Source organism: Chelonia mydas, chromosome 19, assembly GCF_015237465.2.
Source record: "Chelonia mydas isolate rCheMyd1 chromosome 19, rCheMyd1.pri.v2, whole genome shotgun sequence".
In the NCBI taxonomy this organism is placed as follows: domain Eukaryota; kingdom Metazoa; phylum Chordata; order Testudines; family Cheloniidae; genus Chelonia; species Chelonia mydas.
This window is the reverse complement of record NC_051259.2, coordinates 9,761,329-9,831,629: the sequence shown is the minus strand read 5'-3', so window position 1 is coordinate 9,831,629 and position 70,301 is coordinate 9,761,329. Positions and strand designations below refer to the sequence as shown.

Sequence of the window (70,301 nt, the reverse complement as noted above, 5' to 3'; positions counted from 1 at the left end):
ACACAGCAAGCCTCTGAGGGCAACCCCCCTCCTCCCTGATAAATTTAAATACTTCCTGCTTGAGGTGAAGTGGGGTTTGGGGTGGAGGCTGACAGCTCGTGACCCCCCATGCAATAACCTCACAACCCCAGTTTGAGAACCCCTTGCTTAAATGATGGACAATATGGGGATACAGCTATTAGCTAGGCTGACAAAGAGCTAAGATTAAAAGACTTACAACTAAAGTCTTTCAAAGGTTAGTACATATGAAGAATGATTTGCTCCTTACAATTCGCCAAGATGAAATCAAAACTGTAATCTTGAAATTTAAACATTCATAAATCTTCTTACCTCATCCTTAACTTTGGCCTTATCGCCCTTAGAATCTCCTTCAGCCTACAATGAAAAGTACTAATTACACCAAGAAATTAACAGCACCGAACTAAAGGGGCTGAATGAAAGATAAAACTATCAGTCCCAAGACACTGTGCTAGGATGCAATTTTTGTATGTTTGTTTGATTCAGGTAGTTAGATCAAGCAAATACATTAATTTGAACTCTCACTCGGGGTGGGGGTGGGGGAAGGAAGGTGGCCTGAACTATACCTTCAATCTCACCGGAGAGAGTCAACTCCCAGGGGTGCCCACCATCCTCTCTCAAGCTCGTAGGTTTCACAATAGCATTCCACCCAGCTATTGGATGGTTAGCCCTCTACACTGTGTGGTGTGGCTACATGCTATTTAAAATCAGTGTTGACACCTTAGCATCCCTAGACTTGCTAAACAAAGCTGGAATAGCAGGAATTGCCATGCCATAAGAGATCTGGGCAGAGATGAGGGAGCCACACAATGCGCCTGGACTCCGTGGCAGCGCATCTCCTGGATCCTGCAGAAAGGTGGTACCAAACTTGCCCCTGGGTGTAATGGGGGCCTCACTATGACAAAGCTGAGCTTAGAAGCACTCACTGACTCTCTCCCCCCACTCTACCCGCCGGAGTTGAAGGAAAAGGATATATACGGTTAGGAGGCTAGCCCTCCCCCCGGGAGCTGGCGAAGGGTCTCCCCCGAGCTCAGCGGCTGGGCTACCCTAAGGAGACCCTGCTCCCGTTGAAGGGGCCAGCCAGAGCCCTGGTTTTGGCGGCAACTCGGCCCCAGACCCAGAGCGCGGCCGCTTCCCGCCCTTTCCCGCGCGCTCTCGCCTACTTGAGGGAGGGGGCGAGCCCGCACATCCTCCTCCCCCCGCGCGCTCCCTAGCTCCCCGCGGGCACGTGCATCTAGCCGCCCTCCCGCCAAAACCAACTGGATCGAGCCGGCTCCACTCGGCCGCCCATTAATCCGACCAGGCCCAGCCGCCACCCTGTTCATTCGAGCCCGCCCCCGTTCCCCGACTCAGGCTGCTTCGCCCAAGGCCGCTAACCGCGCGCGACGGGTAACGGTCACGAAGTGACTCGCGCTGCCCCGCCCCTCCCCCGCGACCGTTGGGGCCTCTCCCGCGCGCCGCCTCACAACCGTTACCGCCCCAAAGGGGGGGAGGGGAGAAAGAGGAATTGGTCCCGCCCCCCTCAGCAACGGGGGGGAAAACACTTTGGGCCTAGGGCCTTAGCCCCGCAAATGGGTAGAGGGTGAAGTGGCTGCCCTTCGGCCGCGCCACGTACCTTTCTCTTGGGCATGTCTCCGGGCGGTGCGTGAGGAGCTCGGCTGGGCGGAGTGAGAGGGTCTCGCTAGGTTCGGGCCGGGCGGTGTGGGCAGGGGAGTCTCGCCTAGGTCGGACGGTATGGCAGGCGTTGGCGCTAGGTTCCCTGGTCTCTCTCCCGACCCCACTAATTTGAATCGGGTGTTTATAAAGTTTTATATAGAGCCGGACGCGGCCCAACCGGTTCCAGCCGGATCCCCACCGCCCCGCCCGCCCATTGGCCAGCACGGGTCACGTGGGGGAAGGGCCAAACTGGGCGGGGGGAGGAGAGGGAGAAAAAGAGGAGGTGGCGCGCGCAGCGCTGCCCTCTTCTCCCGTCCCCGCCATGCCGACGCTCGCGCTGCGCCCGCCTCGCGCCTCCGTGCGAGCCTGCCGCTGCAGCCCCCCCTCCCCCCACCTTCTCCCCGCCGAGCAAGCCCGGGCCGGGCTGTTCACCGCCCCCACGGCAGCGGCGGGCTGCAAAGCCTACTTTCTGCCCCAATGGCGGACAGCGCGTAGCTAATACCTGTCAGATATCCGGGGGGGAGGAGGAGGAGAAGGGGAAGCTTCACTATTCCGGCCCTCCAAATAGATGGGGGGGGGGGGCTGTACGCAATCACACTGAGGGGCGGCGCTGTGCATCGCCCTACGCCGGGGCAAGGGGGCTGCGCGAAGCCCTCCCGCGGGCCACTCGGGCCCAGGGGGAGCTCCGCCTCCGGCGGTCGCCCACGAGGGGAAAGGCGAGGCCCATGCGAACCGACCAGGGCCCAGCCCGGGGGCTGCGGGCGCCCTCCCCCGGCTGAGGGCGCAGACCGGGCACGGCCACAGCTGCTCGGCTGAAAGAGGGGGGCGGAGCGCGGCCGCGGACCCCGCGGCCTCCCTCCGCCTGGGCTGGGCGCTGCGCGGACCGGGAGGCAGGTGGGAAGCAGGTCCGCGGGCGGCCGGCCGGGCACTCTGCCCTGCACCGCACACGCGAGGGTCAGGCGCTGTTGCTACCTGGAGCCAGCCCCCCGCCTCGCTGTCTGCTGGGGGCGAGTGGGCAGGTTAAGGAGCTGTCCCTTCAGCACCCGCCGGCCCTCCTAGCCTATCCCCCCCACGCCAGGCACAAGCGTGCAGGCCGGTGGGGACTCCCCCCAGCCCCCCCGCGGGGATTCAGTGACCCCCGTGGCCGCTACCCCTTCACCCCACACCCAGCCCCTGCGAAAGCCAAGCCACGTGCGCCGGGAGGTGGCTGGCGCCTGGCACGGGGAACAAAGCTCCGCTCGCGGCAGCAGCGCCCAGCCGGCCGAAGCCCGGGCGCACAAAGGCGGAGCGCGCGGGGCAGGTTCCCACCGCACCCGCAGGCATCGCTCCTGACTTTTAAACGCCCCCACGGTCCAGGCTACAACGGGAAAATGAATCGAAGAAGTTTTTTTTTTTTCTAAATTACAAAACGAAATCACTCACCCTGGCAACAAAAACGATGAGAGGGAAACAGCCAAGTCAATGACCAGAGGAAGGAGCAGGACTCGATCAATGAAGGACAGCGTAGTTAAAGCAACAGGGTGGAACTGGGCGCTTTAGGACATGCATTTGGCCACGCGGAAACAGATCAACACTAGGCTGATAACAGAAACGGATTAGAAGCTTCGCTACAGGGAGGATAAAACAAATCTCCCACCCCCTAAACCTGTAAAAATTCCAGGTTTTCCAACAGAAATAGGGAAACTAATCATTTAGTGTTTGAAAAGCCCAGAAAAATTAGATTAGGGACTATTAAACAACTCAAAGGGTGAAAGTCTGAGTGCTGGTAACCATTATTGATTGTAAATGACTTGTAAAGTCTGCTCCTATCCATAGGAAGACACAGAGAAAGAGACCCCAGAGTCTATTCTTCCATGTATATTTGCTACACTTTGTCTCTGATTATTAGGTACACAGTTTCACCTGTGTCAAGCTTGTCCATTTAGCTGTACCTTCTCTAGAAGAATAGCACCCCACAGCTTTTTGGGTTGTAACAGGGCTCTCCAACTACACAGCAAGCCTTCCCAGAAAACTTTCTAGTGATGATAATCCATATTATATCCACCTTTGCTCAAGGCTTTTACACCATTCTAAATTACAGAAATTGGACTCTCCCTTGAAAAGGCTTGCAACTTTATTCCTGGGGCTTTAGCTCAAAAACTTCAGTGGAAAGACCCATTCCTAAAAAGGTATATATGTACAAGCTCTGGGTGCTGGTTTTTCCACCCCTTCCTTATTTTAAAAAAGCATACCACTGCAGTTCAGGCTGTCCTTGTTTTCATTTTACACCTGAAAATATAATTTTATTTGACCAAAAAACAGGTTATTGCACAGAACATATTCTCTAGTTCCTGAAGGGTACAAGGGAACAGGGCTCCCAAGTACTGTGCTAGGACTCTACCTGCCCCGTAAAATTTAGACTACAGAGAAATCCAGCTCCTTAAGGATAAGAGAGATCAGATTTTAAGAACTATTTCCGCAGAAAGACCTTATGAAATGTAAAGAAAGGATTAAATGAAATGCAGCTGGATAAACACTATCAAATTGACAGCCTCCATCACCCATAGATCTCACAATGCATTATTTGGGGAGTTGCATTAGCTATTTACACAAGAGGATGCACTGGAAAGTGGTTTATTCAGCCAATGTCTCAGGTTTCCAGCACATCACCCAAACAGAATAAATCAGAAAATCTGCTAATTCACTCCATTTTAACAGGCATAAAGTGGGGAGTCACACATTGGTTAAGGAACAACAACATTACATTATACCCGGGCATCATCTTCATTAAATCTTAGAAAAGCAGCTTCCTCTAGTTTTAAATTTTCAGCTTACTTTTTAATATAAAGCATTTTTAATGCTTTATTCATGTTTGACATTTTAATCATCTTCACAATAATTTTCAGGGTGCTGTTTACAGCACTTAATCTTTTAAATCTGCATTTTTTTATCAAGAGGTAAAAGGAACACTTTAAAAACAGCAAAAGCTGATGTTGCATTTGAACGTGCCTCAGGAACAAGTTGTGGAGACATGTTCAATTGGTTCTGACCATACAGAAGCACATAAATCAGAGACGAAAAAACCAGAAGGTCAGCTAGCCCATCTCCCTGCCAGTAGGGAATTCAAAACAGGTAGTACAGTGCCAATTTGAGTCTTTCCCCATCATCAAATTACTCCACAGCCACACAAACCATCCCTGTTAAGAGCCTCTACAGGTCATCTTTAAACTGTATTGAATAGGAAACATGGATTGATCTCAGTCCCCATGTACTTGAGCTAAGGCCATCTCAATACTCTGAAGGAGAAGGGGAAAGCTGTACATGTGGGTTGAGTTTTACACTCATTTAGTAGATCATAACATAGCTGACTTTAGCTAAGTTCTCTCCCTGCCTCAGACAAGTTCTTTTTAATAAGGTATTTGATTCAGGTAAGGTTCTTTCTCCACACCTCCTCTAAAATAAAATAAATAAATAAATAGAAGTATTGTGCCTGATATTGGAAGACACCTGTGCCCTTCCTTGCTTCAATACTGTAGAAAGGATGATGGAACAACAATGCAAGTACAAGATGATATTAAGGGCCAGTAACAACTTCTTCCTCTACACAGCATGGCTGACAGTCTATATTTTGCTACAGCTCTTTGAAAACCAGCAGCAGTTGTATCAAAACCTGGAACAAAAAGGCAAGGAGGGCAAAGAAGAAAATGATTTATGGAGAATATTTTTTGCCACAGCTCATAGCATGTCCCCACCACAAACAATTCTTTCCACACAGAAGGGGAATAGCATGCTTCTTTGGAAGAGCTGACCACCCATGTTATTATAAAAAACAAATCTTACCGAAAGTGGCAGTAGGAATTGAAGCACAGAGACCAAGGCAGATTTAAGGGAGAATTGGGTAGCTTTGCCTCAGCTGACTCACAAGGGGACTTAAGTCAATTCTAGTCAATTGCTTGTCGCAAAAATACCCAGAGATGCAAAGTGTCAGGCAGCAGAGATAAGAAAGGGGGCACTGCATTCCTTTCTCGATTTTTAGTGGCAGGAGGCAAGACCATCCTGACACATCACCTTCCTCAGTGGCATTTACAGAACTAGAAAGACGCATAGTATTCAGCCCAGATCTGCCCTCTGGATAGTGGCACTTTGGATATAAAATCTTGTACCAGTCCTGCATCACCAGTGTGGAACCCCCTGCCACATAGTGAATTCCTCTGGCCTAGCAACAGTGTTATTTCTAACACTGCTCATATTCACCGTCACAAGGCCTATCCAGGTCATGCAGACACTGTACACAATCTTTCAAGGAAGTCCACTCTTTTGTGCTCCAGAGCCTGCAGAAAGCTCTGGATTCTCTCTTCCCGCAGGGCAGCGTATTTCTGCAATAGTGTCCGTCGGCGCTGAGAGTCTCCATGGGATGCAGACCCTTCCTGTTGCAGCTTGTTTGTTACATAAGCCTGGTCACTTTCCAGCTGCTGCCGCTTCCCTTCCTCCATGTGCAAATCTCTGGCCTTCTGAAGTGAAAAGCAAGAGAGTATTAGCATTTTACTGGCTCTTTCAGCTCATTCCTCTTTTTGTGGTGCAGATACATGGCAGAATGGGCTGCAGCAAAAATAAGTCTCTGCTTACTTAGCCATCAATCTGTAGATTAAACCAAAAATAGGCCCTGTGTGAATCTCCTGTACTGTTAGGCAGCTGTTAGATTGGCTGGAAAAGATACAGGGAAATCCTTGAGGAACCCTTCACAGAGACCTAGGTCTGGTCACAGACTCACTTTTAATATGGGAACAAAGGCTGTGACTGCCAGTAGAAAAACCTCGAGTATCTGAATCAGAGCTAAAGAAGCTAGTTTACAACACAGCTCTCAAACCATGAACCCATGTAACCGAAACAGTCCCTGTCAAAGACATCCCAGAATCCTTGGAACTGGTTCTCAAAGCAGTTCAAAGGTGGTGTTATAGGAGTCAGCACAATGGTTTATGGGGCAAGTCTACCATCTGATGACCAGCTGTCCAAAGTAATCTGCTTCAGCAGAAAGCGAGAGCAGGCTCACCACCACCCAGATGACACTTTGGACTTAACAATGCACTGATTTAAAGACGCAGTATGGGGGCTATAGAAAGGTAACAGATTTAAGTATCGAACTTTTCCTGTACAAAAATAGTTTGATTTCTCTCCACATCACATTTTGAAGTCTGCAGTCATGTAGCTTTGTATACTAGAAAGCTACATGGAGACTTTAAAAAAACAAAAAAAAAATCCCAAAGGATTTAGGAGTCTCCACAACGCTTCCCACAAAAAATAAGCTTTGTTCTAAAAATGTTTCTAACTTCAGGGTTGTAACAACAAAATGGCAAACATATCAAGGTAGTGCTGTCCTTTCAAGTAAGCAACAAGAAAAACAGGAGCTGTAAAAAGTTTGCATGATCCCCAGCTCATTCCAGTGAGGAAGTTTATAGATGAGATTTTTAGATGCCAGTTTAACTCTCTTGCTGCTAGTAGCCTGAGTGGAAGCACTACTCATGTGCTTGGATAAGCCATTCAACTGAGGCATGTTCCACAGGCATAGTGTTGCCTGTTTGAAATACAAGATAACTGAACTCTTCTATATAGGATTTCTGCCTCTGGACAGAGTGACATGGTGTCTGTTTACCAGGCGGGACTTGATGTCTTCCTTTCAATGGAAGTGGCTTGCTGACCAATCTCTCCTTAATCATTTCCACTACCCTCCTCCCCACTTATCACAGAGCAACTCAGATTACAGCTGCCTCCCTATTACACACCAGTGCCATGTACGAAACTCCTAGTCTCTCTACTTAATTGTGAGCCCACTGTAGAGCAATTAGTGGGGTGCTCTAAAGCCTGAAGTTGTATGATCTGGATTAGAAGGCCCCAGCATCTACATTGCACAACCTACGCTGCAGAATGGCAGATGGCACAGTGAGGCAGTTTCGTCCCAACAGAGGCCAACGGGGAGAAAGGTAACTCTCCAATACTCCCACACATCGATAAATGCCTTTGACATGCCCCTTCTGCTAGCTGTGAAACCCTCAACCGTACCAGCCCTTCTGTGCTCCCCCAGCCTCCAAAAACTGTCCTGACAGTGCAGAAATCCCATCCCAAAATAAAGCTCCTCAGCTGATAAAATTCACTGTCATCTAGCAGCAGAAGTCAAGCCACCAAAACCCTACCACATCTTCATTGACATACTTCCTTCTCAACACAATTCATCCCACATCTATGTGGGCCCTCCTTGGCCTTAGATGAGACCTTCCTTCATGTGCCATCATCCCAGCTCCTTCCGAAGCTTCAGCGATTATTTTAAAGCAGTGATACTCTGACCTCACTGGCTCAAGAGCTAAATTAGAGATCACCATTACCCAAAAGAGCCACAGTAGTTTGAATTCACTGCTTCGTTTATTATTTTGATATATTATTCTCACAGCAAAATGACTGACCACGTATTCTACAATTGGTTAATAACATAGTAAAAGCATCCTGATCAGTAAATAATTAAATCAGTGTTTTAATATCATATGCTGCAAAGAGCCACAGAAAACACATTAAAGAGCCACTTGTGGCTCCTAAGCCCCAGTCTGAGTATCACTGCTTTAGAGTGACAAGCAGCTCTCCTCCCACAAAGCCTAAATGCACACCCAGTAGCATGTACAACCCCTGATGCCCTGTAAAGAGAACAGGCCTGGAAATCTAACTCAATTTTTAGGTAGGAATGTGGAGCACTATCCAAAGATTAAGGCTGCCCCAAGTAATCTTGGTTATTCATTTAATTAAGGCACTACCAACTCTCCTTAAACGAAAATACAAGTGACAGTGCTGGTAACTAGAAAATGCTGAGTTCCTATAAAATTTGGTCTAGCAACTGTAACTCATTTTAAATAGAGTAACTTTTTTTTTTTTTTTTTTTTTTTTTAAAACAAGTCCTTGTATTTGACCATAATTCATAATACATGGGAACACAAGTAACAAATAAAGCCAAAAACAAAATTAGAAATTCAAACAAGTTTTGGCTAGGATCTCTAACCAACTGCTGCAGAAACACCCTCAATTGATTTCCGGTTGCCATGACATAGTTGGCCTAATCTCAGTATGTATGGGGCTAACAGTTTTGAAGCTATTATGACAGCTAGCCGCAGTCAGTTTCACTTTTGGCTGTTTTAGTAACCCACACTTAAGCTGTAGCACTGATGCGGAAATTCCTCCTTACCTAGTTAAATCGATCTAGGTCAGAAAGAAAACTAAATGGAAAGCAGAGAATATCAAATGAATAGATTTGCAGTAAAAACATTAATTTGATTATTTTTCAGCAATCTGCATGTTTGAAAGGGATAGGATCAGAATGCTCCCAGAGAGTTGGGAACTTACATGTTAATACCTTGAAGTTGGGGTTAACTACATTTAGGTGACATTTTAACCCGTCTCATTGTAATCGAACTTTATTATACTCTCAAAATAAATGAGGCATTAAAGCAATCTAGTGAGATTAGGGGAATTTGTTTAAATTTTGTGTGTTTTTATCACTGAGGTGTAACCCAAATTACATGATCGATGACAAGCCTATAAGAAGTTTGAGGCAGTATTAGGGCTTTTCACCTTCTCATTGCTTATGGAAGAAGTTGTGGTATTTCAGCGCTGCCCAGAATCCCAAAGCGTCTGGATACTTCTATTAATGATCATCAGTCAATCAGTTAATTGTATTGCAATGTGTCATTATGCTTCAGAATGAACACCCTAATGAGATGAACAGGGGAGAATCCCAGCTGTCAGAGCTGTTTCTTTTATCTGCAAACTCAGGCAAATGGTATTAGATCAGGTCAGATCAGCATTGGCTCAGATTTTCTATGCCATCATTATTATAAAGGCTAGAAATTGTTTTGTGAAACATTCTGCAGAAACCACCCCAGCCACCAGACAAGTGGTGATATGGTGCATCATTATACTCACCCCACTACTGAACATCTGCTGTAAGCCACTATTGAAATAGCGTCTGACTAGACATATCATTAGTTTATCCAAACATGGTTAATTGCAATGTCTCTAACACTTACTAGGCTACTTTACACACATGCTCTCCTGACTTCCAGCCTATTACTGTTTTGTGTAGACAATTTATCTTGGGCTCATCCTATCTCGTGCTCTTACCTGTAAAGCGCTGTGGTTCATCTGGAACCGAAGGATAGCCTCACACAAGTTCCAGAAGGAATATTCTGGCCACAGCACAGACTGAAACACCAGGCATGAGTGGGATGTCTGCAGAAAGCAAGATCACCAAGAATTTAATATCCTAGGGATGAAAAATCATCAAGAAGTGGCTCTGTCAGTCACAAGCTATGCCAGAGCTTCCCAGCCAGCGGCTCTCATAGGATTTATCAGGTCCTGCCTGCATGTGTACATGAGGCTGTCCAATACAGTATTCCAAGAATTACAACACAGCCTGCTTTATCGGATTGGTTGTGTGAAATTTTAATAGGAAAAGGCTAGGAAGCATTAAGCAACAATCATCCCTCTGAGGGATGATAACATACCATTTGGATGAAGGGGGTTTAAATTAAAACCACAACAGCCAGGAAATTCAGAGTCAGCTTAACACTGTTCTATTTGCACCCGTTTGTTTCTACTGTTGGCAGTGCAAGGATCTTCCATCCTTAGTACAATCTGCAGGCAGGGTTAGACTGCTACATCAGTCCTAAAATAATCTATTGCTAGTAAATTAAGCATCAAGCCACACAGCAAAACTAAAACAGCATCCCATGACTGTTGGAGCCTGTGTCAGGGATGGATGACAGGTTCATATTAGGGATCAGAACATGACCTCCGGACCACCATTTATCATAGGTCATCTTGTGATTCCTTTTTACCCTCTCTTAATGTCACTGTAACTGCACCTTGAATTTGAGACACAGTGGGTAACATCTTAGGACTGGGAGCCAGGATCTTTTCACTTAAATCTTGCTTTTGCCATCAACTCCTTCCAAAGACTTGGGAAAGTTATATAATTATTCTGCAAGGGTTTCTGAAAGATGTGGATAATGCTTTACCTTCCAGGGCCATTGCAAGGACGGCTAACGTCTGTACAGTTCTTTGAAGATTTAAAAAACGCTATATAAAATCTAAAGAATTTTAAGTTCTCATTTTGTTACAGAGAAATATAACAATTAAGACATTCCCTTTCAACATTTCAAATTAGCTTCATCAACATCAGAATAACTCCTGTTTCAGGGCTGTCATGGTGTACAGGACACAGCTCCAGTGTCACCACTGCAGGGCACACAACCCTCAGACCATTTAGTAGCTTCTCCAGAATGTCTGATCCATTTCTTGGCCACTTCCTCCCATTCTCCAGTGTAGACTAGAAATTGAACAAACTCATTTTACCAGCGCAGATACATGGCATAAAGGTATTTGTCAGACATATATGTTTGGGTGACAGCTGTTGTGCCCTTCTCTGTGTTGCTATTCAGTTTGTTGTAGGTCTACATTACAGGACCACAATGTGAGGAGAAGCAAGAAGAAAGGAAAGCAGGGATTCAGCTTGTAAGAACCTCCACCTCTAATATTGTTAGAAACTGCTATTTTGGAAAACGTGCTGATGAAGGATGCCAGATTGACAAAATGAAGAACTCCATTTATAAAGAAGTGCTGTAGGAATGTACATTTCCCACTAGTCTTAAATTTATTATTTTTAAACCTGATAACGGCCTTTTAAACATTTCCCTCTGAACATTCACAGCTAAGAGTGGATGCACATCACACATTCCTTCCATCACATCCCAGGGGTATATGTTGCCAGACTGGTTAGTTCTCAGTTTCAGATAATCTAAAACTTGGACTGACATGAGTGAGAGAATGAACAAGGAAGGTACGAATCAGTCTCTTCACCAACTTGTGAACTAGACTGATTTCTTATTTTAAGTGTTTTCAGGACCATTAAAATCTCCAGTTTGTTGCACTGGAGTGCATTAGAGCACCATGAAGTCAGGAGAGATGGAAAAATCTCATATTGGGATTTTCCCTAGGACTTCTTAGACCATCCAGCGAATTGCTGGTGCCAAGGCATGACTGGTTTCGGAAGAGGTTCTCCCACTTCAGCTGACTCCTGGGCTTAGAAGAAAGGCCTGTTACGCAAATACGGAATATTTTCAGAACAAGACAGAGGTTTTACCTGCCAGAGCAAGAAGTCACTAAGTCGGACCTCTCCAGAGGTTCGTATCAGGAGGTCTGGGTTGGGGGAGTTGTTGGTGTAGAGACATTTATCGAGCAATGACTCTGACACATCGCTGAGAGAGAAAGAGACAGATGGAGAGACATCTCATTAATCAGATCACTTCCATAACCTGACAGTGATAACACCATGAAATCAGAGTTACTAGGCCTACTTATAAAGGTATGAGTTTGCTGTTCTGGACAGAGAACACCAGAGATTGAAGAGATCTACAGCACAGACAGTGGCAGTGCAAGCTTCTTGCCCTCTCCTGACCATCTCAACTCTACCCTGGCTCCAGCATGGAGAGGGGAGTTCAGTCTCTATGATCCATTTGTTACTTGACCTCACAACTGAGACTGCCAGCAAGGAAGCCAACTGTCAAGGCATCTTTTATGCCATAAACTCTGGAACTGAATTGAGACCCTCTAGCTCACTTCCGTTCTGTTCAGGTTCTTGTACCATATTCATCACCATGTTACCTAAGGCCACCAAAAAGGCCCTCACATAGTAATTTTCAGTCACTATAAACCAGTCTGATTGGAATCAGCGAATGCCTAAGGGCCACTAGGGAAAATATGACAAAGTATCGGGTGAAACTTGCAAGGAATCATCCTGTTTTTACAATACATTAACTGACAGACTAAACCACTTACCAAATCAAGGTGCTGTGGTGTTACTGTCTCTTTAAAATGGAATTTATGGGTGTATTGGGACCAAAAAAAAAAAAAAAGGTTTTGTGTAGCTACCAAAACCTGTAAAGTAAGGGCCTATATACCTTACAGGTTACCACATGTTTGCTCCCTAAACTAGTTACAACACAGTTCAAATTTACAGCGTAGGTCAGACCTTAAAATTCCTGCTGGGTATATCCAAAGCTTTAGCTTCGTTATGAGACATAGTTAAGATCCCAGACACTACAACTGGAAGTGTGATGGAACCAGTTTAAGATAGCTGTAACATGGTCTCCTACATGTCTGTACTCATAGCATAGATGGGTTATCTGAAACAAGGACTCAGTTCAAGTCTGAAAGACTGGACATTGCAAAGCAATCTGCTGAACATCCAGGGGAAGGTATTGGCCTTGTCACTTCACAGCACCAGCGTATCCTGGGCGCACCTCCTCTCTGTCCCCCGTGCCAGGAAATTGTGGAGAAGGCAGTGTAGGAGCTGGCTATGCCAGCTCCACAGCTGTTGGGACTTCTCCATGCTGGGGGATCCCCCTTACAAAAGGGCGAGGGCCCGTAGCACAAAGAGGATGGAAAGGGGCAAAGAATCTGTCTCAATATTAAGGTATTTGATATAATTGTAGTTGGTTTTTTTATGCAGTACAGCAGCTGAAAATAAGGAGAAGCCAGCATCATATGACTAACCAGCTCTCTGTGAGCCACAAGCAAGCACTCCAGGGACCAGTTTTGGAATCACATCCAGCACCCTTTTAAAGAGCATCTCATTATCCCGTCAAGTGTGGTTAGCAGTGGTGGAAAGAAAGGACTGATTATTTGCTGAAAGACCTTGTAAACCCATCACCCCTGAATTCTTTATCACCATATATAGAACATTCCACACTGAAGTCTTTTGATCAAAAGCAGTCTTGCTCTCCCTGTTCATTTATTTTTATCCACCCTGGAATAAAGTATTTTTTTTTATTTAAATCTGATTTTTTTGATAAAATGCTTTTTGAGGAAAAAACATATCTAAAGATAGTTTTAATTAAGATACATTATAGCTCAAAGATATCTCATCATGGAATAGGGATTATAAATTCTAACTCCATAGTATGAGATAATATATTCATGTAATGTTTAAGAAAAGTTTTGTAAATGAGTTCAACAATTCATGGATTAGGGATCCAATCTTGTTGGGTTCCAGGGGCTTTGTTATAGATTATTTAGGTGAATTTTTCTATCTACCCAATGGGACTCATTGCTCAGTCTAGATACTATCACAGATGCTTGGTTTTGCAGTTATCAAACTGTGGATTTGTGTCTCCAGAGATAATATGCTTGTTAACAGCAAAAATGTTTTAAAATAAGTAAATTGAGGTGAGAAATAACAGACCCGCTGCAAATAATATTGTCCCGCTGCAAATCTGTGTACACAGAGTCAATCCCTTACCTCTCTCTAAAAGTGCCAAGTTTCAAAAACTTTAATGAATAGAAGATTGTTGGGGGGCGGAACAGATCTGGACAAGGAGAAGAAGTCTGGAGATAAATGTGAGATGGGAGGGACAGGCAGTAGAAACAAAAGTGAAACTGTTGGAGCCGCATATTCCAGAAGTCTTAAGGTCTGAGTGTAGCCTTCATTGATTTGAGATCTACCATACCATTCTCACTAGAAGGGAAAACCTATAATGGCAGCAGGCCATAAAAGAGACCCAGTTTGGGAATATTTTAATGAAGTTCCTCTACCTGTGGGTAAGACAGGCATGCATGCAAAATGCAAACAGTGCAACAAAGAAATGCAAGGCCTGGCTGCCCGAATGAAACATCATGAGAAGTGTTCCTTCTCAGGAGGAAGCTGCATTGAAGATGATGAAAGGAACACGTCTGAACTTTTTTTATTTCATACCTCTTTCTTAAGGACTGCCGGTCTTCCTTCTGGACTATTCTTGAATTCTCATGTTTGAGCAAAAAATATAGTTGTTACTCTATGGTACTGTCATTTTAGATGCAGTTGTGATAAAAAATAGCTGAAATAGTCAGATCTTCCTTTTACAATTTCACCTTTAAAGTAGTACTGAGTGTCAGTGAACGCGATGAATAATACTAAATGAGCAGTATGGTAATAATTTAATAACTGCATCGACTTATTTTGTTTAGGAGAATCCATCCTCAACATACAGGGTTCTGAAGACTATCCACCTTCAACATCACCATCATTTTCTATAGTTTCAGCGTTATTCTGCCAATGATCATGTTTCAGTCATATCATGTATGTCACATAGCCACAGTATATCACCTGTGGCAAAAAATAAATAAATAAATCCCCATCATCCAGAAACAACCATAGATAAGTTTGTGATAAGAACCAGCAGATTACAAAAAGAGGTAATTGATGAAAAAATTGCTCAGTTTGTTTATGCAACAAACTCTCCTTTCCATATGATTGAGAACCCACACTTCATTAACATGGTTCAGCCATTAAGACCAGGATACAGTTCACCCAGCAGAGCAGATGTTGCAGGCAAATTGCTGGAAAAAGTGTATGAAAGAGAAATTGAGCAGTGTGCAAAAGGTCTAGAGGGTGAAATTGTTAACCTGAGTCTTGAAGGGTGCAGCAATGTCCACAATAATCTTGTTGTATGTGCTTATGTGACAACAGAAGAATGGAATGTCTTCCTTACAAAAACAATTGATACATCAGGAAATGTACACACAGCAGAATACCTACAAACAGTAGCAGTACAAGCTATAACAAACTGTGAAAAAAAATTCAAATGTCTCATACGCAACTTGGTCACAGACAACATTGCAAATGTATCCAAGATGAGAAGAAATTTAGAAGAGAGTACCAAGTTAATAACATAGGGTTGCAGTGCTCATTTCATGCACCTCCTAGCCAAAGGCTTCAGTGTTCCAGAAATAAAGGCTAATGTTGTTGAAATTGCAAAATACTACCATAACAACCACTTTGCAACAGCTGCTCTGAAAAAAGTGGAAGGAACCAAGCTAACTCTCCACAAGACCTGCTCTGGAACTCCGTAGTGGACTGTTTTGAGCACTGTATCAAGAACTGGCCTAATCTGATGACAGTTTGTGAACAAAATCATGAAAAAATAGATGGCCCTGTCACAGTCAAAGTTCTCAACATTGGGCTTAAGAGAAATGTCGAACACATGCTGAGTACCCTGAAGCCTGTTTCTCTCGCCTTGAACAAAATGCAGGGAAACAGCTGTTTTATTGCTGATGCTGTTGAAATCTGGAAGGAACTGAGTGAGATCTTAAAAAGAGAAATATGCAATGACAGAATTAAATTACAAGCATTAAAAAAAAACAAATGGGACAAGCTATCTCCTGCTCATTTTCTTGCAAATATTCTCAATATTCGGTACCAGGGTCAAACCTTAGCTGCTGAAGAAGAGGAGTTGGCTGTGACATGGACATCCAGCAACCATCCTTCCATAATGCCAACTATAATAAACTTCAGAGCTCAGGGTGAACCATTCAAGAAATATATGTTTGCTGATGTTTTAAAGAAAGTCACACCAGTGAACTGGTGGAAGTCACTTAAGCACTTGGATTCAGAGACTGTTGAAGTGATAATCTCACTTTTAACAGCAGTAGCTTCTTCTGCTGGAGTAGAAAGAACATTTTCTTCCTTTGGACTAATTCATTCCAAATTGAGAAATCTTTTGGGACAGGAAAAAGCAGGAAAATTTGTTTTTCTTTTCCAGATTATGAACAAACAGGAAAATGAAGGTGAAGATGACTGAGTTAGCTGCAGAAGCCAATATTTTAAGTTTCTCATGTTGACCTGGCTGACAGAGTCAATTTCACTTTAAAAAAAAAATTTCCTTTAACTATTTTAGTTAAAAAGAATTTTAACAAAAACCTGATTTTAAAAAATTTGAATGTTTAACTAAATTCAAAAATTCACGTTTGTTTCGTTAAAATTTTATACGTTTGCTGTTGAAGAAAACAATCCAGAATACATAATATTGTTGTTTTAGTTAAATAAAACAATTTAAATGTCTGTCTGGTGATGTTCTCCACCTAATACAGCATGGCAAGAAAATCCTCCAAATATTAATGATTAACCTGTTGAATTGGAGATATTTATGAAGTCATTGGGAGGTGAACTATCTGTTTCAATTACCTTTGGTAAATGAAATAACCAAACAATCATTCATTTTCTGATATAGCTGTAAAACTAATCTGAAAAGTTTTCAAAATAAGTCACTTTAAAAATGTATAGCGTGTACCTTCTAAAAATGAAACCTACAACTATCTTGTGAAGAACATGTATTAAGGTTGTAACAACCAACAAGAATGCACTTTTAGGTAGAAATCCATGATTAAATGGAGTCTTCCTGACTAGTGATTTAAATCAATTTGATTTAAATCAAATCCACCCTGCTTTATTTCATGTCAGCGTTCTAATGGTGATATCCAGAAACTGACTGGATTTTAAAGCGATGGGTCTTATTTTGTTGCACCTATGGAAGACTACACAGTAATTCCAGAAGCTGTGAAGGGGACGTGGGTAAACTAGAGTCATTAGAGTGAGATACACAAGTTACCTAGGTTCAAGTAGTCCTTGTTCCACACCCCAGGCCATCTCTCTCACTGCATTGCTGATTTCATGTCTTGACGTGTATGCAAAGCAGACATTCAGAAAACATCTGAAAAATGTGAAAGAAACTAACTCAAGGAAGGACCCAGCAGGTAACAGAGAGAAGAATCTATCTAGAACACTGATGCATGCTTATGGGGAAAAAGGCAGAAAGGGACAATGTGCAGTGTCTGTTGAATCTCCACTTCCAAGGGCATGGGATGGATACAGTATCTCTGCAACTTTGAATTGTGTACTACTCACTTGTTGTAGTTCCTGGTGGCCAGCACAGCCTGGGCAATCAATTCCTGAATATCCAGTGGCAGAAGTGGCAGGTCCCCAAGGACACGGATACACACACCATGCTTCTTCAAATTCTCCCTACACAGAACAACAAGGCTGAGGAGAGCAGCTGGGCTCTGATCAACAGCAGGCATGCCAAACCCTACTGCCATGGACCCTACCAAATTTACAGTCCATTTTCGTAAGTTTCATGGTCATAGCATTTTAAAAAATCTTGAATTTCACAGTGTTATAAGAAAGCATGACTATGTAAAACCCACAACAATCTCCCCCAAAGAGTGATGACACCCCCCCATCCCCAATACCATGCCAGCCTTACTTTTGTGCTGCTTCTGGTGAGGTCACTGGCTTCAGAGCTGGACACTCAGCAGGCAGCTGCGGCTCTCTGGCCACCCAGCTCTGAAGGCAGTGAAGAAGTAAGGGTTGCAATACCATGACCCCCGCTACAATAGCCTTGCAACTCCCTTTTGGGTCAGGACCCTCAGTTTGAGAAACGCTGATATAGGGTAAAAGTATACAGAAGACCAGTTTTCACGGTCTGTGATGCGTTTTTGATGGCTGTGAATTTGGTAGGGCCCTACCTATTTCCTGTAAATTACATCTGGCACTCCTAACATCTATTATGGAAGAAGAGGGTCATGACATCACAGGTGACATTAAGACCTGATGTAACTGGCAGTGAGGACAGTTGTGCTGAAGTTGTTTCCAGGCAGCCTGAATTTGACCATTGCTAGAGCTCTAGCCATTTCTTCAAGGGAAATTTAAAAATAAAAATAACCCCCAGTTTCCTGACACACAGAAATAGTTTGGTAACTGTCTAAAAAAGAACCAAGATAAGGATCATAGTTGTGGGATTGTGCATGGTTTGCCATACTTAGAGGCTATGAAATTAATCACATGAAAGACTTTTATATAAGGTGATTATTTTCCTGCATTTTGCTAAGCAGAAATTAAGAACGGTATGGGCAGCTAGAATTAGTAGTGGCTATTCACATATCACTAATTTCCAATTGGAGGGGAGACTAGTGCATCAACAAGGGAAAAACAATGCCAACAGGAAACATGCTCACTATATAGTTATTTTGGACAGAAAAGACACTCTCCTGGTAGCTCTATCCTGAAATCAACAACCACCTTTGTATTCCAGTACCAGCTCCTGAGCGGAGAATGACAACGCTGGCTCAAGTCCAGTACAATGCAAACCAGTGTTACATGCGAGTTTTCAGCCTACTTCAGTCGTGACCTACAGCATCACTCTAATATTCCAGACCCTCTCTACCTTTACCAATTCACCCAAACACTGAACTACGCTAACCGAGCCCTCTTTATTCTAACCCTGTCCCCCGACAGTTCTGATGTCACAAAAGTCAGGGCTTTCATTCTTTTTGTCCCACACTGCATGCAGACACAAATAGATGTGCCAAGTTGTGGAACCATTAAAATGCCTCTCTGTGGTCATCTAAATCCACACTGAATCCAGGTCTATAGCTGGAGAGATCTATAGCTACTTTAATTGAGTTAATGCAGATTAACATGTCACAACATCGCTTTAACATCCCTTACTGCCATTCTCCCTTTGCCCCACATTTATTTCGCCCTCTCAGTGTGGGCTTGAGAGGATCTTACTGTTCTTCCAGCAGTCGGCTAAATTTTTGCCTTGCCAGCTCCATCAGCCCATCCACCTCCTCCTTGGAGCGTTTAAAGTTCTCAATGCTAAATGCATAGACCGTGACCTCCCGGATATCCAGATTCAAGCACCACCGCAGTGTCTGCAAGAGGAAAAATGTAGTCACTCAAACCAGTGACTCAAAATCTTTACACACTACTGTACCCCTTTCAGAGTCTGATTTGTCTTGGGTACCCTCAAGTTTCATCTCAATTAAAAACTACTTGCTTACAAAATCAGACATAAAAATACAAAAGCGTCACAGCGCACTATTACTTGAAAAATTGCTGACTTTCTCATTTCTTCCATACAATTATAAAGTAAGTCGATTGGAATATAAATATTGTACTTACATTTCAGTATACAATATATAGAGCAGTATAAACAAGTCATTGTCTGTGTGAAAATTTAGTTTGTACTGACCTTGGTAGTGCTTTTTATGTAGCCTGTTGTAAAACTAGGCAAATATCTAAATGAGCTGATGTACCCCTTGGAAAACCTCCAGGTACCCCAAGGGGTACATGTACCCCCTGGTTAAGAACCACTGACTCAGAGCACCAGATCTCAGCAAGTGTGTGAACTTCATGGAAGTTCATCACTACACTAACAATGACTGGGACGAAAAGAAAAGAAAAGAAAAGAAAAAGAAGAGTCTACAATGCTCCTAGTTCTATAAAGATTCCTGATTCACCTCAAAGGACTCTGGAAAAGAACCTTGGCTTGAACAAATATACCCTTTCTTTACCCCTGCATAGAACCTAAACACTGAGTGTAACTGTAGGGTCTGTTACAGGGTAGATTACAGTGTGTTCCAAGAACAGCCAGTAAAGCGGAAGGAGCATTTAGGAACATAGGAATTGCTGTAATGGGTCAGACCAGAGATTCATCTAGTCCAGCATCCTGTCTCCAACAGTGTCCAGCGACAGATGCTTCAGAAGAAACTTTCAGTAGGCAGATGTGGGATAGCCCACCTTCCATGAAAGTCTCATCGTAACCCCTAATAGTTAGAGATTGGCATAAACCTTGACTCATGAGGTTTTATAACCCTTCCAGAGCCTTAAAAAAAACCAAAACAAAAAACAAAAACCCCTCCCCCGCCCCCCAAACCATCAACTGTTAAAACTCTGGATATTCTTGTTATCCACATCAATGTCCAAATCTTATTTGAATCTCGCAAAGTTCCTGGCCTCAACGTCATATGGCAATGAGTTCCAGTCTAATTATGCTCTGTGTGGAAAAAGTGTTTCCTTGCATCAGTTTTGAATTTGTCACCTTTCAATTTCATTAACGTTCCAATCAGAGCACCTTCAGTGCAGAGGTACACTGCACATGCTCATAATAAACCAACACTTCCTATAGCCACTTATTATGGCCAGGAACTCTTTGTAGCCATAGAAATTATAACAATGCGGAGAATCTTGGAAGTCTAGGTGGAGGGAGTAGGGATGAGCCAACCTTCATGAAATAAACATCCAGCAGAAGGCTCACAGGGGGCTGAAAACATTCACAGTATTTAAACCAGAGAGGTCAATGCCAGAACAGACTGAGTAGTAACCCACTCAGGGAAACCACTTCTTGTAGCATACAAGAGAAAAGATTATACGTAATAGAACACTGCATGTGTCAGTTCACGTCAAGTGCACCTGTACTTCCCCTTAGTGGTTCAGCTAGGGCACTGATTCTCAAGCTTCCAGCCCCCCACCCATCTCTCTCCCTTCTGACCAGGATTTCCAGGCTAAACAGTTCCCTACCTTCACTGTGTTATTCCAGCAAAAAAGACAGACTGCGTAAATAAGCCTGCTTGCTTTCTCCTCTGGAGACTAACAGCAGCCCACAGTATAAGTTACCACACAATCCTTCCTAAGGAAGCATATTTTATTCTTAAGGTAAAAGCACTCAAGAAAACATATTCAAAACAATAAAAGAACCTAAATGCTTGCTAATAATCTTATCAGAGATCCTCCCCCAGCAATCTCCACAAGTCTGGTCGGTGTCAGTCCTTCTAACCTTTCCTTAAGGACTGGGGACCTCCACGGATCGGAGGTCCTGTCCGTTTGCAGGATCAGAACCAAAAGCTCTGAGCCTGTTTAAAAACAAAAAGAAAAGGAGTACTAGTGGCACCTTAGAGATTAATCGATTTATCCGATGAAGTGAGCTGTAGCTCACAAAAGCTTACGCTCAAATAAATTGGTTAGTCTCTAAGGTGCCACTAGTACTCCTTTTCTTTTTGCAAATACAGACTAACACGGCTGCTACTCTGAAACCTATTTAAAAACAGGCTATTTATCCCAAAATCCTTTTTTTGGATGTTGGTCCCTAAAGAACACAGTTTGAACTAGAATATATGAGCCTCTCTGGGGGTGACTTCAAAGGGCTGATAACGGAGGAATTACATTAGCACCCCCGCTCCTCCTAGAGAAGTTATATACAATCTCAGAATAACACAAACAATTGCATATTTAATCCAATGGACCCCAAAGGTATTGGACTCAATTCAGTAAGGTTTGTCCAGGATATTGTCATATCTATCACACTGTGTACTTTGGAATCTTTCACTGAAGGATCTGAATGTGCTTTATAAACATTAAGCGTCATGATCCGTGAGGTAGGTATTATTTCCCTGTTTTACAGATGCGTAAATAGGAGAGATTAATAGACTTTCCCAAGGCCACAGGGGTCAATGGTAGATCTGAGAACAGAACCCAGGAATCCTGACTCCCAGCCCCAGGGTCTAAATACCAGATTTCACTCCCTTTAAGAAAGGGGGCAGTTGTCCATGCACTCAGAGAGACAATGCTGACGAAAACTGGAACCAGGGATCCAACATCCAAACCTCTGTTACCCAGAAGCACCTGTTTAGAAGGTCCTCCCCACCTGTGCCAGTTTGTCGAAGCCCTCTGAATGCCCCTGCTGCCTCTTCACGTGACACTTCTGAGCATAACGGCGATTCCCATCCATGATGAATGCGACATGCTTGGGCATTGGACCTGCCTAGATGGCAAGAAAAAGAAAGGCTAAACAGACTAGAAAGCTAACAACCAACTTGGAGTCCCACCTCAATTAGCTTAACCCATCCAGCTCCTGGCAGTGCCTCCCCTTTAGTATAGAATCCATCTAATGGAGTCCCTGTAAAGTTTGGGGATGAAGGGGAGACAAGATAGCGAAAGACAGAAGAACACAGGCTACTAGATGTACACATGGTTCTTTGGTAACCCTACCTTAGGGTCCATTTGAAGCACTATGACAGTGGCATTCACCATTAACTGTCTTTTGGCTCTCCCTTACTCTGCTGTGTGACAGAGAACTGAACATATTTAGGATACAAGAGAGCTTGGAACAGCACTATGAAGTGATTATCACCTTCTGTCAGTGAAGACTCAGCAAGTGTTCCAAGTCCCATGCTGCCAGTATTGTAAGCATTTCCAATTTCAGCATTCAAGAGAAACTACAGACCCAACTCATTTACACGGAGAAAAAAATCTGACTTTCACTCCGAAGATGGATATTTCCTCCCCTTAATTTCACTAGGCATCTACAGCTCTTTTTGAGATGCTTATGTCACCAACAGCATAAGTTTCTCAAAACTTGCTTGCAGAGGGTATGACAGACAGTTTTCTGGAACTATTGGGATATATTACATTCAATATAAATATTTTTTAAAAAAGAATTGGAATTATATGAATCTAAAATATTCTAATTATCTTGCATCCTTCCCACCCCCTCTTCAATTCTCATATGATTTAAACAGCCATTATTTCTCAAACCACTAGACAGACATGAACGTGTAATACCATTTGAAAACTAGGGTTTCCATCTGCTTTCAGATGGAAAAATAATTTCTAGCTCTAGCGATTCTTATGATGCTGGCTATCAGAAATGAAATGAGAGAAACAGCAAGAGGATGACAAGATACATTATTTTAAGATTCATTATCTCTTGATCAGCCAGGGCTACAAATATTAGAAATCTGGGAATCCCAGCTTGCTACTGACAAGCATCAATTACTGCCCTGCTCATCCACAAGATTCAAGCCAGTGTAATTTTCCATCCCTGAATACAATTTCGGAATGTACATTCAGTACTAGTATTAACATGTGTTCCTGTACAATGCCTTTTTTTAAAAAATATTATTATTATTATTAATAACAGAAGCAGTCACAGCGATAGTTCTTTTCTATAATATGGAGAAGCAATCTTGAAAATGCTTGGTCATCACAGGCAGCACAGAGGTTTGTCTTACCTTTATAACGTTGGCACAAAATCTCTCTATGATGGTCAGCTCTCCTTCTTTGATCCACGACATGGCCTTACCCACAGGCTCTTTTTGGGGGGCAAGATGAGAAAAGGGGCAAATGAATCAGGAGGATCTGTTTGGGCCCAAAGCGGTAAGAACAGTCACTTTGGAAAAGTACGCTTTAGTCAGTCACCTTCTAAGAGCTTTCTTTTACTAATTTATACTAAGGTTAGAAAAACAGAACATGCAATCGCTGGACTGGATAGCTTAGGAATGGAATATAGAGTCTGTTAGCTTTATATTGCCAGCACTGGGTGGTAATAAGAAAAAATTGATACCACCTGATAACTGTTCAATGGTCTGGGTGAAAAGACTTGTGGGGTTTCAGCACAGGTTTCAGAGAATAAGCACACACATTACAAAAGCCACCACCATGGTTGTCATTAATTGGTCATCAGCAAAGACAAGGGCTAACTGACCTTGGAGACTGCACTCCCCTTTCACCTGCTGCCGCTCATGCTATTTCTGTTCTGTAGAAAAAGAGGACTTCAGCCTCCAGTCATCAAGGCAGAAAGTTTCACCAGCACTAAACTCACATCAAATGCTGATAGGTCCCGTGTACATTTGGCCCATTGATCATGTCTGTGGCAACTTGCTGAGCTCCCAAAGAATCCTTTACTTTCTCCCAATTAGGGCTCTGAGCAATTCACCTTCAGCTAAGGGCAGACAAAGCAGTAATGGAGAGAGAGCCTGGAGGTGGGGGAGGATAGTCCACCTAGCTGTTTAATACATGCCGCTCCAGGCCTTGTTTTGACTCTATCATGGGCCCGAGGTGAACAGAGGGGATGGTTTCTTCACCCACCCTCACTTAGATTCCCTCCCCTTTCTCCTCCAGAAAGGAAGTCTGGCCAGGGACTCAGGGCAGCTCAGCCACCTCCCAGAACTCGGGCTTTATTACCAGAACTTCCCCACCCCCTCTCAATAGGAGACTCCGGCTCCCGAGACCTTAGCCTTCCTCCCTGGCCACTAACAATACTACCCAGCTCTCAGACGGCCGTAGGCTCTTTACCAGGGATCATTATCACTGTGCTACAGATGGGGAAACTGAGGCACGCGGCAGGGCAGAGGAGTCCAGCCCGGGTCTCCTGAGCCCCAGCCCAGTGCTCTGCCCACTAGGCCACGCTGCCTCACCAGCCCGGGGCTTCCCCCAGCCGCGTCAGGTACTCCCCACCCCCACAGGCTCTCCCCAGACCCTTCCCCAGCGGGGGGGGGCACAATGGGAGCACCCCCAGCGCCTCGGCCCGCTCCCCACCCTACCTTTCCGCAGCTTCCCCAGCGGGGTGACGTGTCCTTCCGCATACGTCATCATCACGCGCGGAGGGAGAGCCCCCCGCGCACGCGCTGTGCGCGCTCTGAAGCTGCTGCCTTTAATGGTCCCGCCCTTTCAGCTTCCCGCCAACGCGGCCCGGGGGCTGGCGACGGGACCCGGCTGAGGGGCGGGGAGGGGTAACAGGAGATGGGAACAGCCTGCCCCGCCCAAGGGTCCCCCCCCGCACTGTCGTGGTCGGCGGGTGCCTGAGGGTAGAGTGGGCCGCCCTCCCTTGAGGGGGGCCCTGTGCTGGGGAGATGCTCTGGGGACCACACCCCGAACTGACTGGCACAATGTTCCAGGGCAGCTCACACCTTGCGAAGGGGGCAGCAAGGCCCACCCTGCTGGGCTGGGACGGTTATGGGCACAGCCCCCATGTCTCCCTCTCTTCATAACAGCCCGTCAAAATCCTGCCCGTCGCCACCCAAATAGCATGCAGGCCTGTCAGGTCCTGCCCCACCTCCATGGGTGTTTAGGGAGACATGGGGGCGGGATGGGGATGGGACGAAATATTACCCCCCAAAACTGCAGGCTTCAGACAGGTGCAGAATTTGCCACCCTTCCCTCCCCCCCGTAGCCCCATTGGCCTGACTGGAGCTGCTTCCACCAAATATAGAAATTAAACTGTGCCCATGCCCACATCCCCAGGCACAGCACCCAGTGTTAGCTGTTGCAATTCACACACCAGTCAGGTGACATTTTAAAGTGGGGCCTGAGTGTTAATTCTGATTTTTTTTTGGCCACAGCCACACAAATGCAGTTAACACCGTTTTCACACACACCGTCCTTTTGTTAGCGTGGGCTAACCACATTATTTTGCTCCTGGGTGCACCAGGTAGCTCCTGTCTCTGTTTGTTACCTGTTTCACCCATAGCTGGAGGCAATTAGGTTAGGACACTTAGCAGGCTTTGCTGCTCCACATGGCACTGAGCAGCAAAAATGGTTGAAGAACATAGTCCAATGATGTGGTAACAGCCATTAGAGACTGAGTTTATTAGTAGAGCTCATTTATAAAGCAAGATGATCGCTTATAAAACTCTTATAGGGCCAGGAACATAGAGGTTAAGAGCTTAAATCTGATAATAGTGAGAGGAAGCCCACAAAGGGGTGGGGGTTAGCGACAAAAGAAGGGTTTAGTAGCAACATTATGGACAGGCTGGAAAGGGATGGGGGTAACACAGAAAGGGTACAACCCGTTGGGGCTTTATGAGATGGTTTTGAGTGGAGGGAAGCAAGCAATGGTGGGTACAAGCCTAAGATGTTTGCTGCTAGAAGAAGGTATGGACTGGGAAGTGAGGTGGTGTGTGTGGGAGGCTGCTGCTTCCAGCAGAACAGGGAAGAGCACCTCCCCTGCACAGCAGGTCCTGACAGATGAGCTCTCCTTACATAGAGGGGCTCAAAAGGAATGCTGCTTGGCTCACCAAAGGAACTCCCTGCTGTGCTCCAAGGGGCAACAAACTGAAGTCCTCTACCTATGCATGCTACTGCTTGATGTGCTTCTATGTTGAGTTTGATGGAGTTGGACCCGAGTTTCCATCTGTACACAGGGGTATCCTCCTGTTTGCAAGTAGCATGGCTCCTAAAAAGAGGTTACTAGCTTCTGATCACTCTTGCCTGGGAGGTTTGTATTTGCAGGCACACTTGCTCACCTTACTTCTGAAAGCAGTATGCGACTTTGCTTTTTAATAGCTGCTGCCACCAAGCCCTCTCAATCTTTCTGCACAGTACAGAACCTTGGGATGTTTACAGTGGAAGATGACCCCTACGTGATTAGACTGTGCACCATTAAAGCTGGGTGTCAGGGCAAAAAATATTTATTTAAAAAAGAGGGGAAATTGCAAACAGATTAGGTTCCCCACATTAGAATAGCACTAAATAGCAATTGAGAATAGTCTAAAATAGCAAACAGTTACAAAGGGCCCTGTGTAACGAAATTAAGAGTCTTGCTTAGATTGCAGCAGACCAGGATGAAAATGGTCCCTACCCAAATAAGTGACCAATTGTGCAATCAAAATCATGGCTACAAATAGTCAAACTCTGATTGAATCTGTGGGCAGATTGCTGCATCCACATGCAGCCCCATTGACTTCCGGATTGGGACCTTATCAACTCTTAGAAAAGGGGTAGGGTTCTGAGGACATTATAAAGGGAAAATATCTTTTCATGGACTATTTCCATCCCAGCTGCTCCAAGCATTTAATCCTCAAACCACTGGGAGTGGAGGGGGTCTATGGATGGTAATGAGACCACTGTTATAGCACTGTTCATCCAAAAGCACTTCACACAGCCTGTGATTAAGGCATTAAAATGCAGCCTCCTGTTGGGTAGAGATAGCAGACAGCACAGAGGACCCCGCCCAGAACTTTTATTCTTACCAAACCTACCATGCAAGGCAGATAGGTCCTTGAATATTTTTAAAAACTCTGATAGGAAAGAGACAATTTAAGGTCTGTGCTGCCTAATGGGAAGAGAAAGGCTGAGCTGATGCTGTTAGGACTCAAACCTGTAGGTACAGAGTCTACTCTGTAGACTGATGGCGGTCTACATTACATGCAACCAGCAAAGGAGGATCACATCCTGATGCAAGTGGGTGATTAGTACAAGAGAATTAAAAGCCCTTGTACTTTCTCAATGTAACTGCATATCTTACTCTTATTTAAAAGGTTTAGATACAAAGTTTAGTAGATGGTAAAGTTAATTGGAAAATAATTAAAATGATTAAAAGGGGACCAAACCAAAATCTATCAATGCTGGGAAGTGTTCAGATTTGGAGTCAGTCAATTTGTGGATGGGAGTGATGCTTAGAGCTTGCATAAGAAGGATGATTTTTGGACAGATTGGACAGGTCAGACCTGGGTTTAGTTCTTGGCTCACATTTTCTGTGCTGCTTTGGGAAAGTCACTTAATCTACTGTGCCCTTTTGTTTCTTATCTGTAAAATGGGGTTAACATTTCCTTCCTTCAGAGGGCATTGGGACGATAAGAGCAATTAGGCTTTGTCTACACTAGCACTTTTGTCCGCAAAACTTTTGTTGGTCAGGGGCGTGGGGAAAAAAAACAAACACACCCCTGACCGACAAAAGTTTCGCTGACAAAAGTGTGGATGTGGGCAGTGCTATGTTGGTGGGAGACGCTCTCCCGCTGGCATAGAGCGGCTTCATGGGAGACCTTACAGCGCAGCTCCTGTAAACATAGCCTTAGTGCTCAAATATCAGAGTAATGAAGGCCATATAAGTAACTAAGTCACTGTGGAACAGAACCAAGAATTCCTCAGTCCCAGGCCTCTGCTCCAGGACTCTTGGAGCCAGTTATCATTCAGGTAGTGTCTGTAGCTTTGGGAACATGCTTTCAACATGACACATCTCTGGTAATGAAAGGAAAAGCACCAGGCACCATTACCCATATTCTTTATTTTGCAGAGAAAAAAAAAATCAAACATTTTCCTTGATTGGTACAAAAATGAAAAGGAGAAAAAATGCAGTGAGATTTTTTTGATCTCACTGCAGACATTTCAGCAGGAAATCTGCTCTCCAGAAAGCACAGTCCTGCAGTTAAGACAACCCCCAAAATCATACACATTCACCCTCTTACTCCCTCCCTCCCACCCCTTCCCGTTTCATAAAAATTCAAGAGTTTGACACAAACAAGCTTTGGTTGCTAGCAGTAAACATGGAGTTACATTCTTCCGTCTGACAGTAGACAATCTTGTGGCCACTTGACTCCCAAGTTTTTGCACCAGGGGAGAATCATCCCTCCAAGGATATTTTATCCCCTTAACATTCAAAATGAGCCTATATTTTTGGATAGGACTGATACTTAGAGCTTGTGTAAGAAGGATGATTAGTGGACAGGGCAGACCTGGGTTCAGTTCCTAGCTCAAAGAGAGCCTGGCATAGTCTGCCTGCTTCCCATAATGCATAGAGTCCATTGCCTGCAAACCACGCATGAGCAGAGGAGGTGAGGACAGTAAGTCTCTTGCAGCAATTTATCTGCAAGATCATCATCAAGGAATGGAAAAAGCCACAACAAATCTCTGCAGTCTGCAGAGGTACATAGAGCATTGTAATGTACGTGGCAAAGGACACTGCAAACCACAGGAAAAAGGAGAAGATGCAATTGAATATTGTAAACTTCTATCTTCTCTAGCGTGGCTTCTCCTTACAAATCAATCACTGGTTTCTTGGGAGGCAATTTGCTCTATTGACAGCAGAAAACCTGAGGGCTTTATGATTCACTTTCTCACCAGAGCCCCCAGGATGGGGCTGGTTACCTAAGTCACCTCCCTGCACAGGTAGAGCATACAGAGAGGATCCCATCTCCCTGGTCCAAAAACCCATCAGATGCTTTGGCTATTTTTTTTTAAGTTTGTAAACAATAATCAAGGAGAATATTGAAAGAAAGTGGAGAGATTTACATAGATATTTACACATACTAGACACCTAGCAAATCACCAAACTGATTACTTGGAAAAGTTCTACACAATTCAAGACAGATACAAAACTAGAAGGGGCAGCATTTACCCATTGGCACACCTAAGGTGCCAAAGGATGGTCAACAGTTCCCTCTGTGGGTCGCATAGGGGTACTGGAACCCAGGGTTAGAGGCACACAACCCAATGCATTCTATTGCATTTACCCCGTTCAGACAGAGAAGTTATCCTGAGGTAGATTTGTATAGATCCCATAGCTATTTAAAAACCAAGTTTCCTTTTTTCCTCCCCCCCTCAAAAGGGCCACCACCACTTCACCACACTCACTACTGCAGCAGGGCAGAAAGCCAGCCTGAGAGCTTTTCTCCACCCACCAAGCCTAGCTACAGGCAACATCGGAGACTGTGGCATCTCATCTAGGCGGTTCTCATGTGTACCAGGGTTATGCGTGTGTGTGTTAAGGAGCCTTGCGAGGCTAATTGTTCATTACCACAATAAATATCTGACTTGTTAAAGGCAGGCAAGTACATTTTCTGACCAGGCTAGTCACTTTTCACGATGATTTAGCAGGGCAGAGTGTTACAAACACAATGCTTCCTAGCCTCCCTTTTTCATTCCCCTGATTCATCTCCCATAGAAGGGAAGTTTTGCCATCAACTTAAATGGGAGCTGAATCAGTCCCTTGGATAATAGCTCCCAGAGTTCTAAGCGGTGAACATTTCACTCCAACTGTTTTAAGCATTCCTGTTTTCCAAATTCATATCCCAGCAGCAGAGGGAAGCCTCGGAGGGGGGAAATCTTAAACAGTGCCTCTGATTCCCTCTAATCTCCCCCTGGTGCCTGTTTGGAAGATTAGAGATCTCTCTTTCTCGACGTTTCCTGCCCTGATCTAAATCTATTCTATTACTATCTAAAACTTATAGTGGAAACTGCACACACATTCTGAAACATACCACTGCGTCAGCCTTATCCTATACGGGGAGGGGTGGTACGGCCAGGCCCTGTGGCTGCAGAGCACACAGGAGTGTCACAGCTCCTGGCTCGAGGACAGGACTCCATAGTCCCACCCAGCAATTATTAGCTAGCATTTGAGGAAAGCGGAGAGGGGAGAAGCGGGGGGGGTGGGGGGTGGGGGGGAGGGGGCAGGGAAGAGAAAGGGGGAGCAATTGTACCTGAATCTGCTACAAACGTGGATGATAGGGCTGGCTTTGGGGAACTCTTGCAGCACACATTACGGGCCCAGCTCCAGTCACATCCCCCAAGGAGGTGCTGGAGTCAAAGCACATTAGCACTAGATAGAGATAGTTGGACCAGAAAGGCCTCCTCTTGTGGAGAGTTAGCATTGTAACATTTATTCTGGTTGCACTGCAGGTTTTCTAGAAATGCAAACACTCCAGGTGGGGGTAAGGAGACGAGAACCTCACAGCCAACATTTCACAGCCATGCAGAGAAAAAGGAGTTTTTAAAAGAAGGTATTTATGTTATAGCCCGTTTAGGACCTTAATATATGCACTGAAAGGCTCTTGCTCTCTCAAAGAGAGGAATAACCAGGTGCAAGGGCAGCAGGCTTCCTTATGCCTCCAATCCAAGTTAATGCCCCCCCCAGTGCTGGAGTGACATCCAATCAGTCATTGCCCCCCATTTCTGATCTGAAGTCGGGCACTGAGCTAGGTAATTGGGGATCTATACCACCCCAGTGTCTACAGCAGGAGGAAGTCACCAGCAAAGAGACTGGGGAGGCAGAGCAATGAGTGATGGTAGTCATTAAAAAATGGACTGGGGCAAAAACTAGGGAGACAGGAACGTTTCCAGCCAGTGAGTGAAATTGAGAATGGACAGGAGTGGGGAGGGGAGATGGGAACATGGCCAGGCTGGGAGGGAATTTGGAGTCCAAAATAGAGATACAGGCGGCCGTACCCTCCTCTGCAACATTGACTGACTTCTCTTTAACCACCCGCAGACACAAAGTCCCAAATGCCATGTAAATACAGTGAGAGGGAGAAGAGAATCTATTAAAAATACAGTTTTAAAAATAATCAGTCCACCTGACGAACATCCAGCGAGGTAGACCTAGTTTAAAATACAAACTTTGTTCTGTCTTTGTGCTGTTAAAAAGCAAAGAAAACAAAATTACACTCCGTCCAGCACTGGAGCTGCAGAGGCTGTTCATCCCTGAGATTGCTCAAATACCTGAGAATAAGTTGCAGTAGTTATGTCCTCTCTCTCTCTCTCTTTAAGATTAAAATATACAAAAATACAAAAAAACAGAATATTTATATTTTAAAAAAAACAAACGACAAACAAACCCAAAGATACGTCATACGCGCACGTCCTAGTGCAGGTTTCACATCACATCGGCTTCAGCACGGATGGGGTGGAGGGAGGGGCCTTGCATTGCAAGGGCAGCTGTCCGCAGGAACAAATAAATAAAGGCAGAATAGAGGGGTTGGGGAAGACAAAGTGGGGAGAGAAGGCAGCAGCTTTTAACTGACAGAAAGCACCCTGTTCCTACAGGAAAGGAAAGGACCAAGCCTGCAGCCCTTATGCTCAGAAAAAGGGCATTACAGATTCATATGGACTGGAGGATTGGGCCCTAATAAACGGACGAACAGAAGCAAATTGTATACAATATAGGTATGATCCAAGGTCCATTGAAGTCCATGGGAAGACTCCCACTGATTTCATTGTGCTCTAGATCAGCCCCTATAGACACATGGCTACATGAAATATATTCCACTGTAGGTGCTCTCAACTGTGACAGCTTTAAAAGCAGTGGGGGGTGGAAATATGGCTTCTTCCTCTGTCAGACCCTGGATTGCAGCCCCTGGGCAACGAGGACCCACCATGATCTATACCAAGACACGTGCTTCCATGCCTCCTGCCACTGGGGCAATGCCACTGCTCGTGCGCCAGCATGCATGCTGACAGCAGGTGGCAGACCAGGACAGCGGATTCTGGCAGGGCTGGAAGAACTCCTCCCCCAAATTTTGCGTCTACCCCATTTGTTACAGTTTTGATGTCGCCATAGTTTCCTTCCAACTAGGCCATGTGTTGCTTTGATCTGTCTCTTGCTAATATAGCTAGACATTTTAAAAAGTCAGCATTACATTACAATGGCCTTCAATTAAAGAAACCCCGAGTCTAGTTAAATGCTCGGAGCCAAGGTCCGAGTCCACTGAAATCATTTTAGCAGGCCCAGGATTTGGCCTCTAGAAAAAGGACTTTTCATGCTAATTTTGGGGCATAGAAAGCCCAGCTTCTACCATGAACTCCCTTCCCCTCCCCCACAAACTGGGAGAGGAGAGAGATATGAAGTCTGGATGGCTCTGAAACTAAGGGCCTTCAGAGAGGAGCAGGTCCCAGCAATGCTACAAAACCCTCAGTCCAGCATGGAAAGCCTTAAATAAATAAAGAGGCTCTTCCCAATTATTTCAGGGGCAGCTAACACTTAATTCAAGAGAGGCATGCTGTTCCACCATTCCCCTGCAAGGGGGTGTGCTGCTCCACTATTCCCCTGCAGGTCTCAAAAACAGGGGACAGTTGATATTCCTGGGCAAGGAGAAATCCTGGGCGAGATCCATTTGGCTCGCCTGTGTCTAGCGAGAACAAATTTGCTCACTAGTTTCTAGCTTGCCGTTGACAACTGGTCTCTGTTCTCCTGCTAGGATGGAGACACCTGTCTCCAAAATGACCCAGGGGTTCACAAACACTATTGGGAAGGTTGGTTTAAAAAACACAAAAATCACCAAACACAGGGAAAGAAACTAGAGCGGCATGTGGCTTTCGGTTGGAAGAAGTGGTTAGGCACAGGGTTATGGGGCTGCTCCCTCTCCCGCTTTTGGAGCTGGGCATCTGGACAGAGGGGTAACCGGCTTCTTCCCACTCAGAGTGTGTGTGGCGGATGAGATCTGTGCTGGGATTTTGTAACCCACATACAACCATCTCAGTCCCTCTGTCCAGATACCAGTGCCATCGCCTGGCAGGTTATATCCTACAGTTTGAGCTGCCACCCTCCCACCCATCCCTGCTTTACACCAACCCCCCTACATCATGACGGCAGAGACTGCTCGCTGCTCCCCCTTTGCTGACCGATTCCTTGCTGAAGCCTTTAGATCCTGATGGAAATCTTCCCCCCTCCCACCCCCCAATCTCCCACCATCATTCTCTGGTTTCAGGAAGAAGGGACGAGCTGTGCATTTCTTCTTCCTCCCGGAAGTAGGCGGGCTTTCCCTGAGAGCTGGGCGATTGCTGTGCTTTGATGGGACAGTTGGCAACCATGTGGGTGATGCTCTGGCAGAAATGGCATTTCTTTGGCTGCGGCGGCAGCTTGCATTCTTTGGCATGATGGTCCAGCCCACCACAGTTGTAGCATCTAGGAAGAGGAAGGGGAGAGATGGAGATCCAGGGAGAGAAATCAGTGCGTTAGGGTATGGTCATTCCAACTGCCAGGGCTGCTTAAAGTTGCCTCACCTTATTACACCCTGCGCATGAGCTACAGAACATGGGACCCACGGGTGGGGAGAACCAGCTCTTTCCCAGCCCTGACTGGCGCCCCCATTACTGCGGTAGTGAATCTATGGAGACGTTGTGGTCAGCAGACTGTGACAGAACTCACATCCTCCTGCTCCAAAAGTGGAGGAAAATCTCTAGAGAGCCTGTAAGAGACAGCTGACTAGTTTGGATTCCATCCAGGAGAGTTACTCCTCGGGGGGGGAGGGAATTCCGAGCGACTACCCGCCTGCAGAAAAATGGCTAAGTTGGGGGGGGGGGTTGCCCCTCCCCCCACAGCAGAGGTGGGGCATGAGAGCACATGGGGTTATGTGCCGCTGGCCCCCCCATTTCTTCAAGCACTCGCTCCGCTGACTGAAGCTGAACACTGCCTCCAGTTGAGCTCCCCTGCTGTGTGCTGGGAGCCTTCCTGTTTTCTGTGTACGGGTGGGTGGGGGAAATGAGGGAAGGGGCGGTAAAGAGATGGGGAGGGGAGGGAAGAGGCAGTGGGGAAGGAAGTGGGGAATGTAGGAGTGAGGGGACAGGGATGAAGAAGAAAAAAAGAGGATAGGAGAATCGCGGGGGAAGGTGGGAGCCTGGCTTGCAGCATCCCCGTGGCAGCAGCTGGGGCTCCCCTGTTAAACAGGGCCATCGAACCCTGACCCTGACAAGCCCTACCCTCCTCCAATGAGCCCCCCACCCCATCCCACTGATCCCCAAGCAGCTGCACCCCCACCCCATCAACCCCACTCCCCCAGAACCCGGAGCCCCCCACACCCAGACCCCCCCTGCCGAGCCCTGTCTCCCCACACCCAGAACCCCCCCCGCTGAGCTCCAACCATCTTCACCTGGATCCCTGCAGCATTCCATTGCCCCCTGCCCCTCCCATGAGCCCCTGTGATTTAAATCTCCCACTGAGCCGCCCACACCTTGATTGCCCCCACACAGAACCCTCTCACCCCGCACCTGGATTCCCCCACACTAAGCCCCTCCACACTTGGATCCTGCTGGGCTGAGCCTGGCCACCCACACCTGCTGCACCTGGCGCAGAGGGGCAGGGCCCCGGGGTGTTTGTCAGGGTCATGTGCAGCCTCACGGCCGAGTCCCTGTACTGGGGGAGGTGTGGGCTTCAGGGTGATCTCCCTCCTGAATGCAGCCAGTGGCCTGTGCTCCCACTGCCATGCTGGAGCCACATTTATTTACTGACAAAGTTTGCAGAATTTTAAAATGTGTGCTTAATTTTGAGGCGCAGAATATTGAATTTTTTGGTGCAGAATTCCCTCAGGAGTAGAGCACGTACTGGACCCATGGACAGTACATCATGTCTAGCCTCCCTTTTAGTTAGGCTTGGAAGGATTAGATGATCAGTAAACAACAATTTCTCTGTACACACACAAACTGATGAAAAAAATATTTCCACTGGTAATCAAAATGTACAGATAGGTAAAATAAGAAAAATTCTGCTTGAGAACCTACAAGGCTGATTTAAAGATATTTATGTTGTATATTTTGACGTGATGTTGACAGTTTGTGTTTTAACGGTTATAAGGCTTTAACTTTTTGAATCTTGAGGTTTACGGTCATTAAATCATTGTCTGACCCCTCCTCCCCACTCCTTAATTTTGCACAACTCCGGAAATTTAAAATAAATAAAAATGCTTAAAGATAAACATGGATATTGTCCACTGAAATCATAAAAAGATACAAATCAAATTCTGCCAAGCCTACTTGCAGTGTATTTTTCTGGCTTTTGTCCACATTTCCATTTTAAGTCATGCATCTCTATGCTCAAATTACCAAAGCCAAGAGGAAAACAAAAACAAAACAAAGAAAGGCCTTTCTGGATTTATTTTGCATGCCCCAAATGGATTTAAATCCCCTTGCAGAAGCCACTCATCAGAAATGGATGGCTGCAAAGAGGCTGTGCTTTTCACAGCCTGTGAAATATACTTCAAAATACCACCAGGGGGCAACACTTGCATGCAGCCATGCTGATGCCAGCCTAGGATGTAAGGAAAGTCCCTGGAAATTAAATATCTGAGGAACCGCCTTGCGAACTCAGGGTGGGACGGGAAGGCTACATGGTGCTAACAAGAGCCTCGCCTCTGGGCTGCAAAGCTGCTGTGGGAGACTTTGCTCGGCTGTCTGGGCATTTCCTGAGCAGTCACTGATCTCACAACGCTGGGCTTTTATTAGAGAAAATTACCCCTTCCCTCCCCCAGTTTGCTGTGTGGCTACACCTCCATCCTGAACACACACAAACAGAAAGGGAGCATTGGTCCATGCCATTCAGCCCTGGGTGTTTTTGACCTCTGGCCTTTCACTTCTGGTTTTCTGCCCTTTCCCCAGAAATCTGCATCTGACACTCATTAAAAGCTGAAGGAAGCATCTTTCAAGGGAAGGGCCACTGCCCCTCCTACCCCCAGGAGCCCTGTGGCAAGAACTCTCCTGTTCCCAATGGCTCTGTGATATTCAGCCTCATGCCTTCCCAGCTGTGTCCCAAAGGCCCAGCAGCCAGATGGGGTCTCCCCAGCCCAGCTCCTTTATCAGCCCCTTAATAACAGTAATGTCCAGCTCCACTAACAGTTCTGTGTCTGTCCTGCAGAGCTCCCCTGCAGGGTCACAGCAGACACCCATATGAGGTGTCTGGCCATTAGGGCCTTGTGTAGAAACTACACTGGTGGTCTCCTCTGGTTGCCACCAGTATAGAACTGGGATTACCTTGGTGACCCCCTCAGAAGCAGAGTGGCAACGACCTGCCCTTCTCCGACAGGGAAATTTCCTTGCAGAAGTGGATGCCTTTGGGTCTTGGATAAATGCCAGAATCTTGGCCCAGGCCCCAAAGGAGGCAGAAGATTCTGGGAGCATGTTTGGAAATGAAGAGGTGCCAAGTGACTGGACACAGAACAAATGGTTCAGAGGAAGGAACGATACAAACAAAGGGGTGGGTGGGCTGCAGATGGGTGGGGAGGGATGTTACCATATCAGAACATAGTCCCCAAACCAGTCTTGACTATGTGTCTCCTCCCACCCTGCCCTCTGCCATGAAGCTCTCCCCCATATGGCTCAGGTCAGGTGCTAGGCTGATCACAAAGCTTTTGGAGATCAGGTGCTGCTGTCTGATTACTGTGCATCCCTTGGCCTGTTGCCCTTACCTGTCTCCTTTTGATCTGCGTTTCTGGAGGTTCTTCCCCTTTGGTCTCCTCTCACTCCCAACGCAGAACGCGCCCCCAGGGCCAGTCACTCGGATGGACTCCAAACCTTTGGATGACTTCTTGAAGGTGAACTCGACTGCCTCGCCTTCTTTCAGGCTGCGGAATCCCTCCATGTGGAGCTTGCTCTAGGAGGCCAGAGAAGGGAAAAAAAGGGTTAGGCATGGCGAGAAGACCCAGTTTCCTGTGGCACGCGAGAAAAGAATCACATTCACCAGGTTGCAGGCTCATTGGAACAAGGGCGTTCTCCTCTTTCCCCCGCGGAGATTGACAAAGGATGGACAGACACAGGGATGCCAGAGTGCTTACTTCCCCAGAGACACTTCTGGAAGATATGTTGACCTGAAATGCTTGCTTCATAGACCAGTGGCTCTCAACCTTTCCAGACTACTGTACCTTTTCAGGATCTGATTTGTCTTGCGTACCCCAAGTGTCATCGCACGTAAAAACTACTAGCTTACAAAATCAGATATAAAAATACAAAAAAGCATCACAGCACATTATTACTGAAAAAAATCACTGACTTTCTCATATTTACCATATAATCATAAAATAAATCAATTAGAATATAAATATTGAACTTACATTTCAGTGTATAGTATATACAGCGCTATAAATAATTCATTGTCTGTATGAAATTTTAGTTTATACTGACTTTGCTCGTGTTTTTTATGTAGCCTGTTGTAAAACTAGGCAAATATCTAGATGAGTTGATATACCCCTGGTTAAGAACGAGGGCCGTCAAGCGATTAAAAATATCTTCATTGTGAAAGTTGAACTTACAAATGTAGAATTATAGAAGAAAGGCTCTGGGCTTTGGCCAGCCCGGCTGGGGCTCCTCCAGATTGCGGGGGGGGAGGAAACGCTCTGGGCTGCAGCTGGCCTGGGGCTCTAGCTGAGGGGAAGGGGGGGCACTCTGGGATGCAGCTGACCGCGGGCCCACACCTCGTCCCTCTCAGATTTTGGAAGGCACTTCAGATTCTTAAACCTTGGGTCGAGTGCTGTAGCTATCTTTAGAAATTTCACATTGGTATCATCTTTGCGTTTTGTCAGATTTGCAGGGAAAGTGTTCTTAAAATGAACAACACATGCTGGGTCATCTTCCGAGACTGCTAGAACATGAAATATATGGCAGAATATGGGTAAAACAGAGCAGGAGACGTACAATTCTCCTCCCAAGAAGTTCAGTGGCAAATTTAATTAACACATTTTTTTTTAAACCAGTGTTATCAGCATGTCCTCTGGAACAATGGCCGAAGCATGAAGAGGCATACGAATCTTTAGCACATCTGGCATGTAAGCTACAACAGTGCCATGCGAATGCCTGTTCTCACTTTCAGGTGACATTGTAAATAAGAAGAGAGCAGCATTATCTCCTGTAAATGTAAACAAACTTGTTTGTCTTAGCGATTGGCTGAACAAGAAGTAGGACTGAGTGGACTTGTAGGCTCTGAAGTTTTACATTGTTTTGGTTTTGAGTGCAGTTATGTAACAAAAACCCCAACATTTGTAAGTAGCACTTTATCATGAAAGAGATTGCACTACAGTACTTGTATAAGGTGAATTGAAAAATACTGTTTGTCATTTTTATAGTGCAAATATTTCTAATAAAAATAATATAAAGTGATCACTGTACACTTTGTATTCTGTGTTGCAGCTGAAATCGATATTTGAAAATGTAGGAAAACACCCAAAAATATTTAATAAATTTAAATTGTTATTCTATTGTTTAACAGTGCAATTAAAACTGCGATTAATTGAGATTAATTTTTTGAGTTAATCGCCCGAGTTAACTGCGATTAATCGACAGCCCTATTAAGAACCACGGTCATAGACAACTAAGAACACACAGTGTGTTGGATGGCTCCCCCTGCTGGCAGTCTCAATAGAGTAGAGGGGAGTCAATAGGTCACAGACTGAATAGCTCTTTTACCCCTGGAGGAGGTCCCTTTAAGATCAGAACTGAGACACAGTCGTTGCAATGGGAGACCGGCACTGCCCAGACTATACCTGTTTTTGGGGTTTAGTTTCCAAAGCTCTCTGTTTAATAACCTGGAGCCTCTGATGAATGCAGATACACACAGAGCCACAGAGGATTTATCGGTTCGGTAGCTACAGATCCAACAAAGCCAAGAGAAGAGCGGAATTCAGGTAGATTTGCTACCAGTACTAGTCAATTGTGCCATGAAAGTGATTATAGACCCCTTCCCCCAGACCCTCGCTTATTTTCACCTGCTGCTCTCCATTTGGGGAATTAAGGTTGCAATCCTGCAAGGTTCCCAGATGTCAGCTGGAATCATGGGCTCCCAGCAGCCTGCATTGTAAAACAGGAGTCCTACACTGAACTGCCTGATTGCAGGTTTCGAAGGGGTATATTTGCTAATGTTTCACGAGCAGTTTCTCAGTGGAACAGAGCAATAAACGAAAACTTTCCCTGGGGCAGTGTGTGGCCGCAGTTTTCCAGTATGACATGACAGGGATGATGCAAAAGGAATTTCATTTATGAATTCAGCTTGTCCCAGTTCTGTGATCCTTTTCCTCCAAGGGTTTTACAGAAAGATGCTCTACTGGAATGAGATTGCTGGCCAGGAGCAGAGCTGAACCCAAATTATACATGTCCTTTTCACCACAGTTCTGCAGTCAGTTAACAAGTAGCCCACAATAAATGCAACTGTTTGGGGGAGGATGGTCTCTGCTGGTTGATAATCTCTGTGGATTCAGTGGGAAGAAGGCAAGCTATCAGTCAGACAAGACTGGGTTCATTGTCAGCTCAGTGAAACCAAATTCAGGAATCTGATAAGAGACTTAATTTCAGCTGTTTGTGTAATGGTGAAGAAAACCATCAATGGTATGAAAATAATCCATCCTACTAGGTTTCATCCTTTCTAGGAAAGCAAGATCATGAGGAGTTCTAGTGGTAGGAATTTAGGCATTTGTACTGCTTTCACTACTATAATATCTGAGCACCTTGAACAAGACTGACACCCTCAGCCACACACCACCACTCCCAGCTGGTCCATGCCAGAGGGGCCGCCAGATGACGCAAGGCTATTGATACCAGTCTGTATGGGCCAAGGAGATATTTACCAGTTCGTATGGAAATGTCTGCTTTTGGGGAGGGGGAGGGGTGAGTAAAGAGTTAATTTGCAATCTGTTGGGGGAAGTGGGGGGGTTAAAATAACTTTCCCAGCATTTTAGCAACTCCACCTATCCTGCAACAGCCTTGTGGCTGGCGATCCCCAGGCCCTGATCAGACAGTTCCCCTCTCCCGCCAGCAGCCTTGCTCTCAGCTCCCTGCCCATCTGGTCCTCATGCTGCTCTTTGGAACAGGATTTTTTTATGAATGGAGCATTCCCACCATTCATGTGTTCCTCAGTAACCCAGGTCATGTGATCTCCCACAGCCCATTCTTTGCAGGTTGTAGGAAAATGCCCACATTTAGACTTAAACACACCCTAAGGGGAGAGAATTCACATCTTTTCCTCTCCCTATCCCCACAGGGAAACACCTCACCCTCCCAGGGATCCCCCCCCACCCCCCACTCTCTCCACACATGATGGCAAGGAATTGAGTATGGAAAAAATACTAATCAGGAAGAAGAGAGATTTTTTGGATAGATCTTTACTGCTCTTCAGGCCAGGACGAGGGTGTTTGTGGCAGGCAATGGGAAAGGGAAGGTTTAGGTTGGGGTGGGGTTTGGACAAAGCTGGAGGAAGGACCCTCCAAGTTCAAAGGAAAATTTACTCTTTTCTGCTGGGCTTCTCATCTCCCCAACCCTGCCACTCCTTCCCCAATGCTTTTTTCCCAGCTTGCCCGCTCTCCAGATCCCCCTGCCACTGCACCATTCCAGGGCTGACTCTGGGAAACCCTCATGGCAATAAACGAGGCCGTATCCATGAACAGAGCCACCCTTGAGGCCACAGTAGCAGGCTTTAGGAGGGGAGGGGCCCACCTGTGGCCTCAGGCTGGCTCACGAGGACAGAAATTCACAGCAGCCCGTGTGTTTGGGGCGAGGGGTTTGACAAGTGGGCAAGGTCCCCTTTAAATGGAACAAAGGTTTCTCACCAGATCCAATTCATGGAGTCACCATCTTAAAAGGGAGATCCAAGAAGCAGGGGCCAGAGCTGCAAGCCACTTGGGTCACTTGTTACTCCAGGAAGGGGCACACACCATTTGCTGATCCTGGCCAGCATCTGTACACTTGATGTTTAGCTGGAAAAGGAAATTAACATCCCTCCCAGGTGGCACCGAGCGAACCCCGAGCCAGCTTTCCCTGCAGCGTAAAGAGGCTTCCAAGCTGCGCTCGTACAGACTCAGAGTCCACAGTAAAGTAACAAATTCCCTCCCATGAACTTGGAACACTTTTTATATTGGGGGTGCTGTGACCCCGACATTCCCTAGAGCTGGGGCCGGGAGCAGGGCCATGGCTCCAGGGGGAGGGAGAAATACGGACGGGGTAAGGGAGCTGAGGCTGGAGCCATAGCTGGGGTGGGCACGGAGCCCTAGGCATGGGGCCAGTGTCTGGGAGCACAGCCCGCAGCCAAGATCCCGTGTGTGGGGCTGGCAGCTGGAGCCCCTCATAAAACCTGGGGGCGCTGCAGCACCCCCCACATCCCTAGTTTTTGCACCTATGCGCCCAGCTCCTTCTGAGTGTACTGCTCACTGAACCTGGCTCAGAAGACGTGTGACCCTCGCCTCATGGTGTCAGGATCTGGAGCGGGCGCCCGCTCTCACATTCCCTCCCTATGCTGCCAGCTCCAGGCTGCTGAGGAAGAGGAGTGCAGGCTGCCATGGGCAGGATTGTGCGTTGCCTTCATGGCAGGGCTCGAAGCAGCTCATTTAAGCCTGACAGGGTTTCATTTTCCCCCTGCTAGGCAAACTCCGCCCACCCCCCTTCTTAAAATGCCTCCTCACAAGGCACTGCCCTTCCCTTTGGATGAATAGGGAGCAGCTCCTCAGAGCAAAGACCCAAACAAGATGATGAATCAGTAAGACTTCCCCTCAGAGCATTCTTAGCGCAAAAAAGATGCCCGGCAGGTATCCGCCAGTCCCAGGGATCATTCGTGTCCCCTGCCTGTGCAATGGGCATCTCACAGAGAATCACCTCCACAAGGTTAAAGATTATTCTAGATTCCACTTCCTTCTTTGAGAGAGTTGGGATGTTTCCCCGTCCCAGACTCTAATTAGGGCAATTGCCTCCCGCCTCCCTAAATTCCCCTTGAAGCGTCATTGAGGAAATGATGCCCTTTACTTCCTGCCCCAAAATGTGTGGTGCTGCTGTTAATCAGATACTGTGTTTCACTCCAGAAGTGGATGCGTTTCAGTAAGAGGTGAAGGGAACCTTTGCCTATCAGGACCCTTTGAGATGAAAGCTGATGCAAATGCAAGATCTTTATCATTAGAGGTTTATAAGAACAGGAGCAGCAGCTGTTTACACACTGGCCAAGAGGAAAATCCTCAGGACTCTGAATCTTCATGATTCCAGACAGAAACTGATCAACAGCTGGGGTCAGGAAGGAACTTCACTACACAGCGAGTTGCATTGTTTATTTGTGTGAGTTGCCCTGTTCTTTGCATCCCTTCCACCCAAAGGCATCAAAGTCTATCATTAGCAATTTTGGCCTCATAGCACCCTTTGGAGCTGGGTTTTATCCCCTTTTTACAGGTGGGGAAATTGAGGCAGAGAGGCAAAGTAACTTGCACAAGGCTACACAGCAAGAAGTGGCTGAGCTCCCCACAGCTTGCTGCATTGCAGATCCTTCAGCAAGACCTTTAGAAAACCAGCTGCTCTGTTTCCATCGCTCTTCTTGTATTGAGGACTTGCCTCTGTGTCCTTGGGCACAATGTCTCTCCTCTGCCATGGTGTGCTGGGCACTGCCCTCCATGTCCCAGAGGTAGCTGCATTTCAGCAACACCGCGTGGGTGCAGAAAGAGGAGGAAGAGCCACCCAAAACATGACACATTGCTGTTTATTTTCCAGGAGTGCTACAGATAAACCACAAACCCCCAACAAAAGGCGAAGGAAACCCTCTCTCCCTGGGGAGGGGAAAGAAACAACAGGGCACGGACTCCCCCTCCTCCCTGCTTGGGCCTTTTGAAGTGAGCTGCTGAGAGGCTGGTGGTCCTCAGAGCATCCTCCCCTCCCCCCTTCCCAAAACACACACATTGTTCAAATTCCTCTGTTATCAGATAGGTAATCAAAGTGAAGCCCATTGAATTAGCTGCATACCTCCTGCATCTGAAAGGAAGGGGCCCAAAGCCCCCTCCTCCTCCTCTCAGCCTGCCCCACACCACACACAAAGCAGGAACATTCCCAGGCCTCGGCCATTCCCCCCCACCCAAAAAAAAGGGGAGGGGGAGGAGTAGGAGCCTAGAGAGATACTGGAAGGGGGGAGGGGACGGGCTCTGCTTTTAGTCACCAAAGCTGGACCCAGAGAACAAAGAGCTGTCCCTGTCCACTGCTCCCGCTGGTCAAATTCCAGGAGTTCCAGGGTCTCCATGGGGGGAGGGAAGCTGAAGTGGACACTGAGAATCCGCAGGCTAAAGGCAGAGCTCTGTGTGCGTGTGTGTGTGAGCGTGAGCGCATGAGTGTGTGCGCGAGCAAGCGCCAGCTTGGGACCATGATCCCTTCCACTTCCGCTCAAATAGCCCCACATTCACTGCTCTCTCCTCCCCACTAGCCCCCTACCTCCGTCTGCCCCCCTCGCCCCACTGCATACTCAGCCCTGCCCAGCAAGGAACAGTTTCACATTCATCGATGATGCACTCGCTGGAACACCGGGCCTGTGCTATGAACCAGGATTGTTCAGACAACTCTCTGCTCTCCCACTTTTCCCAGCAGAGCCCCAGCTGACAGACCCTACCCTTCCTTCCCATACCCCAGAGCAGCCTCCCTTCCTGGGTCCTTTGGCAAATGGGTCACTAGGCAAATAAGTAACCCAAACACTGCTGCAGTACATCCTGCCAACAGCCTACCGGGTAGTTTCTCACCATGGTGTCTGGGGCTAAGATTTCCTCTCCCACCCGTGATGTGCTCTGTTCTTTTTATTGGCCTGGTGTCTTCAGAAGGTCATATTGGAAAAAGATAAGTAATGGGGCTCTCCCAAACTCCACCCACTCGTGAGGTCAAAATGAGAGGTCACGCTCAGATTGTGCAGTCTCCCTGCGGGCAATAGGGTAATACCCCAATTTCACAGCACGCTTCACTCCAGAGTCAAATAGGGAAGGCTGACATTTAAAGAATCATTGTTACGCTTCAGAGTCAACATGCAATGCAGTTCATAGGGGCAGCGGCTCACGCGGCTCAGGGCTCTTGTTCCAGGCTCTCTGAAGACTTAGGTAGAAGTCACTGCATCACTTTCCCCAAGCACCATAAGGGTTAGAAAATTGGGGGTGGGGTGCTGTTGTTTGTAAAGACCACCAGGATCCAAGGGTTCAAGATGCAGCTAGCGGGACAGTGGATCTGCACACTGACCTGGTGCAACTGGCCCAATCCAAGTCCTTGGTGCCTTTAGCAATACTGACCACTCTTCTCCTGGCTCTCCCTTCCTGGCTGACAGCATTCTCAGAGCTGCCTTTGCCCCCCATCTCCCTGTATCTGTTGGGGTCCTTTAAGCTTCTGTCCTCAGACTCCTCCCTCATCCTCTCCCGCAATTTCAGCCACCACCTCAGTGCAGATAATGCCCAGATCTACCTGGCCTTCTTCCCCGTCCAACTCCTTGCTAAAACATAGCTCTACCTAGGCATCTGCTGCAGTCACCCACTTGGGAGCGGAGAACATTTGGCCTTTCCTTACTATCCCACCTATCACATAGCCAATTACCTGCTTCCTCCCCTCACTTTCCCCTTAGCATCAAGTTCAGCCACTTTATCCTTATCTCTATATTCCCCCCTCTCCTTAAATCTGTTCTCATCCTCCCTCCTCTTGCTCCTCAAACACCTCCCAATCCCCTCCCGGTGCCTCCAATTCTTGTCCACCCAGGACCTGCCCTCTCCCCCTTAACACACCAGGAAACGGATTCTTTTTGTAAACTCGGCACATGCTCCCTTTCCTGAGCAACCTGAGAGGCCAGGCCAAGAGGACCTCGAGCTCTCCAGGAGAGAGGATGTGTCCTACTCATGTTTTGTAGAGTCCAGAGGACCGTTTCAGCGTTATACAAGTTAATAATTTCAACAGCTGACACCAAGTCGTTTTAAAGTCCTTCTCCTTTGGGAAGGAATTTCTACAGGTCCTGCTCACGTTGACATGCTAAGGTTTTCTGGTTGGCTGAACATCTGTCCCTGCTTTTCCTCCCCACCACCATTATTCCCTGTCCCTGAAGCTTCCTCACCCCCAAATGCCGCCACCACCACCACTCTTCCCAAGAGAGATGAACTCTACTGGGAGGGAGGCCCTGCTACATGTCGACAGTTACTCCACTCTGTGTAACTTCCAGCGTCGGAAGAAGATCACACCCAGGTTTCCCACCATAGCAGAGTAAGAAACAAGTGGGCCACCAGAATTACCCAACAATGACTGCTTTAAAATAACAGTTCAGAGGCATGGTAGAATCACTCTTAAGGATGAGAAGAGGGAACATCAGTGGAAGAGAACATGGTCCTGCTGCTCCACAAAGCACTCAGGTTCCCATCCAAGGAGGAGACAGTTTATCCTGTGACAATCCTCCATCACAGTACTCACAGATTCACTCGGTGAGTTACATACAGATTACGGGAGGGAAAGTCACTCACTTGGCCACTGCAGAAGGCTGAATTCTGATGGAACCTGTTCGGAGAGCCGGCTAGAGAAAGATAGCCACATGAGTGCCGCTTAGAGTCTCAAAGAACATGAGTATTTGTGGCACCTTAGAGACTAACATGCTGCACTCTCACAGTACAAAGCACATCTTTACAGAGAGAAAATGTTTGCACTAATTCACAGCTGCCTAGAATAGCAACAGGATGCTATCCTTAGGCCTTGGAACTTCATGGATGCAGCAGGGATAGAAATCAAATCCTCGTGCTCCAAAAGCACAGGCCACTGCCACTTGAGCTAAAAGGAGAATCTCCATTAACTATTAGCAGTGCAGGGCCTATGACACACGGAATTGATCAGCTCCGAGTCGATCCAGAAGGAATCAGCAGCGTGTGCAGCTTGTTACAATACACAGAGCGAGAGCCTAAAAGGCACAGTCAAGCGAAGATGGGAGTTTCAGGGGAGCCAGAGACACTCAGGAAGGCTGTTCTACATAGCAGGAGCATCTTCCCCAGGAGGGTGGGACTGCATGGAGGAGTGATCAGTGCTAGGATGAACAAGGAAGAGAAGGCAGAAACGAGGGCCATGAGGCCATCAGGAGAAAAGGCCACTTCAGGTTTAAAAAGCCAAAAGACGGCAAATTTTGAAGTGGATCCTGAAATGAACAGGGAATCAGTGCAACTATGTGGCTAGCAAAGAGTTTAATAATCAGCTCAGTAGGGGTCCTCCCAACCCTCTGATTGGCATCACTCTGTTATACAAAGACATACCAGGGGATTTAAGGTTTCAGAGTAGCAGCCGTGTTAGTCTGTATCCGTAAAAAGAAAAGGAGGACTTGTGGTACCTTAGAGACTAACAAATTTATTAGAGCATCGGATGAAGTGAGCTGTAGCTGTACCTCAAATTTGTTAGTCTCTAAGGTGCCAAGTCCTTTTCTTTTCATGGGATTTAAACTGATATTTTAAACACAGGGGTTAAGGGGCTCAGTCAACTCACCCTCTTGTGTCCCCACACTCCTCTGCCAAAAACCCCAGCTGCAATGGGAAGTGTGAGCGTTCCCTTACTATTGGATGCATTGGCTGGTGATCAAGAGCCCTCAACTCACAGAAGCACTTCCTGTTATACATTAGCACCCCCAGCGATGGGCCAGGGCCCCGTGGCGCTCGGCGCTGTACAAACACAAAACAAAAAGACAGCCCCTGCCCTGAAGAGTTCACAGTCTAATCTACAAAAGCAGCTCTCTGCTCACTGTTGATTCCCAACTGGCCGCTAAGGAGAGGTCATTTTCCCTCCATTAAAACCAAGGTGCTTTCTTCATTAAAAAAAACAAAAAAAAACCAAAAAACTTTTAAAATTACTTTAGAGAGTCCCGGTGCAGTGGAAACAAACAGCAGCCTATGCTTCTATTGCTTCTTTGGCCGGAGGGTCTCAGAGCACCTCACAAACCCGAATCCTCGCAGCATCCCTGAAAGGCAGCAAGATTTGTTCCCACTTCACAAATGAGGTGCACAGAGGGTAAGTGACTTGCCCCAGACTGCCGAGCATGGCAGTGGCAGAGGTGGCAATTTGACTCAGGAGTCCAGTCCCCTGCTCTAATCCAACCATTTATTATCAATTGACATGCATTCAAGAGATGCCTTTTAATGCTAGAGGGTCATCTTTGTTCACAGCCTTACAACAGTGCAGTCATCCCCCAAGGGCATGGAGTCAACTCGACACAAGGAGACATTCTTGGGAGCACAGCGCTGAGAACCGTTCAGCTAATCAAGACATCATTAGCCCGGCCATGTGGGGGCCTCAAGCAAAGAAGTCAATTGCACGGAAAGGCCTTATCTACACAAGAAAATCGCATCGGTTCAATTTAAGATTGGTTAAACCCATGCAAAACCCGTTCTAAACACTTAGGCCACGTCTATATGTGGGTGCAGCTGTACCGATCCGGCGCATCTGGTGCAGATGCTCTGTGCCAACAGGGAGAGCGTCATAAAACCACCTCCGCCAGCTGCACAAGCGATGTTGGCGGGAGAAGCTGTGCACGTAAGTTACACTGGCAGAAGCGCTCATGTCGCTCGGGCGTGAGGGTGGTTTATTCAGAGCCCCGAGCCACATAAGTTCTGCCGACATTGCCTGTAGTGTAAACGCAGCCAAAGTTAAGAGTGGCTCCGTTCCGTTTAGCGTATGGAATCAATTTAAGCTAAATTGAGATAAGCCTCTCAAACCGAAGGAGTGCCCTCACCAGGCTTTGCGGAGATTGAGTACATCACTTTAAGAAACACTCCTTTAGTTAGAGCAGAGCCAAGTCTGCAGACAAGGCCAAGCTCTTGCACCTCTTCAGTGTCATGGTAGGTGGACGCGCGTAGCTCCAATGAGGAAAAATAGTTATTTCTCGTTTCATTGCTTTTCAACATAGGAGACAATCCCTTTGTTCATGGCACCAGCTGAGGCCAATGGCAGGACTCGCACTGACTTCAATGGGAGTAGAAGCAGGCTTCCTGGAGCTGGGATGTGCCTTTTTAATTGGTAGAGCATTATGCATTACTTATGCCCACCTAGAGTAGTGGGGAGAATACAAAACTGCAGACCTTGCACTGCTCAGGAACCACCACCCCCGCTGCCCCCCTGACTCCTTCTCTCCTACCCTAGCACATCCCAAACCTTCCCTCCCCACCACACGGATCTTCAGAATTCTCCCGCCTACAACCCTCTAAAGGATTTGCAGGGGTACACACCCCCAGCACTCACCCACCCCCTGAACAGTCTTTGCTGGCATGGCCGCTTCTCAGCCCATCTCCCCCTTTAATACTGCAAGGCATGCATATGTTAAACCGTCCGTCAGTCAGACTGTAGGACTGGGAATCAGCCAACTGGGCTCTAGTCTTGGCTTTCCACTGACTTGCTGCATGATGTGGGCAAGGCACTTTACATTTCAGCCCCTCAGTTTACCGATTGAAGATAATCCTTCCCTATTTCACATGGAAGGGTGCTTTGCAAAGTGCTGACAGGCTCTGGATTAAACCGTCCTGTGTAAATCCAGAATATAGATACAACAATCAACCCCTTAAAATCCTTAAATAAATAAAATTAAATATGGAGTGAGAGTGCGTGCAAAGCAGGTCTCTTTATCTAGCACAGGAATTTCTAAGGCTACGTGAAAGCTTATGGGATGCAATTTTTTGAAGCCATTTTGCCCCCGCTCCATTAGAAAATGCCGATTTCAGAACCTGGCCCCAGGAAGAGGTTGGTTTTGGTGAATTTTTCAACTCAAAAGATTTTGAAAAAAAAAAATTGAAATTGTCAAAATGTTTTGCTTTGCCATTGTCAGAACAAAAAAAAAAAAAAATCCAATTCTCTGGTTCAAAAGAACTTTTCATTTCAAAATAAGCTAATTATAGTAAAAAGAAAAGGAGTACTTGTGGCACCTTAGAGACTAACCAATTTATTTGAGCATAAGCTTTCGTGAGCTACAGCTCATCCGATGAAGTGAGCTGTAGCTCACGAAAGCTTATGCTCAAATAAATTGGTTAGTCTCTAAGGTGCCACAAGTCCTCCTTTTCTTTTTGTGAATACAGACTAACACGGCTGTTACTCTGAAACCTCTAATTATAGTAAAAGATCAAAATGCGAACAAAACATCTTGATTGACCCAACCTGAAGGATTTCCCTCCCCCTAGATTTTCAGTTGGTGAAAGTTTGCAACTGACTTTTTGGCCCCATTCAGGACAGGAAAATTTTTGGAATCTTGAAAGTTTTCATTAATAAGAAAAGTCCTTCCCCGCCCCAGCTCTACATACAGCCTTGTCCTCCTCCTGTCCCTCACCACAACTGCTCATCGCATTCTGTCTAAATTTCTATCACAAACTCTGCAGGGACCTGTTCTTACTGGTCTACCAAGGGCCAAGCACCCTTACAGCGCTCTGTGCACAGTGTCAATCATTTGCTGAACGCTCTCATGGGGACCAGAGGGAGAGAAAAGAGCAGAGAGAACCTCTGTTCGATGGTCTTGGAACTCTGCTTAGCTACAGAAGCCAGACAGCTTTGGTAAGCTCCACCAGCTTGGCCAGAATCCCAGAGCCTTATTCCTTCTAAACCAGTGTTCCAGAATCAGTGTGGACAGGGTCCCACCTCTGGCTCTGAGCCCCAGCTCAGAGCACAAAGATATGACTTAGAGGCAGTGTGCATAGTCCTGCAGATGGAGGCAGAAGGGGAGCTGTACTCAGAGCAAAGACAGCTCAGTCTTGGCAGGCTCCCACAGGAGCTTTTCAACAGCTCCCCACCCCAGCCAGGAACCCTGTGGGTGAGCAGATGTGACGTGGGGGGGAATCTGTAGGTAGTCAGCGGGGCCATGGATTACCCAACACCATTCCCCCCACCCTGCAGGAACGGGGGAGAGAGAGAGAGATAGGAAGAGACCTAAGAGAGGAAGGAGGCTTTAATGAGAATTATGCCAGTTGTGAGCCCTAAATGCCTTCCCATCTCCTGCTGTTCAATCACCGGGGTAAGGGCCTGCTGGGGAAGGAACAAAGAGACAAGCGCGGGACTGCGCTCCAGCTCTTGTGGACAGCCAGGATTCCTTCCTACCTCTCCCCATTTCTTACAGGGCACACTAACCCTGGCTTTGGGGGGAGGAGGCAGAAAGACCCTTCAATCTGGGGGCGAGGCAGGGCCATTTCCCCTACACAGCCCTGGTTCATGCTGGAGGGAAATGTACACAAAAGCTGTGTCAGAGCAGGGCTCAGGCTGGTTTGGAACAGCATGGCCCTGCCCACGCTGGTGCCCAGACTGTATCAAGGCCGGCTCCGGGAGGGAAGCCGTGCTTGACCGGCAATCTGAAGAGGAGATGGGCTCAGACTAATGATCCAGATCTAAACCCGCCCTGCTCCTCCCATGCTTAAAGTTCAGATCAAAGTCCCCACTTTGCAACTGGCCCTTGGTCTCAGCCTAGCACAGCGGAGCCCTGGTCTATGTTGGGCTCCTAGGCCCTACCCCCACCAAGATGATAAATGCCAGAAATGACTTTCAGACACAGCCCTCTCTCTAGCGTCAGCAGCAAGGAAGGATGCCGCTAATTTTCTGACAAGGACATTGAGAAAGCCACAGGAGAGACCTGCGTGGCCACAGCCGGCCCAGCTTTGTCACTCAGTGCAGGATTGTTCCCTGCAGTGGGGAAAATGGTAGCCCAAGCCTGCTCAAGTCAGAGCTGCAAAGCCCCTCGAAAGAGCTTCTCATGACTCCTGGGCGCACACCACATTCTTAATCTCAGAACCAGAAGGTAGCTCCTCCTTTCCTCGAACGTGTTCACCACCTGGCTTGGGTGGGTAAACTGGAGAGGGGCTTGTTTCTTATCCCACATCCCTGTTGAAACTTATTCCACTTGTCACATATTTGTGGGGTTCATGCTTTGCACCAAGAGCATGCCAGGGTGCCCCGACACTGCAACGACACACCTGTGGCTGGCCCATGTCGGGCTCACAAAGCTCAGGCTGCGGGGATATACAATTGCAGCGTAGACGTTCAGGCCTGGGCTGGAGCCCAGGCTCTGGGGCCCTCCCCCTTCACGAGCCCGAATATCTACGCTGCAATTCGATAGCCCCACAGCCTGCGTCAGCTGACACGGGCCAGCTGTGGGTGTTTTACTGCAGCACAGACGTACTCTCCAAGTCCAGATCAACTTGCACAGGTTTGTTCGTTTTAGGACCATGGTGTCAGGATTAGTCACCGCAACTGTGGGCTCTGAAATTTGCACTGCTTGGGCTAGCAGGACAGCGATAGCAGCCCACGCTGGCCTGACTCACAGTTGCCAACTCACAGTTTTATCTCAAATCTTGTGAAATTTGTGTTTTTTTCTTAAAGCTCCAGCTCCCGGAGTCAGGAGATTATGTGACAATTTCAAATTTAATATATGGCCAGGTAAGTTTCCCACCCCCCTGGCTGTGGAGAAAAGTTTGAAAATGGGATCCCTAAAGGCTGAAGAAACAGAAGGCAAATAAAAAGCACCCCAAATAGATTTTAAAAATCATGAAAATTTTGGGGATCGGACTCATGATTTTCCATGGGGCCGGTGATACGGTTAACCCTCTAACGTAGCATAGGCTACATAGCACAACTGGTACCACCACTGACAGAAGTTACAGTCATGCTAGGAAGAAAACAAGCAACGTTAACCACGGTCTGCCTAGCCTAGATCAAACCTGCATGTGAGATCAGTCCATTCAACACAACCCGCTTGTATTTTCAGCCCCGGCACTCGGTACTGAAATGTTGCCACCGATTCTCTTCCATGGCTAAGGAATGATTTGGGTGTTCATTTGCATGGGCTGCATAAGCAAGGAGGGATTATTTATGTGAATAGGATTTTTAATGTCTCCCCTGAATCACTTGGCAAATTTTTCCATTGCCTGAGGGAATATAGAGCTGAGAGAGAGAAGCAGCTTCTTTCTAAGAGCTTGTCTACACACAGACTGGGACAGAAATAAGTTCAACACTTTCAGTTTGCATCTTTAGCTATTTTGGTGAACATTGTGTGTCAAACACTTTTATTTTGGAGCAAGCGCCTTATTCTGAGTAACCCAAGGGCTTACCCGAATGGGAAAATTGACCAGAATATCTATTATGGAATAAATGTCCACACGGGGAATTTTTCTGGAATAGCTATAGCATTTAAATTCACATCCTTCCTTATTCCAAAATAGCTTCCCCCTATGGACAAGCCCTACACCGATTTTTTTTTTGTAAACTGATTTAAGTTAAATAAAGATAGGGCATCCTTGTTTCAAAATAAGAACGTCCACACAAATACATACTTGTACCGTCAGTTATGTTGCTGTGTGTTACCACCAATCTACTTATTTCTGTTCCAGTTTGGGTGCTGACCTGGCTGACTTTTAAGTCAGGGTTTGGGGGTATGTTAATAATGGAGGCATTAGCATAAGGCAGGGGCTCTCAAACTGTGGGTCAGGACCCCAAAGTGGGTCGTGACCCTGTTTTTATGGAATTGCCAAGGCTGGCTTAGAATTGCTGGGGCCCAGGGCTGAAGCCTGAGCCCCAAAGCCAAAACCCTTGGGTTTCAGCCCTGGGTGGCGGTGCTCAGGTTACAGGCCCCCTGGCTGGGACTGAAGCCCTTGGGGCGGGGCTTGGGCTCTGGTCCTCCCCCATGGGGCAGCAGAGTTCAGGTGGGCTCAAGCTTCAGTCCTGGGGTTGTGCAGTAATTTTTGTTGTCAGAAGGGGATCACGGTGCAATGAAGTTTGAGAACCCCTGGCATAGGGGGACCTGCACTTTATGACCCAAGAAGTCCATTCCAGATCTCAAACACATCCAGACTTTTCTAGGTTTGACTTGAGCCTTGCTCTAAAAAAAGAGGCGTGAAGAGATTCCATTTGTTTGGAGTCATTTTATCTTGGAGAACGTTTAAGGGCGTTTTCTCCCACCCCCCACGGGTTTGAGAGTTTGTGGTGGGGGAAGGGAGATGCCTGCAGTGATCAGTTTAAAATTTAGACAGAAACAGGAGCTCAGAGCTCTTTTTGAAATGGGACAAGTCTGCTCTTTTTGGAACACAACACACTGCCTTATTAATCCCAGCAATACTTCACAAACAAAATAGAGAGAGGTACAAAGGTGCATTTCCCCATTCAGAATAGCTTGGATATCAGCAGATTCTCTTATAACGACTCCAAGTCTAACTTGGCACATTGCTGGCATCTTGGAGGCTGATCTGCAAACACCTAGTTCACTCCCTTGCAGAGTCCCATTGTGCTCAGTGGCAATCTCTACACCCTATAATTCCCAGTGGCTTCACCAGTGGCAGACCCACACTGGCAGTGCAGACAAAGTTCTGGCAATCACATCACTGCATTCTCTAACCCTGCTCAGGGTAGAAAGCTTGATCCCCTAAACCAGTGGCTCTCAACTTTTCCACACTACTGTGCCCCTTTCCGGAGTCTGATTTGTCTTGGGTACCCCAAGTTTCACCTCACTTAAACTACTTGCTTACAAAAAATCAGACATAAAAATACAAGTGTCACGGCACATTACTAAAAAATTGCTTCCTTTCTCATTTTTACCATATAATTATAAATTAATTGTAATATAAATATTGTACTTACATCTCAGTGTATACAGCAGTATAAAGAAGTCATTGTCTGTATGAAATTTTAGTTTGTACTGACTTCGCTAGTACCTTTTACGTAGCCTGTTGCAAAACTAGGCAAATATCTAGATGATTGTACGCCCTGGAAGACATCTATGTACCCCTGTTGAGAACCACAGGCCTAAATGTTCACAGAAGGGGATCACAAAAGAGTCACAACACAGCCAAATGGAAATTCACTTCAGAATTCAAATGCCTATTTGGGAATCATTTCTCCCTATTAGCGAACTACAACCATGAGTTAAGATCACAAGCTAATCTTTTCCATTCACTAGACATTAGCAATTTCCAGACCTTTATTAAGCACCATCAGGCTGTAGAATCAGGAGCTGGGGCCACCAGAAAACAAAATCAGCTGTTGAAAAATCTGTCCTGGTAAGATGCCCCTTGTTAATTCTGGGTACGATCCCAGCCAGGTTATTCACACTGAACAGATCCGGCTCATCTAACATTTCTGTCCAGCCTGCCAGGCTCTTTGGCTGTCCCCTCGCAATCTCCGGGCCGCTAAAAGTCCAGCAGTGTAGTGGGGCGCTCAGGCAGGCTGCCTGCCTGCCATGGCCCCACAACGCTCCCAGAAGGAGCTGGCTCCTGCTGGCATGTCTCTGTGTGCCCCTGTGGGACCATGAGTGAGTCAGTTTCTGTGCCTCATTTCCCCCCCCCAGTCTGTAAAATGGGAATAATATTCCTGTGTCTCGCTGGTCTATTTTGTGCATGGCATAACGGGGCTCTGATCTGAGCTGCAGCTTTTAGGTGCTATTGTACAAGAGACCCGAGCCTTATCTACACGACAGCTTCCGCTAGAAGAGCTGTACCTGTTGGGAGTTACAAGGCTAATGGGACTACTCGTTGAAGTAAAGTTACTCAGGTGTGTAAGAGCTTGCATGGTCACTGGCTTCAAACTCATGGAAAGTTAAGCACAGCGTCGTTTCAGGTTGGGCTTTCTGTGAACTACAGTAGGACCTTGGGTCCCTGGTCTGGGGGGGGCCCCTATGTGCTAGGGGCACAACAAACTGCCCCACGGAGCTTGCTTGCCCTGGGACTGGTTTTACTATTGGACCAACCTGGTAGTTTGTCCCTTTTAATTTATTTAAATAGAAAGAATGGAGGGTTCCCAAGCCAGCAGTGAAGAATATCGGCATACTGCGTAAGGGACCACGCACGACACAACAGGAGCGACTTGTGCCGGCCATGCCTGGAGGCAGCAGGTTCTAAGACAGGTGTGATCGTGAGAACGGGTGGGCCAGCGTCTTCCACAACTGGGTCAGGAAACAATGCTCCAATCAAAGCATAACAGGTTCTGTCCAATTCAGAGCAAGAATAGACAATATCATGGTAAAGACCCCTGAGCCCTGTCTACACTGCTATTGCCATTAATGGACCACTATAGGCCTCAGTTTTCCTGCTACAGATGCACCCCAAGGTCTCATCTACACCAAAAGTTATCAGGTCTGTTCCACCGTTGGTGCCCCCAGTGGAAGTGGAAGTGCTAGAGCAGACAGGACTCGGCCATTTGTACCACTGCGCTGCCTAGGAACGCATGGAGTAAGAGTAGACGACACGATCGTACAGGACACGGCAGCTGGGCTCCACCAGTGCTCCCATGGCTAGCACCGAGGAGCTCCTCTGGTGCAACGTTTTCATCAAAAGCCACCGGTGTCTATACCAATACACCTGTCCACAAGTAACACCAGCTGTAATGTAGAACAAAGACCAAAAAAGAACGCAGATCTATTTGTTCAGTCTGAATAGCGTAAACTGCTCCGGTGTTGGTCTTGTGGTAAAGGCGCTGGGCTGGAACTCTGAGCTGACAGCTCAACCTTGGTCTCCTGTCATAGACTTCCCCTGTGATCGTGGTCAATTTACAATTTTGCTGAGCCTCAATTCCCCCATCTGTAAAATGGGGATAACAGGGCTACCTTTCTCCCACCATTTATCTGTCTTGTCTGTATAGACTACAAGCTCTCTGGGGCAGGGAGTGTCTCTTTCTACGTGTACCTAGAGTGCCTCGCACAAATGGACCCCAGTATCAGCGGCCTCATACAATATAGTTCTTTTTCAAATTAATAAATACTTTGCCCTCCAGTGGCACATCTTACAAGGTTCCTCAACGCTCTCAGAGAGCGAGAAATTGGAAAAATGGAACCCAGGAGTCCCAACTCACAGTTCCGCATTGCTCTAATTATTAGACAACACTGTCTCCTTTCCAGAGGACATGCCTGTCTAACCCATGATCTGAACTGCAGGGAAAAATTGCCATTCCTTGAACCATAGGAATGGGATTCAGATGCCCGCATGATACAATATCACAAAGCCCTGCCGGGAAGAGTTCTATGGAGGTAAAAAACAAAACAAAATGGCCAAAGTGCTATCCTTATTAGATAGCAAGAACCAAATTCTTTTAAAATTCTTAACACTTGAGTTTCTCTGGATACGCATTAGCATTCCCCTTTGATAAACATGCCGAGAGGTTCCTCCACTTCATTGCAGCTTCTCAACACTCATGTATCCTTGGCCAACAGGCTTTCATTTTTCCACAGTAACGTTGCTAATCCAATACGTGTATTTTCCACTCTTCCCACCACAGCAGTATTCAGGGGAGGGACTATTTTCCCCAGCAGTGGAAGAACATGTTTGGCACAAAGCTGCGATAAATCCAGCACTGATAACAATAGGCCCTGTGTTTAAGGGCCTGAACTTGTTCCCATAGTAAGTTCTTTGGGTGGGGACCACATCTTCATGTGTATACGGTGCCCAGTACAATGGGCCCAGGATCCTGGCTGGGCCTCTGCACTCTACCGTAATACCAGCATTAAATAAGTCAGTCTGAGTTTTGCTATTGATTTTTCAGGACACGCTCCTGCTCCCATTCAAGACTGAGCTCTATAAGGCCACGGCAGCCTAGAAATCAGCAACCCAAAGAGGCTCCGGATGAATTATCCATGGGATCCACCACCCTACACACTCACCTCTGAGTTTAAATTAAAGTTCAGCCTCTACATGGAGCCTCAAGATTGGGGGAGGTGGGAATTGCTTTATACGGAGTACAGCATCCTGCCCTTCAAACCACACTACCAGTCACACAGCATGCTGGGAAGCTGAAAGTCCCCAGAGAGCTGCAGAGTCCGGACTCTCTGGCTAATAGGGGGCTCTGCTATCAGATCAGTAACAGTAAAGTACATAAAATTCCAGGGGATTATTAATCCTTGTGATTTCTTCGGGAAACGTGACTCTGAGATGTGGGGTTAGGGACCAGGATGATTTTCCTAATGCGGTTGTTTTAAGGGACGCACAAAACGTTAATTGTTCAGGTTAGTTTAATTTTCCCCCCACCCAGAGTTAACTATTCCCTTTCTGTTCTCCCCTTTTGGGAATTTAATCTGGGGCTTCCAGACATTCCTCAGGCTTTTCTCTGAGCCCGTTTTTAAACAGCTTTCTGTTTTAAGACTCGAGTGGGTTTGTTTTTGTAGTACACCGAGCTTACTTTCACTAGTTTTATTTGAGGCTCTCAAAGCTCTTCCCAAATATTAAGCCTCACCACACCCTAAGAGGCAGGCAGGCAGGTTTCAGAGTAGCAGCTGTGTTAGTCTGTATCCGCAAAAAGAACAGGAGTACCTTGTGGCACCTAAGAGACTAACAAATTTATTTGAGCATAAGCTTTCGTGGGCTACAGCCCACTCCATCGGATGCATAGCAACAGATGGGATATAAAATCCTGCAAGAGAACCGTTCTCTGTTTTTACAGATGAAGAAACAGAGGCACAGAGAAGGGGAATGACTGGCCTGAGCTCACCGAGCCAGTCAGTGACAAAGACAGGAGAGGAGCTCGGGACTCCCTGTTCTTTGTTGTAGCTAGGGTGCCCCACTGACAGCCTGGAGATGAAATCTTTAGCCCCCACAAGAAGGGCAGCAGTGCCAGCCTCCCCCCTAGTGCCCTACCAACGTGCCTCAGTCTTGTGCTATGAGGACTATTTTGTGGCTTGGGAAAGGAGTTCAGTCTCCATGGCCCATTCAGTCCTTGGACTCTCAGCTGAGGCTGCAAACCATGGTACCAATCAAGGCATTTGCCTTGAATGTGTTTCAATTCCCCTTTTGCTGGTAACTCTTGCTGCCTTGGGGGGACTACCCTGGGCCTGCACCCACTTCAAGTTCCATGTGTTTGTGTTTTCTTCTTTCCCCCAGGAGGCTAGTTCATGGGTTCCTTTCTATTCTGGGCTTGAATTGGTCTTGCCAGATGGATCCAACCCACCCCTTCTGCTGGGGAGTGCTAACCACTGCTGGGGATGCACCACTCCAGCCACCTTTCCAAATAAAACTCCCAAACTAAACCCTGCTGTTGGGACTCTACAGCTGGTCAGGGACCCCATGAGCAGCTCTCTCATCAGTGGGTGTAAATCAGTGCTGCTCCATTGTCTTCAATGGAGTCTGCTGATTTACATCAGCAGGGGAACGGACCCAGCACCTCAGTTCTTGGCATCCTGGTTGAAGGCCAACTCTGCTCCTACGTGCTTCATCCCCTCTGCCTCCTCAGAGGCCCCCAAATGAATCCATCTCCAGTGCCTGGGGAAGGCTGGGAGATTTGACCTGAATGCCTCATTTTAAGCTCACAAGGCAGCCCTGGAGGAGCCCCGTTAGTCGCCTGTCCTGCAGAGATTTTAATCTCTTTGTGATCAGATAAAGGGGGAGAGAGAGAGGGAGACTCACCCCCTGCCGGGAAGGGCCATTCAAACCTGGTTCCTGTAATAAAGTGATTTAATAGATCTAAAGAGGCCAATTCCCTTCTTTCTCCCACAGTTACTTCCTGTGGGTCATCATTCACATATGTAAATGAAGAGGGGAAGGAGCGGGTTATCCAGGACACTGCAGCCGGTTAAGCTGGTTTTGGGGCATTGTGGAGGTACCCCATGGCAGACTGATACCACCCCTATTCTCAACACCTCCCCAGACACCTCATTGCTTGGATTTGTCCATTTTTCTGTCCTCTTCTGGATACTTTGGATTATGGCCCATCACTGACTTGACTCCCACACCATTCCTTGGGGTGAAGGTCTCGAAATACACAGCTATGTAGTGGTCAAGAAAGGTGCTGGGTTGACAGCCCCAACATCCTCTATTCATAGCACAGCATACACAATGGAAGTAGAAGTTTCCTTTGTGTTTCTGAAACGTGTCTCAACCTTGTCCCAAGGGATGACTCCTGGGGATGAGAGGAGACATTCATTCTCCATGCTCTCCTTGGCTTCTCTGTTGGGGCTGCGAACAAGGGGCCCCAATTTGTGCCATCCCAGTGGCGTTTTGGGAGAAGCCAGACAACTGGACTGAGTTCCAGATTAAATTCACACAGGCCAAGTAGCCACTGGCTAGTAATGACTTTCTATTACTACCAACCTGGGGCTGGATTTGAACCAGTAACCTTGAGATGAACGGCTCTATAGACCATCATCAAGCTGAAGCCATCTAGTTGCCCCACAGGCACAACTCCGTCACCTCAAAGGCTAACCTGGAAGCGTCTTGTTCCCTTTAATGCTAACACACAATTAAAGCAGGAAGCATGCAAGCTGGGGAGTAGCCATTTGGACATCAACGTTACCTTTGACCCTATTTCTCCCCTCCACCCTCCCAAAAAAAAGTCTACTCAGTCACTTACATAAGTTTCTTGAACATACCAGCTCTCCACCAACTCCCTCTAAGTTTATGGCTACATTGGAGAATTTGCAGCTGCGCCACTGAAAGCTCTCCAGTACAGCTGCTTTCAGCCAACAGAAGAGAGTGCTCTCCTCCACTTCATTAATCCACCTCCACCAGAGGCAGTAGCTGCTCAGTGCAAGAAGCTCTCCCGCTGACCTAGCACCGTCCACACCAGCGCTTAGGTCGGTGTAACTTATGTCACTTAAGGGGGGAGTGGCTTATTCACACCCCTGCGTGACATAAGTTATACGGCTGTAGATGGTAGCGTAGACATAGCCTAAGTGTGCGAACAGTCACAGGAACTGCTCAACCCACGGCCCAATCAGCACACAGCTGCGGCCCATGTGACATCCTCAGGGCCATACAGATAGTATATATATAGTGTGGATGCGGCCTGCATAAAAAAAGAGGGCCTGTGGTGGTAAATAGGTTGAGAACCATTGGCTCAGATTAAAGGCTCTCCAGACCCCATCTTGGGTGATTTAAGGAAGTTTGTGGCCTTTTTCTAGATAGGTTTCAGAGTAGCAGCCGTGTTAGTCTCTAAAGGGGCCACAAGTCCTTCTTTTCTTTTTGCGAATACAGACTAACAAATTTATTTGAGCATAAGCTTTCGTGAGCTGTATGAACTAAGCCGATGAAGTGAGCAGTAGCTCAGGAAAGCTTATGCTCAAATAAATTTGTTAGTCTCTAAGGGGCCACAAGTCCTCCTTTTCTTTTTTCCTAGATAGTGGGTTGTGAGAGATACAACAGGCAGACACACCCTGGCTAATTCTTTTTTGTGCAGGAATGTTAGTGACTGCAATCAGAAAACTAGACTGACTGGGGGCAATAAATGCTGGGGAGAACAGAGCATTCCTACCAGACTCCATTAGCCAGGAGTCACATTGAATTTCTCTCTCACACACACACACAAAAGATCCAGTCGCTTCTTCTAACAGAGAACTTGGCACAGTCATTTACTGGATCTAGTGACTAGTCCCAGGAACTGGGTTTTCCCAGCCAATCTGAATCAACCTCCTGCAAACTCAAACAAATGTTTAGTATGCATCTAAAGGCCTGTGTAATTAGAGCAAAAGCAGTTTCCTTTCTGTTCTACACCACGCCACCTCCCTGACTGCATTCTCCCAGGCTAAAAGAATTCAGTTTTCCACGTTCATTCACTTTGGGATTTGCCCTATCATTCCCCATCAGCCATGACCGCAGGAGCCATTCCCTCCTGGAGCAGAAGGTGAAAGAGAATCCAGACCCCACCTCCATTCAATCTTGTGGTTCCAACACACAGCTTCCTCAACGGCAGGGATAGGTTATAACCAAAACCCTGCATTTGAAACACCCTGAACTCTGGGAAAGCCCTGTTCTGAACTCTTTAAACAATGGCACTCAGCCTACCCCCGGAAGGAACCCTCTTTTCTGGAGGTCTCATGATATTCAGGAGCCATCAATATGTCCATTTCTAAGTTCCGCTTTTTCAGTGGTTTTCACATAACGTAATGTCCATTTAATGATCGAGTCTGTTGCAGGATATTACACTACAGGCACCACATCAACTTTTCAATGAAGAGAACAAGTTTCTTTGGTGCCATCTAGGAATAAATAGCAAACATGTTGTTTACAACAACAAACACAATCCAGATTCAGCTACCCTTCAGCCCTACTATTAGCCAGCTATACTGTGTCCACACTGGCTGGGCAGACTGTGTTTAACCTGGGTCAGCCTGAATCCAGGGTAGCTAAGGCCTTTGAAAGATGCAGAACCAGAACAGAGATCATGCAGATATCTCTAAGGGTATGTCTACCCTGCAAGTGAAGGTGGACTGCAGCATGGGTAGTCATCCCTGTGCTAGCTTTAATCTAGCTGGCATGGGTAACAACTGCAGTGTAGACATGATGGCACAGGCTAGCATCCAGAGTATAAGCTGATTGAGGACCCTGGGTACATACCCTGGTTGCTAGCCCATGTGCCGCCTAGCTGTGTAACAATCACACCTTCACTTGCAGTGTAGACACACCTTAAGAAATGCAGAACCAGGCCCCAGGGCTTTCCCCAGAGACCACCTATGCTGCAGTGTAAGGCAGATTCAGCAAAGCACTTGAGTCCCATTGGCTTCAATGGGATTTAAGCACATGCTTTAAAGTGCTTTCCTGAACCAGAACTCTAGCTGCAATAAGGCTCAGAAATGGTTGCGGGCAGGGGTGCTGGAGAAATTTGTACAGTGGGGGTGCTGAGAGCCATCAAACCAAACTGGAAACCCTGGATATAATGGAAACCGCTGCAAGCCAGGGGGTGCAGCACCCTGCCTAGTTCCAGCACCTAAGGTTGAGGCTAGCAGAGTCCCTGCCCCTCACAGGCAGGGAGATTTTTAAAAGCTGGTGCCACAGAAGATGCCCACGACCATTTCCCTAGATTGGCATTCACCCAGATCACAGGTTTCATAGGCCTGTCACATGCAGATGCAAACCGAGACTGGGCCTGCACCCCGTTCCCTCCATACTGTGGAGGACTTTTCTGGGGGTGGGGGTTGTAAGATTTTTCTGCTTCTTTAGAGCAAGAGAAAGGAGACCCCATCACACCACGTGAAGAAATGGTCTCAGCCTAGGTAGTGCCAGGGCTAGAACCCGTCTCTGACCGGCTTAGATTTTTGTCTCCAATCCCATTTTACAGCACATTAAGGACACAGCCGTGTTACACCAGAGGGATCAAAAGGTGGATGATTTTTAACTTCAGTGTGGACATGGTCAACGGGCACTGCCCATTGTTAACAGCCACAGCGTGGGGGTCGGGGTTTCTAAAAACATGATTCTCTCCTAGATGGGACCTAATCATACCACGGTCAGGGCACAAAGTGTTTTAACCTGTGCCCTGTAGCCCAATGAGCGTGTGAGTGATTCCATCATTTTGGAATGGGGTGGGAAGCCTATTCTAATTCACTGTCTTGGCCCCCCATCTCTCAGCACACTTCTTCCTCCATCCACTCCCGCTCCCACCATCCATGCAGGCCCCGGGACATTATTTCTACTTCCAGTACCCGGAAGGGAGCGCTTTCCACCCCACTTTAAGCAGGAGGGTGCCTGCCTACAAACCCCTCTCCAGCCAGCCCCCAGCCCTAGCCTCTCAACGCCTATAGCAGCTCCCTGCCCAGCCTTATGGGCTCCCACATGAGCCATTGTGGACAGAAAAAGGGATCAAGCAGGTATCCCTTTTACATACGCTGCAGGAGGGCTGGCTCCCTGGAGGTATTCCCGAGGGGAAGCTCGTCCCCAAATCCCCCAACTAGCTGGCCCTGGCGAACCAGTCCCCCGGTCCCCACGGGGCTGAGGAAGTGGGAAGGGAGAGAGGAGGCAAAAACAATCACAAGGAACAAGCGCTAATCCCAAAGCTCCCGAGGCAAGGCCGCAATCCCTGCAGGCCCAGCGTGGCATGGGGATCCCCTTCCCTGCCCCCCCTCCCCCACTCGTGGGGCTGATGAAGCTGGCTTGAGATGTGGGGGGGGGGGGGAGGGAGCCTCAGAAACAGGCTGGAGCTACCCCCTCCCCAAGAGGCTTCACAAAGCAGAAGCCCCAATGCAGGGGACTCCCCCGTGTCCAAACGCACCTCTCCCCCCCCAGCACGGGGGTGGGAATGCCCCCGGCCGCCCCACTCAGAGCGGGCTGCCCCCAGGGCTGAGCTGAAATCTTTGCCAGCTTCCTAGGCCGTAAACCGCCCAGCCCCACCGCCCTGCCCAGGGACCGGCGGAGGAGGCTGAAAAGCCCCTGGATCCACGCTGGCCTCGGAGAAGCCCCCCCCCCCCAGTCTTACCTGGTGCACAAAGACATCCACGGGGGCGTCCAGGGCAGTGCCCTCCTTGCTGGTCATGGAGAGGAAACCGAAGCCCATCCTCACGTTGAACCATTTGCAGATCCCGGAGCCGTGGAGGGGCTGGGGTTCCCCGTCTGGCTTGGGGGAGTCTCCCGCGGGCTCCTCGCCCGTCTTCGCACAGCCACCTGGAAACATCCAAGCCAGACCCACTGAGCTAGGGGAGAAGGAACCAGGAGAGCCGCCCTCGCCATAGTGCGGAGATGGGGACCAGCGGCTGGGGCGCCCATGGGAGCATGATCGAGGCTCCCTCTGCAGCCCCTGCCCTTCCCCTCCCACCGGAGGGGGCCCCCCCACTACTGAGACCCCCCGATTCCCTAGGACTCTTCCTGGCGGCTGCTGCTTGCAATCCAGCTGCGCGCACCAAGCCAGGCGGCTCCACACTCGCCTTAGAGAAACCGCCAGAGCCTTTGCTCCTTTGGGGGGCGGGGGAGTCTCCCTCTCCCCCAAATCTAAAGCAAATGCACCGAACCCCCACCCCGACATGAAGTACGGGTCACCCAAGTCTGATCGCAAAGGGGGCTGGGGGGGGGGAAATCAATCTCCTGTCCCTAGAAGGATAATTTTGTTATGCTGATCTAAACCAGTTGCAATTAACCTCGATTAGCTCCAAGAGACAGAGGGACTGAACCCCCTTCTCTCCCAAATGGTGCGAAATAAAAGAAAAATCCCCCCCCGAAAAGTTTTTGCCTCTCGAAATCAGCTGATCTCCCATTTTAAAAGGCACCCTCTCCACTCCCGCCCCCCTTTCCCAGCTGCTAGATTCGCCCAGTCTTCACAAAATCCCCCCAAAAGCCCACAACGTCCCAACTCTCACCCCAGAGGAAAGCACATGTTGCAGTGATGCACTGATTTCATTTACTATCCCCCCCCCAACCCCCCGCACGCCGGAGGAAAAAAAGGGGGGGAAAGCACTCATTCGTTCAGTGAGTTGCTAAATCTAAAGCACCCGGGGGTGGATTCTTCCCACAAAGCTGAAACAAACAAAACAGATCATTTTTGGTAGCGGTGAACCCCCCCCCAAATCGACCAAGGCTGTAATGAAGCAGCACCGAACCTGCAAACTGCTGGTTAGAAACGGAACCCATCCTGCGCCCCCTTTGCAAAAGCCTGAGCTGCGGCCGGAATCCCCTCCGCTCTGCAGCCAGCCGGGAGGGTGGCACCGCAGCTCAGCCCCCAAAAGAAGACTCAGCGTGCTACATCTTCACTCCAACAATAGCGGTGGGAGGGCCCAAGGGCTTTCCAAGGATCCCAAATTCTAAGAGACAATAGCAACCCCTAGAGCCATGCCTCCTCCTTCTCTCCCGCCTCGCCAACACCCCTGAGCTCTCCCCCCCTCCCGGAGGTGGGGGTGGGGGGAGTCACCTTCTGCCATGCTGCCTGCTGCGGGACAGCCCTGGTTAATTTCACTTTCCCCCTTTTCCTACTTCATCACGCCTGCTGAAGCCGGGGGGGGGGGGGGGGGAGCCCGCCTTGCCTAGACATCCATGGCTCTGTTTTATCAGAGTGTGGGTTTCACGTGTCCCCTTCCTCCCCCTCCCCCACCTGACTCAGTTACTTTCCCCCCCTTGCTAATAATTATACATTCCAAGAGGGATTTTTGTTTTAAGGGAGGGGGAGGCTGCCTGCGAGTGCAAACCCCACAGCGGGCCAATCACGGACAGAAACCACCTGTCAAGACCAAAAAAAAAAATGAATGACCCCTCCCAACCCCCCTTTGCACTCCACTCCACCCCCTTCAGGACACTATTAACCGCTGTACCCTTCCCGCCCCCCCCCAGCCTCTAGTCAGTTTGGCTGGGAGATGATAGGCAGGACTCTAGCTGACCTGTTTAAAATGAGAGCTCTCCCGCTTCATTCCTGCTTGGCCCTTTAAACCTTTCTCGGCCAATTCCCTTCCCCAGGAGAGGAGAGAGCGGGGGTACCACTGTTAGGGGTAGAGGAAGGGAATCGTGAGGGACCCTCTCCCAAAATACTCAGTCATGGGCAGTTGCTCCTAGGAGGATCTGGAATTAATGGGGTGGGGGGCGCCTTTGATTGTTTCCCCGTTTATTGCTCTCTGGTGATGGATTAATTTTAAACCACCTGCGATTGGAGTCATCTGGCTTCCCAAATTTCTGATTCGAGCGGAATTGAAATGACCCAACCCTGCTTTTGAACCACCCCCCAGAGTTATTTATTCAATGCTGGGCTTTAGTTAAAATTTCCCCAGGAAGATTTCTTTTTAAACAAACAAACAAAGTCTTAAGGGGGGAGGAGAAGAAAACACAAAGGGATGTTTTATGAAGGGGGGGGGAGCAAACCGATTTTTTGGTTCGATGCATCACGTGGAAGACGAATTAAGAGATCCCGCCCCTGTTCCGTGGTTTAAAATCAAAGGCTGGTGGTAACAATTTGGGGAGCTCCACTCAGAGTTGTAAATTTCATTGTTGCACACGGGGTAGAAATACCAGCAAACAGAAGCCATGTCCCCCAGCCAGAGGAAAAACAGGATGTTAAAACGAAAGTCACCCAGATCGAATCCCCTGTAAACGGTTCTTTTGGCCCCAAATCACAGAGTTGTTTTGGGAAGCGTTGCATTACAACCTGGGAATTAAATCTGTTCCAATCACTCTTTTTATAAAGTATTTTCCGATCTCGCCCCTTCACAATAAGTTAGGCAGGGCATAAATATCTTTGCCCCTCATACATGTAAAGTTCAGGGATAAACATGGTGATCTTATTTTCTCCCCCCACTACAGCCGGGCCTCTGGGGTGGGCAGGGGGGATTGGAAGCGAAGCCTGAGAGCTGGTTAAAAGGCAATCAGATCAAATGAGATGCGATCAATGCTTCATCGGGGCTGATGGATGGGATTGGAGACCCCCGGGGGTGGGGGTTCCCAGGCGCACAGCAGAGGAGAGACCCCTAAGGAAGGGGGTTCCTGTCTGGGAAATCCACTTGCTCTCCGTGAAATGCTGGGTCCCGGGATTAATCGCCCGCGCCCCGGGAGTGGGGTGTGAACTCTAGGCTCTCTCTGGCCAGCATATTTGGCATTACATATCTGGAGCGGAAATGACCCATTTGGCTATTCGGGGGGGGGGGCGCTTTCTTCCCTCCACTAAAAGTAGCTTGGGGGAGGGGCTGGCTGGGGGGGGCTGCATTTGCAACCGAGGGTCCCGATTTGCATGGCCTGAAGAGGTGGGGGCTGGAGGGAGCTGAGTTTCGCAGGGGTGGGTATCTCCAAGCTCCCCCCCTCCACCCCCGGGGAGAGATTTCATGGCTGGCCCAGGACAATGGCTGAGTGACCAGTGCAGGCTCCATTTCCGGCGCTCAGTTCAAACTGGACAATGCCAGCGAGCTATTCCCCCGGAGCAAGGCTGAACTTTTAAAGGGACAGCGCCTCTTATCCCAACTCCGAGAGCAGCTCCGGCCAAGCCCACCTCGGCCTCCCGGTCCTCGCCTCTTTTATTTGTAAAGGGACTGCTTGTTCCTGGAGACAATGTGGGTGATCTCCTAGCGGTTCCTTCCAAGCCCGCGAGCAGGGACAAAAGATCCCCCCCTCCCACGTCCCGATTTCCTGGGGGGCACCCCCAGACCGCGGAAACCGGTGTCTCTTTCTACCGCCCCATAACAAACCTGCCACACCCTGCTCTGAAATGGGGTTCCTTCGGCTACAGGCCGCTTCCAATGCACAGAGATGCCCGTGGGCCGTTATATGGTCTATATAGGGATTGCTCAAAGAAAACACACTCCGTCCATCCCCCGCGCTCCCTCTGGTTCTACCCACGCTCCGTCCCCCTGGCTCCTCCGATTCCAAAGAGCTCACACGGTCCCTTTCCCTTGCTTGTTTTGGGGGCAGGAGGCGGGACTTCAAAACTAGAATTAGTACTTCCTCCCCCCCCTCCAATAAAAAACATGTTAATTGTAAATTAAAAACGATTGACACTGATGAGTGATCATTCCTGGCGGCCAGGAAAACCAAGCTCTCGCCAGGTCACTTTTAAGGGGATTGCTATTTTTAATTTTCAAATGGCGAGGTTGGCTGGAGATTTTCCTTTTTTTTTTTTTGTTGTTGTTGTTGTTGTTCATTCATTAAAACCACCCGCGTGGGAAATGGGCGCTACGCGGAGACTCGCCGAACAGCGGAGTGGCTCCGTTTCAGGGAAGCGGCGGTTAGCTGCAGGGTGTGTAGGAGAAGAGACAATCTCCCTCCCGGGCACTGATCAAGGCCGAGCCATTGGTCTTTCCTCGCCCCGAGCCGGCTGCGATCTGTGCAGGGGACGCGGGTCGGCCCTTCCCTGCCCGAAGGAGGACCAAAGGCCGGCGGAGAAGAGAGATCAGAGCCAAAGTGGGAACTGGCAGGAGGCCCCGCCGCGCTCAGCAGCTGGGTTTGAACCGGGCGCTGTCGGCACCCAGGCACTGACCTGGAGTTAAAGGGGGGAACAGCCGAGGGGACTGACAAGAGGCGAGAATTTCACTCCCGTTTCGGAGGGGCCGGGACACCCCGCAACTGACACCCCCAGAGCCTGGGGCTGGGTCTCCGAGGCTAGCGCCGGACAGTGCCTGGCCGAGCGCTCCCCGCTCCTCCCTCTGCCCAGGCTGGGGGAACTCCCGCAAAAAGGGGGGCTCTGAGAGCCCCGCTAACCCCGGCTGGGCCGGGCTGTCCCTTCATTGCACAGTCAGGACCCGCCACCCCGCTTCCTGGGGCTTTCTCCTCTCCCCCACGTCACTCGAACTCTTGGGTTAGGTGCCGATTCTAAAGCTGGTTCCCCCTTTCCTTTCCCGAAGGGATCCTGCCGGTGAGCTGGCGAGTTTGGCCAAGGCAACATTTGACGTCTCTCTGGGCTCTGCAATAACTCGATTCCTGCTTAGCCCAGGATTCACATTCAACATTCACCGATTTGCACATTGCTACACTCACCCTGCTGGAAGGGGCAAGTGGGGAGGCTTTAAAGCAGTGCTTCTGGCTCAGTACCTTATCTGTCTGTGGGCTACCAACCCCTTCAGTAGCCCCGTTCACCGGGGGGCCAGCCAAGCGCGTCCAGTTTAGACTAGGATGGGGGGAGAAAGAGAGAATTCAGGATCAAACCGGAATCCCAATGCTCTGTCCAGGGTGCTGACTTGCTGGGTCAGCGCCGCCTGTCGTTGTCCCTGGTGCTGAAAGGCAGATCGGCCTCACGCTGTCCAGGGCTCTGAGTGGGGATTTTCATTTTCTAGACAAGCCCAGAAACACACACGAAAAATGATTCAGTTTTTTTTCTTAACCCGAATCTAACTTGTTAAACATTCCACGCCCCGCCCCTCTTTTATCTAGCGTGTCCATAATTGTGAGGGAAAGGACAATTCAGTTGCGTTGCTAACATCTCAACGCGGTTATCTTTAAATCTTGCCTTGATGGTTATTTCTAATAGTTCCAGTTTTGCAGTCAATGCAAAGCTTTCTTTGGGTGTTAACTGCCGTCTTTGATTATAGGAAGTGGCTGGAGTCTGTGGAGTGTATTTTGATCATCGAAAAACTAGGGGTACTGCTCAATATTTCTGAGACGCAATATAAAATAATGGAAGAAAGGCCTGAATAATCCCCCCCTCCCCGCTTTTCCCCCCTTAGCTTCACTTTTTGGATTGAATATCATGTCATGTGACTCGAGATATTAGGACATCTGAACAAGTGTTATTATTCTAAATAATTATGTTGCATCACTGTTGTAATATTTTAATAATCTGGGTTATTAATAATTATTACCCAATTAATGGATACCTATTTAGGCATGACTCACAAAGTCAGAGGTGTATTTAATTTGCAGGACACGCTAGGCCTGCTCATAAGAACAAGCACCATGAGTCTCACCATGCAACTGTTGCAAACTTTCAGATTCATCTTCCCAGAGCAGATAAGCAGGTAGGGAAATGCAGTTCTAGGGAACTGATCAAACCTTCCCAGCAGTGATTCGGGAGGGTGGTTTTATGACAGTAGATTTCTGAGGCAATAAACTTCCGGGGGGGGGGGGGGGGATACCTGTGACTCTTGATTTGTACAGAGTCTAGTTAGGGGAGAAATATGCCCCTTGACACTATGATCAGAAGGACCCATTATTCAGTCTGAAAATGAAGGACCATTCAGAAATAGCTCTGATGTAACTCAGTCAAAGTGAATGGATTTAGGCAGGGATGGTTCTGACCCTTATGTTCTCTTCTTTCATTCCCTCATCACTATCAGGAATAAGTGTATCCCAGATACAGGGAGAGATTGGCACCAGCTACATAAGCTAGTAAGCATCTTCCTTGGCATGTTGTTGCATTTGTAAGTTGTAGCTGACATGGATCAAGAAAGGATAGCTACAGAGATTGGGAGAGAAAATATAAAGTCCAAGGGGATCTACTAACCTGCCATGGGGAGGTGACACCTGATGGTCAGAGCATTCATCTTCCTAGCATGGGGGAGATGGGCCAATCTGCGCAGGACAAAAATATGTAAATATATATCAGAGTGAAGGCCACTTCAGCGACTGCCCAAGAAATCAGTGCTGGAGGCTGGGCAGGGCCTCAGAGAGCCCAGGAAGCCCCTGTAGTCATTCTTTACCAACAGCTTCCATTGCTCATCTTGGAAGTCAGGCCAAGCCTTCTTGTGCTGGGGCCAGGACAGCAACACCCTGCACTGGACCACAGAGTACAACTCAGCAGGAGGATTGCTGAAACCTTCCAGGCCCTGCTTAATTTGTGTCAGGGCTTGCCAGGGCTGAGCCCTGGCACCTCTGGGCTTGGCAGGGCGGAGTCCCAACACCTCTGGGCTTGGCAGTTCATAGCCCCAGCACCTCTGAGCTTGCTGCACAAGTTATGAATGTAAAAAAAATTGCTTGAGCCCTGGCACCTAATTGCTTGAGCACAAAGTAAGTGTTGGGGAGGAGCACTGCCTCCGGGTCCCCACTTTCTGTCCAAACTGATGCCAGTGGGCTCGGCATCACTCCAGACATGACAGTTAATGGACTAGACATGGGGGAAGGGGTCTGTACCTCTGATGGGTTGCCTCCTTTACTGAGTGGGGAACTCTCTGCTTGTCTGTCAT

The 70,301-nt window shown here is 47.6% G+C and overlaps 3 protein-coding genes across 16 annotated transcripts in view; all 3 read right to left on the bottom strand.

Annotated features, from left to right (window-relative positions):
* Window positions 1-1,914, bottom strand: part of HMGN2 (high mobility group nucleosomal binding domain 2) — a 4,546-nt gene extending 2,632 nt beyond the window's left edge. The window contains exons 1-2 of the mRNA XM_007064808.4: window positions 1,634-1,914; window positions 331-375 (exon numbers count right to left, since the gene is read on the bottom strand). Coding sequence (XP_007064870.1) covers window positions 331-375; window positions 1,634-1,648 — 60 coding nt within the window. The 5' untranslated portion in view covers window positions 1,649-1,914. The remainder of the gene's footprint in view (window positions 1-330; window positions 376-1,633) is intronic.
* A 2,357-nt stretch (window positions 1,915-4,271) lies between these two features.
* On the bottom strand, window positions 4,272-24,736 carry DHDDS (dehydrodolichyl diphosphate synthase subunit). 10 transcript variants are annotated; one of them, XM_043532054.1, is made up of 10 exons: window positions 24,664-24,736; window positions 23,826-23,871; window positions 23,353-23,432; window positions 21,987-22,103; window positions 19,073-19,215; window positions 17,408-17,524; window positions 17,112-17,213; window positions 11,831-11,945; window positions 9,811-9,918; window positions 4,272-6,164 (listed from the first exon to the last, which is right to left on the bottom strand). In XM_043532054.1, the coding sequence occupies exons 3-10, from the start codon at window positions 23,413-23,415 to the stop codon at window positions 5,928-5,930; spliced, it is 1,002 nt and encodes a 333-aa protein (XP_043387989.1). In that variant the 5' UTR covers window positions 23,416-23,432; window positions 23,826-23,871; window positions 24,664-24,736; the 3' UTR covers window positions 4,272-5,927. The 10 variants fall into 10 exon arrangements, with proteins under 10 accessions (XP_043387989.1, XP_043387988.1, XP_037737521.1 ...); XM_043532053.1 differs by having other exon boundaries at window positions 23,826-23,878; window positions 24,651-24,735; XM_037881593.2 differs by having other exon boundaries at window positions 23,826-23,876; window positions 24,664-24,715.
* Window positions 24,737-27,843: 3,107 nt separating this feature from the next.
* Window positions 27,844-65,306, bottom strand: LIN28A (lin-28 homolog A). 5 transcript variants are annotated; one of them, XR_006286611.1, is made up of 7 exons: window positions 65,088-65,296; window positions 64,317-64,517; window positions 63,203-63,387; window positions 36,787-36,971; window positions 31,723-33,515; window positions 30,175-30,179; window positions 27,844-27,855 (listed from the first exon to the last, which is right to left on the bottom strand). XR_006286611.1 is itself a non-coding variant. In XM_007064803.2 (5 exons), exons 2-5 carry the CDS (start codon window positions 64,345-64,347, stop codon window positions 33,302-33,304), a joined length of 615 nt encoding a protein of 204 aa, XP_007064865.1. In that variant the 5' UTR covers window positions 64,348-64,517; window positions 65,088-65,306; the 3' UTR covers window positions 28,107-33,301. The 5 variants fall into 5 exon arrangements, 2 of the variants coding, with proteins under 2 accessions (XP_007064865.1, XP_043388322.1); XR_006286609.1 differs by having other exon boundaries at window positions 30,175-33,515; XR_006286610.1 differs by lacking the exon at window positions 30,175-30,179 and having other exon boundaries at window positions 30,493-33,515.
* Window positions 65,307-70,301: the final 4,995 nt, after the last annotated feature.

Coding starts and splice junctions, on each gene's coding strand:
- LIN28A (XM_007064803.2), bottom strand. CDS start 64,347: ATGGGTTCCGTTTCTAACCAGCAGTTTGCAG. Junction 63,388..64,316: donor TTCTAACCAGCAGTTTGCAG/GTTCGGTGCTGC, acceptor GGATGTTTCCAG/GTGGCTGTGCGAAGACGGGC. Junction 33,516..36,786: donor CGCAGATCAAAAGGAGACAG/GTAAGGGCAACA, acceptor TCCTCTTCCTAG/ATGCTACAACTGTGGTGGGC.
- DHDDS (XM_043532054.1), bottom strand. CDS start 23,415: ATGTCGTGGATCAAAGAAGGAGAGCTGACCATCATAGAGAGATTTTGT. Junction 17,525..19,072: donor AGCCGACTGCTGGAAGAACA/GTAAGATCCTCT, acceptor TGTTCTGTGTAG/GGAGAATTTGAAGAAGCATG. Junction 11,946..17,111: donor CAAGGACTACTTGAACCTAG/GTAACTTGTGTA, acceptor TTTCTCTCTCAG/CGATGTGTCAGAGTCATTGC.